Below are 71,557 nucleotides of genomic sequence, written 5' to 3' on the forward strand. Positions count from 1 at the left end.
TTTCGATGACAACCAAAACTGCCTTGCCAACATGCTAGAAGCCCCACTACAGATTGCGGCATAACACAGCTTATTCCAAACAAACCAAACACCATAGACCAAAAGTCCATAGCAACTAGACAATGAAGAAAAAGATGATCGACCGATTTGCCATTACCCTTGCACATGTAGCACCAATCCAATATCTATACCTTCATTTTTCATAAATTGTTAATTGTTAAGCATTTCCCTAAAGCAACAGTCCAAATAAAACTGATTCACCATTACCCTTGTACATGTAGTACCAATCTAATATCCAAACCTTCATTTTTCATAAACTGTCAATTGTTAAGCATTTCTCTAAAGCAACAGTCCAAATAAAAAAAGCTACTTAAGAAGGAATCTTTTGTTTCCAAATACTTTTTCAAGGAAAACAATAGTCATTGGAGCCCACTAAAAGACTATAAAAATCCTTGACCATGAAACCCTTCTCTCTATTAGGTTTCCAACACATCTTATCCTCACCAAATCCCTTCACTGAAGCACCCTATATGGTATCCATGAAACTCGATATTGCCTCTAATTCTCAAGCATGCACACCCCTAAAGAAACTCACATCCCAAAAGAGGACTCCATTAGAAAAATTCATAAGCTCAGCCACACTAGCCTCCTTATCTTGGCAAAATCTAAACAATTTAGGATAGCTAACTGCTAGAGCTGTCTCACCATACCAACGGTCTTGCCAAAACTTCACCCTAGACCCATCCCCAATATTATATATAATGTGACGAGAAAAAGAAGGCCATCCCTGACTGATATTTTTCCACGAACTAATACCATATGGACCATTAACAAATTTGGTATACCAACCACCCCATATACAACCATATTTCACTTTTATAACTTGCCTCCAAAGGGCATCCTTCTCAATCCTAAATCTCCATAGCCACTTCCCAAGTAAAGCTACATTAAAAAGTCTTAGCTTCCTTATTCCCAAGCCACCCAAAGAAATGGGAGAACAAATAGTAGCCCATTTAACCAAATGAAATTTTGCTTCGTCACCAATGCCACCCCATAAGAAATTCTGTTGGAGTTTCTCAATTCGGTTAGCCACTACAACAAGTATAGGAAATAAGGATAGAAAATAAGTGGGTAAATTAGATAGAGTGCTTTTAATCAAAGTGACTCTATCTCCCTTGGATAAGTACAAGCGTTTCCATCTCGCTAATCTCCGTTCTATCTTCTCCAGAATTGGGTTCTATATTGTCTTATCCTTGAATTTAGCTCCCAAAGGAAAACTCAAATATTTCATAGCAAGGGTACCTTGTTTACAGCCAAGGACATTCAACAATAAGTCAAAAGTATGCACCACACCAACAGGACAGTAACTAACTCTGACTTGCCCAAATTTATCTTTAGACCAAAGACTACCTCAAACCAAATAAGGATCGTACGAAGAAACAATATCTGATCTAGATCTGCATCACAAAAAATTAGAGTGTTGTCCGCAAAGAGAAGATGAGACATCACCAAGGATCTTCCCTCTAAGTTACCCACACGAAAGCCTGACATGTGGCCATCATGGACCGCTTTATCCAATATTCTTCCAAGGGCTTCCATAACCAAGACAAACAGTAAAGGAGACAATGGGTCACCTTGTCTCAACCCCCTGGAACTCTCAAAAAACCCACAAGGAGAGCTATAAATCAGAATAGAGAAGTGAACTGTAGTGAACTGTAGATATACAAAAGAAAATCCACCACCTCCACTTAGCAAAGAACCCACCCCGTTCAAGTAACTGCATAAGAAATCCCCAGTTTACATGATCAAAAGCCTTCTCAACATCTAGTTTGCATTCTAATACCTATTTGAAAATTCAACTTAACTGTGAGTTTATTGAGATGTTATTATTTGTGGTAGGATGCATTGAGTTTTAGGTAAAAAGTTGATGTGGCAATTTCTTATTGAATGGTGTAAAACATGGGTTTTATACTCTATCCTTACCAAATTCGGACTCTTTTCAAATTCTATAAATCTCATTATAAATATGGGTTTTCTTGTATTGCGTATCAATCAAAGTGAATGCAAGATGTAGCCATTTGGCCTACGGTGGTGTGGATGAAGGTCTTATTGACCCAACCACATTAATCTCTTTCGTTCTTTCTTTCTCATATTTTCTTTATGTTCCATACTATTTTAAACTTTGATAGGGCCAATTCATTTATAAAAAATAAAAGAGTTAAGAACTATATTGATGTTGCAATCATAACAGCACTAATGCACTAAATCCAATTAGAACTTCATAGTACTAGGATAGGTGACCTCCTAGGAAGTTATCGTGTTGCATCCATTTCCTTCCAAAATTGGGGGTAAATTTGACTACCAACTATCTATCACTATCATAGACCCCATAGAAGCAAGAGCCTTGTGCACTAGTAAAAACTTTAACTATATTTAGCTTGGGTTTGCATTATGCACTCATTGACCTTAATTTGGTTCTACAGTGTAAAAGATTTAGCTAGTACATTACACTTGTTAGTTGTTACCACTTACAATTTAAAAGAATGCAGCTGCTGTGATTGGGTTCTACAAGCAACCTCACAGGCATTGGTTTTTGTGCACTGTTTGTTTAAGAAGAAGGGTACAGAACTATTTTGTTGGCTAGAAAATTGACATTTTACTAGCCTTCACAATGTAGAAGAGGAAATAGCATCATGAGGTTTGAGGTTTTCTGGGTATGTTGACTGTTCAAGGAAATAATTGAGATGGTCATTGTTCCAACATTGAAATTTAAATGCATAACTGAAGGACTTTACTTGTCAGGAGTGAGTTTTGAGCCAAGATGAGAAATTTTTGGAACATGGTATTTTAGGATATGAGATGGTGTAGATTCAAGTTTGTGGAGAATTATACACTGCACAAACCCATCCAATTCGTCCTTTATGAATCTTGCTCACACTCAGTTATGCAAATAAAGACCTCTTTTATTGGATGTAAACAGATTTGATTCACAACAAGTGTTTATATTAAAAAGAAAGAACCATTGGTTTCTGCTAATCCTGATTGTGTAATAGGTGCATGAGATCAAGCCTGATGGGGATCATGTTATATTTTAATTAATATAATTTCTCAACTATCGGAGTAACATAGAAAATGACTTCGGATAGAATAGAATAACTAAAAAGAATACATTTGGCTGGTCATGACAAATTGTAGAGGATCCATAGCTGAACCCAAAAATTTTGGGACTAAGACTTGGTTGTTGTCTAGTTTCTCAATTCTGCCACTTTCTTATGTACTTTCATATGATACGCTCATTGACAATGGTTGCACTTCATTTTGCATTCATTCTTGTGAGCAACTATTTGGTTTATCAATCTTCTCTATGATCAGTTCTTTAGAATATGTATGAGTTGACTTTTGCCTCTTAACCCACAAATCTGACTATGTTGTTCAGAAAAAGTTACAGGTTTTGTTGTTGCTGTTTTGTTGTTGTTGTTGTTATCATTCTTTTTCTTTTTTTGTTTAATCATCGTTCTTATCATTGTTTATTTACTAATTTACTATTACGATGCTGCTCCATACTGGCATTCAGCCAAATAAATAATACAATTATGATTTATTCTTTTATATTGTGCACTGAAATTGCAGAATAAATAATCCTGGTATATATTTAGGAAATTTACTACAGTTTTCTTTATGGCCATTTCTCCACCCATAGATATAGTCTGCTGTGATGCAGACAGTAAAGAAGAGTTCAAGGAAAAACAAGATTAAATGCACAAAAATTCAAGAATTTTGGTCTAATTTATCCAAGGCCTTCTTGGAACCTTTCATAGGTTGTATTATGCTCCTTTTTTTTCGATGAAAAACTTTATGTACAGATAGTTTTCCGTATTTTTCAGTATTTGGTAGCACAAAAAAAGATGAGTCAAAGGATCTTTGGTTAACATAAAAAGTATGGCTTATTTTTAGAGATTTTTTTGGAAAACAACTCCATCTCACAGTAAGCTAAATAAGGAAGTTAGAAAAAAAAATTAACTCATTTAAAGCTACTACAAAATATTAGAAAATGAGATAGTTTTATAGAAAATGCTTCTTGGAAAATGACTCATTTTCTAAAAAATATCATCACTAAAACAGGGGTAGTTTGGTATTAAGTTATTATTGAGTCTTAGTATTAAGTTTTAAGGTTAGAAAGTTGCTTGTTTAGTTTTAATAAAATAGGGGTAGTTTGGTAATTTCCAGATTTTTTGGAATGAGCTGTAATGAGTCTTATTTTATGTTTAGAGTCCTTTTCCTATTTGGTTTAGAAGTTCTTAAGTCCTTTTTTTGTATGTTATTAGTAATCCTAGTCATTTTAGGAATAAGTTATTTGAAGTCCTAATCCTTGTAGGAAAGGATTTAACAATAGCCTATATTGTATTCAATAATATTCATAGTGAGATTGATTCTAATGCAATTCCAACATCTTATTTTAAGCTTTGAGGGCGTGATTGCCTTCTCCTATCTAAGTGTGATTTCTTAGGAAAAGCTAGGTATGATTGCCTAGTGTTTTTATCTATCCTATTTCTTATTCTATTCCCTGTTGACAAAAAACAGTCAATATATTCAAGTTTCAATCTGTTTTTACCAAAACCCTTAAACATCTTATTCAAGAATCCTTCAAGGTCTCATCAAGAAATCTAATTTAATTCTGAATTCTTAAAGAACGATCCTACATCAAGCTGCATTAGCCTAGTCTGGATCTGCATATTTTAAGAGGCATCAGATGACTTTTGAATGACATTTGGGGATTTGTATGCCAATTAAAGTTATGAAACAAGTTGGCAAATCTTGTCGTATTTCCAGAGCTTGTGTTTTCTTTAGGTAATCATGAGTGAATTATCTCTTGGATAGAGTTATAAAAATTTGATGAACTAAACTTTTATACTAATTCCTTGTAATTCTTCATGTAGAAATTTGGATGCATCAAAAATCCATAAAGAATTTTGACAAGCTTGTGAAATGGAAGACGGTTACTATGTTGGGAGGAGATGGGAGGACCTGGACACTGATATTTTGGTGAAGATTTTCCAGTCTTTTGACATCCTTGAGTTAACTTCGGGTATCGCCCATGTCTGTAGTGCATGGCGTATGGCTTGCTGTGATCCTCTGCTTTGGAAAACACTTGATTTATCAATGATGAAATCGAATTTCATAAAAATCCCATTAGAGCCATATGTTTATGTTGATGGACGGTCTGATAAGATATTAACCCGTCTATTGAAGATTTCTATGAGTCTCAGCAGGGGAAACATAACAACCTTGATTTTCCATTTCAACCTATTCGTGAGTGATGAACAGTTAACTTATACTGCAGAAAGGTAATTCCAGTTATTTTGTTGTTTATCGAGCTCAATATTTTAACCCTTAAGGTTTCTGATAGTATTGCTGATCTCATTGTCTGAAATATATGTCTTTATAATGATTAATGATAAATGTTGAGATATCAAAGTAAGTTTTTTTTTTTTTTTTTAATAGTTATTTTGGAGAAAACTTAGTTACATTTCCTCAGGTGTTGTACCTTAGTTTTTCCAATTAAATTCAAACACATTATTGCATTGAATTTTTAAAAAAAATATTGTTTGTGATGCATGGGTCAATGTAGCATGGAATATATATAACAGTACCCTATAGCCAATAGTTGTACTAAGCTATATATTTTAAGATGTGTTGTTATGTCTCTTAGAGTACTACTCAATGTTGAATTGACAATAACCACTGTCTTTATTGCAGGTGCCCACAGCTTAGACGACTTGTTCTGCCAGCTTGGAACAGAATTAAAAAGACTGGAATATGCAAGGCCATTCGTGCATGGAAAGATCTTGAATCCCTAACAATGCCTGGAATTGCAAATCCTCCATACCTCATGGAGGAAATTTCCAAGAACTGCAAGAACTTTAGAGAACTGAAGATTATGGGCCCTTGTGATAAATTCTTTGCTAGTACACTTGCTACATTCCTTCCAACCTTGAAGGTCCTAAGCCTCCGATGCTCAATGTTATATAAGGAAGCTCTGATCATTATCCTGGATAGTTTGCCTCACCTGGAAGTGCTTAACATATCGCATTGCCTTCTAATAGAAGTCCTTCCACCTCCTGGACCTAAAAAAGTTGTTAGCGAAATTGATCAATCTATTATTGAAAAGGCATCTCGGTTACGTGAATTTTTAACATGCATGAATGACTCATGCACTATGTGCCAGCGAACCAAAATTGATGAAGGGCTCATGAGGTGGTACAGATACGAGGAAGGGCTGTGGAAAGCAGATGAGGTGAGCTCTCTTGCACTTTGATTAGAACATGCGGAGATTGTGTTTCCACAAATTAGAAGCTGTATCATATTTACCCTTTAGTGATTATATTTCTTTTATGCTAGAAGCAAAATAAAATGTTGCTGAATAAATATAAATGGCAGCCATCTTTATGGTCTTACTTGTGTTGCAAAAGACTTCCTCCCACAGGTAGGTTTGGTTTTGACACATGATTGACTTGTTTTTTGGGAGAGAACTATTGATGTCTGTGTCTGAAGTGTACATATTGTAAGTTCTTTTCTGTTACAATAGGATTCTCAATTTTGATCCCCCACATTCTTTGATTATGGTGTAATGGGAAAATTTTTAGAGATGAATTACTTGTTGACATTATAGTGTTGCAGACAGGAATTCAATTAGGAATGATGTTCAGCATTTGGTTGGAGTTTTCTATTACATATATTTTGTATTTAAGTGCTATTGACTCCATATATTCGCTAAGCCACAGTTGGTTCATAAAGTTTGAATTGGTCTCTTCAAACTTTTTTGTGATTGTTAATTTGTTACAGATGTGATATGGTTGAATATAACATGCGTCCAGCTAGTATGAGAAAGTATGCACATAAACGTGTTAGAAAATGAGCTAAGACAAGGCTGAGAAGAACAAGCTTTGTCTCCTCTTTGAGATTGTTAATAAGTGATAGGGTAAATTACAATAACCTTCCTCTAGGTTTGAGGAAATGTCAAAAACTCCGTCCAATTTTTATAAATCTCCTTCCTCCCTTAATGTTTTGATTTATATAAATATTTGTGTCCATTACAAATTAAGTCAAACACATTTTTCAAATTAAATTCTCATCCTGAACAACCTCAAAATAATGCTTACTAACTAGACCGGTTATATGATCTAAAGAAAATTTAAAAATAAAAACCACATGGAGTAACTGCCATTTTTAAAAATGTGTCCTACCAGGGCATAATCTGTGGCCAAATCCAGTTCTTTACCTGATAAATATGTTTCTGATACTTATTCCAGATTGGTATTTTAAGCATGAGAACTATGTGCGATGCATTTGATTTTGCTATCTACATTCAGTGTTGGCATGGATAATTTTGGACGTGGAAGTATTTAGAACCTTTTCTGATTTTGCTATCTACATTCAGTGTTATTTTTTAAGGTGTTATTCTTTCCAGTTATGCTTGCTTCTCATCCTCGTTATATCCCAATAATTGTAAAGGAGACAACAGAGTGGTTGGAAGCAAATTTATGTTGCTTTTTATCCTCCTAGATAATTGTAAAAGATGCAAATGCACAGGGTTGGATTGGACTGGGTTTGGTCAGGCCTGAGGCTAAGATTAATATGAATGTGTTCTTTGAAAAATACAACATTTGTCTGTCAAAGTGGTTGATTGTGAGTGATGGATAATCACTTTTACATGCATTTATCATTTTTTTTTACCACTCATATATATAGTCAACCATTTCGACAACTTGTGGCAAAAGTTGTCTTCCTAGACTTTCTCTTTTCAGTTTGAAGTTTTGAATTGCAGTGAAGCCTTTCTTGCTTTTAAGGTCGGTAGTGAAGGCTTGTTATTCATGATTATATGCATAAAAACTGCTATCACTGTCTTCAAAGAAAGTTCTGGCTAAAATCAATTTATTTAAAGAGACTAAAAAGCTTCATCCTTCATGTCTTCAGTCCTTGCTGTTAAAAGCCTCTTCTTTTTAGTGGAGAAATCAACATTTCTAGGTCCATGGAGATATATCCGATGTATGGCATACCTTCTTAGATTATTATCATAAATTATCGAACTTTTCAACTACATCATAAGTGATTGAATGCATTGTCACATCCTTTCTACCTAAACTATCCTGGTTACTATCTTTACAATTATTAAAGCATTTAAAAAAAAAAAAAGTTTGGCTTGTCCCCATACCCCATCCAATACAGAGGAATACTAGACAAAAACATTACCCATAGAATTGATTATCAGTTTTGTATTTAATATATGAATGGCATCACTCTTCATTGTTTAGCAGCCCCCACCCCCCAACCCCCCCCCCCCCCCCCCAAAAAAAATACCATATGAAATGAAATGTGAAATAGTTGGTAGGTGACATATTCTAACAGTGAATTTTGAAGTTTTATAAACCACTTTTGGACCTTCATAAAGGGTCCTAGGTCGCACAAATTATTGAGTTTTTTTTTACCCCTGAACAATAAGTAATAACTAATAACAATAATATTGTTGAAATTAATTTGGAAAAAAAAAAAAAACAAACAAAAAAACAAAACCTACAGGGACCTCTCCATCTCCTGCCCCCTTTGAAAACACCCAGACAATACTTCCCAAAAAAAGAAAAAACCAGACAGTGAGTACAGAGATGGTAAAATGCCCAACCAAAGGCCAAAGCTGAACAAGAGAGTCCACAGAGCAACATTATGGGCAAAAACATTTGTACATTTAGGTCTTATGATTGAAAATCAATCACTTTCGTGGGGAATCATCGTCAAAATTACTTTTAATATACACCAATCACAATATGCTGCATTAATAAATTAAAAATATATGTATATAAAAAAATAAAAAAATGTGTCACTGAATTGCTTGTTCATATATTAGATTAAACCCCATAAAATCATTGAAAAATCCAATGCACGGAAATGAAAATAGCATAGATCTTGATCCAAGAAAGTAGTAAATAAAAAATAAAATAAAAAAATTTAAAAACCATAACTTGAAAACTTTTGCGAGGACCTCTTAATTTTTACTGGGAGTGTAATTCTTCCTCTTCTCTAAAATGTGTCCAGAACTGGTGCTGTGGAGGATGAATTTGTTGTATTTAATTCCCCTCCTGCTAATGTTAGAATGCTTTTGTATGAAGATGCCACATTTGATATCTATAGTTTTGTACCTACCATCTCTACCTAGCTGGACCATTCCCATCTGATCAAATTACTCCCCGTGATTGCACTTTCATTTTGTCAATAACTCAATATTACGTTTTGAAAGGAAACATTGAGAGAGTTCACACCCAAAACTTTTCACAAAATAAAAAAGTTCAGTTATTTATGGTCATATTAGCTATTTAGCCATCCGGAAAATTATTAGGTACTCCTGGAGTACCATAAATGCGTACTCCCTCCTCTCACATAAATAGGACCCATCATTCATGTGAGAGGAGGGAGTACGCATTTATGGTACTCCGGGAGTACACAATAATTTTCCTAGCCACCCTAATCCATATGTGTAGAAGGATGGCAAAATGTCAACCTTCTCAGAAATTTATAGAATGCTCTACGAGTATAATAAATGTGTACTCATTTCTCTCACATAAAATCTTAACAGTCATACCACCATACACTTTTGATGCGATGATCACTCCACAAGTACTTATACTTGTGGAGTGTTGGGGGCAAGGGCCAGGGTTCGAGTCTCAAGGAGGGGGCTTCACACATATATACACTTAGATTAGGCTAGAGTATAATTCTATCTTGTATAAAAATAAATAAATAAAAATCTTAACAGTCATGAGCCTAGTACTTCAATTATTGAATTATAAAAAAGAAATACAAAAGTGAGTCTTATCATGAATTTAACTATGTGAGATGATGAAATACGCATCTATTATTCTCTAAGAGTATTCTATAATTACTCCTATATTATCTTCCTCCCCATTTTGGCTTGGTTATTCTTATCTAAGGAAAAGACCTCAACTAGTTGTGATCTCCTAACGTTTCTAATAGAGAACCATAATTCAAATCCACCTACCCCAATTATCGGATTATTTTTAAAAAAATTACAAAAGTGAATTTTATCATGAATTTAATTATGTGAAATTCACTATTATGTGAGATGATGATATATGCATTTACTGTTTTCTAGGAGTATTTTATAATTACCTCTATATTATCTTCCTTTTCATCTTGATTTGGTTATTCTTTTCTAAAGACGGAGATTACTAGCCTAGTCTTCTATGTGTAAATTAATAATATAATAAAATTTTCTTTTTTCACACACTTCTATATATATATATAATTAAAGCCAAAACTATAAGAAAATTCAATTATATTCTAAAAGTTTTTTTGAGAATAATTATATTCTAAATTGGATTCTAATTGTTGTCTTATTTTACACCACATGTCCTATCTAAGTTTTTTTAATTTTTGTTCTATGTGAATTAATGTTGTGCAAAAAGGCAAAGAGTTTAGTATAAATAAACTATCAAAAACTCAATAAAAGAAAGGAGTAAACTCATGTGTATATCCAAAAAAAACTAAAATTGAAAATGAGAGAGAGAGAGAGAGAGTTAAACTCATCTGTGACTATATATATATAATTAAAATCAAAGTTGAAAGAAAATTAATTTGCATTCAAATTGTTGTCTAATTTTACAATACATGTGTCCTATCTTCTTCTTCTTCTTCTTCTTTTTTAGGTGAGTTAATGTTGTGCAAAAGACTAAAAGTCTAATATAAATAGATCATCAAAAACCCAATTTAAAAAAAGAGTAAGTAAACTCATATGTATATCCAAAAATATATAATTAAAAATTTAGAGAGAGAGATAGAGAGAGAGAGAGTAAAACTCATCTATAACTTAAAAATGTATAACTCTTACACCAAGTATAATTTGAACTAATATATGTGTATAATTGTAATTGTTTTTTAATTGTATCGTGCATATGCACGAGTTATGTGCTAGTTTTTCTAAGAGAGAACCATAATTTTAATCCCTTACCCTCAATTGCCGGATTATAAAAGCAAAAACAAAAAAAAAATACAAAGTGGGTCTTATCATGAATTTAATTATGTGGAATTTTTATTATGTAAGATGATGGAGTATGTATTTGTTGTTCTCTAGTAGTATTCTATAATTACCCGATATTATCTTTCTTTCCATCTTGACTTAGTTATTCTTATCCAAAGAGGGAGATTACTAGCCTAGTTCGTTATGTGTAAATTAATATTGTAATGAAATTCTATTTTTGCACACATTACATTAAAATTTCCAAAACACACATCTTTCTCTAAGGAGATTAAATTCTGTAAGGATGTGGTATAAAATCCATGTTTTATCCCTTCAATCTCAACACATCACATTATCTTATCATATATTTAAGAATAGAGATTAAATTTTGTAAGGATGTGGTGTAAAACTCATGTTTTACCCTTCCAATCCCAACATACCACATCATCTTATAACATATTTAGGAACAAGCACAACTATACTCAATCAATTCTAATACCTATATATAAATCCAACCAAATTGAGAGTTTATTGAGATACTATTAAGTAGGGGTGTTTGTGATGCAGTGCAGTGCAATTTTGCGCCATTTTTAGCACCACACTTTGCGGTGTGGTTTAGCTAAAACCATAACTACACCGCACCTTATTTTTGCGATCACATGTGCAGTGCGATGCGGTTTAAAGTTTAGCCAAAACTATAATCGTACTGCACCTCATTTTTGCGGTCACATATGTGATGCGGTGTATAAGATGCGATTTGAATGATTTGAAGTTGATATATTTTTCAAATTTTGATTTTTTCTATCCAGTCCAAAACTAATTTTTCCCTTTGTTTTGATTTAAGTTTTAAACTATTGAACTAGTTTTTCTTTATTTTGGGCTGGCTTTCTTAATCAACACTTGCTAGGGTTATCAAACTTTTTTTTTTAAACTAGGGATATTAAACTATTAATAATATATTTAATATTAAAAATAATTAAATATATTAATCTATAGAGAGAGTGCGGTGCGTTTTATGCGATTTTCTTATTATAAAACCACAAACTGCACTACACCATGCGGTGCGGTGCACTATTACCTGCAGTACGGTGCGATTATGCCATTTTGCGGGCAATTTTGGTGTGGTTTTTGCGGTTTTTGTAGTTTGGTGAACACTCCTACTATTAAGTATGGTAGAATGTATTGAATTTTAATTAAAATGCTGATGTGGTAGTCTCTTATTAGATAGTGTAAAACATGAGTTTTACACCTTATCCTTACCAAATTCAACTTGAAAGAATAAATACAATCACACTCAATCAATTTTAATATCAATATATAAATCTAACAAATTGAGAATTTATTGAGATATTATTAAGTGTGGTAAGATGTATTAAGTTTTAAGTAAAATACTGATGTAAGAATCTTTTATTGAATAATGTAAAATATCTTTACCGAATTCGGATTCTTCTCTAAGTACTCTTACTATCACTTCTCCTCTCTCATTTTTTTTCACTCTCATCGACATTGGTGTCATCTTGTTGGGATTGGTAAAATATATTCATCACATTTTGGCCCAATCTACCCTTTGCGAATTTTATTTGCGTTGAAGAAATAATGACAGACCCACCCATACCAATCTGGCCATTTTCTGTTGCCATGCCTATTTATATTGGTTTAAATACCCGAAGGCAAATCCCCTACCTACCTTCATTGTAATTCATATATATATAAAAGTAAATTGAAGTTATGAACGGTTGGCTATAGCTTTGGCAAGTAGACTAAAACAAAAAGTATTGTTTACAAGCGTCTAGGGAATATTAAATTATGAATTGTAATGTATATTTTAAAAAAAGAAAAATACAATTGTCAATAATCTATTAGTTTGTATGTATAAATTATTGTGGTTATTTATATTTTTCATGTTTCTTTTTTATATATATAAATTTGAATAAAAATTTCATGTAATATAATATTAGATATTTAAATGATTTTTTTGAAATTTGTATAAAATGTCATGTGATATAGCATTAAATGCACCTTAACTTATGTTTTTGAGATAAAAATATTAACTGACATAGCTACAACCTTACTCAATAAAAATAAATATTATTACATATTTTAAAAATTTAATCGTTAAATTGGAAGTTCTCTATGCTCTTAATACATATGTCAAAGTTTGTGTCATTCTTATATTATTCACTATATCATCTATGAACTTATATTTTATGCATAATTTTAATTTACAAAAACTTGTAATTTAAACAATTTAATAATGACATAACTATTAATCTTTGATTTTCTATAAATTTTGCAAGCACAGAGGATATAAGAAGAAAATGTAATCCAGTGGTGGATTTGTCAAAATTCACCTCTAATAAAAATATATTAAGTAAAGTTGTAGTTTTAGGTTACAACAAATTTTGTAACTAAATTTTTTCGTCCTCTTTTTATGAAAGTTATAATAAAATTATTAATTAATAATCCATCTAACGAATTATTTTGTTTTGCGTGTAAAGTATGTTTGTTGGGAAATTTAGACCCCGATTGATAGAATTAACAAGTTTTAAATCCAAGTTGTTAATTATATTTATTATGCATAAACTTGTTAAAACAAACAAACATCAATATCATGTCAAAATCATATACAGCGAAAAAATAAATAAAACAAGATATAATGACCTAGGAAAACCAATGAAACCAACCAGTTTCACAGTAAAAAACCTGGGGGGAAACTTTCCTGAAAAACAATTCACTATAGTAAAGAGAAGTTTCAGATCTAGTACAAAACCTTTGTCCCTAGACTCTACAATCTTCGTAGATGAACTCACAGTAGAAACCTTCTATCGCTTCAGAACCTCTGAACTCTTCAATATATGAACGTCGCCCTTTGATGCACGGATCCCAATACATGACTAACTCCTTTGCACGAATCTCAGTACGTGACTCACTCACTAACTTGAGAAAGAAGAATGTTGGCTGCAAAGTTCTTCACTTCATTAACAATGAAGATTAAGAAGCACTTGCTTACAAGATCCTAAGACGCAAAGACGCAGTAGCTTCTTTTTTAGAGAATAAGACTTCGGTCACCTTTTGCATATATTCTCCTTGTATTCTCTTATATGACGGCCTCTAAAATAAGCCTTATATATGCCTAGGATTGTGAGAAAAGAAACCCTACATAAATACAAAAGCCTGGCCCAAAAATCAGATCTAAAAATTTTGATTTCCATATCCTCGATAGATACCTCGATAGATAGCAGGTGTTGAGCCTCATTAAACCTCGATAGATAGCTATCTGTCGAGCAGTTATCCAGCAAGTGTCCATGAGGTGTCCAGCAGGTGTCCATCTTTAGCAAACATATTTTCTTCACTTGTTTCTTGGTCTAATCTTCATAGTTTTAATACTTGACTTAAACAACATGTTCTTTGAAGTATTAAACACATCCTAAATTTACCCAAATATAAGTAAAGTGTGTTTTGTCAAAAGATTAGCCAATTACATAAAATATGTCCTTAACAATCTCCCTCTTTGGCAATCCATGACAAAACCACAACAAACAAATGAACGTATGAGAGAAGTCATAAATCACTCAACTCATATTCACTTGTTGAATACAATAAAATCTACCCTAACACAAATTCTTGAAAAAATTTGTAAGAAGAGAGTTCATGGCATGAAGACTTTGACAACCTGTATTTCTGAAACACTGTAAACAAAACACATCAAGGCATCTTAGTGTAAGACAAAAATAATAGATTGCATACAAATAAAGAAACATGTGTATAAAGATAGAAAAGAAACAACACATTTAGAGGTAGGTGAAGAAAACATACATCATCACATATATATCAAAGATAAGCACAATATATGTAAACATAGTCACAAGACCTAAGATACAAGAACAAGAAGCTAAAAGTAGCTCCTACAACAACAAAGAGGTAAACACTCCCCCTAACAAGATGAAACACATCTCCCCCTTACAAGGTCATGTATTTCTCGCCTTAACTTGTAGAATCTTAAAAAGAAACCACAATTTCTCCAATTTCTCTCCCTTTTTGTCACAATTGACAGAGGGTACAGGAAGCTATAACGCTTCACTCGAGAAACATAAAAATGATAAAAAATGATCAAGGGGCATAAAGAATCCATAAAAATGCATGAATGAATAAAACAAAATGCTATGGATGACAAGATAAAAGAAACATGCAAAACAAGTAAAAAACAATACATGCAAGAGAATCTCTATGGATTGAGAGGTGTTGAGATGCTATCGAGCCAAACTCGATGGATCGAACAGCTATCGAGAAGCTATTGAGGGGATAGACATTTTTTCGATCCATCCACCTAGCTATCGAAAGGTGTCGAGATTGCGATAAGATGCAACAGAAGAGCTCGACAGATAAGCCAGGTATCGAGAGGTGTCGAGATGGTATCGAGATGGTTTAAAAACAGTTTTTCAAGATGGCTTAAACACAGATATGAATGCAATCAAACATACAACTCAGCCAATGATCCAACCAACATTTTAACCTCTCAAAAAATCTCTCAATCAACAAAGAGTTAAGCATTTGAGATCCCAAAAACACACACATGCACTAAATAAATCTAACTAATTTTATATTTTAAAAACAAGTTAAAACAATTTAGTGAGCATACATCAACGTATGTAAACCTTGTGATGGCCAAATCACATTATACCTACACATGTATCAAAAGTAGTAAAGAATATTACGTGTTGTGTGTGAAGACATTGCAAGATTGCATAAGGGTCTCAATGTTATGACGATTTGAGATATGAGAAAATCACTTTAACTCATACACAATCATAACTGTTTGATGGAGACTATCACCTTTAAGGTACATCTTATAACTCTCACATCTCCTTGAAAACACGCTTGTAATCATATTTAAAGCATTTTGTTCTTTTTGCTTTTATTTTCTTTGCATATTTTCTTTTATTAAGCAAATCATGCATGGGTATATAAGAAAGATAAAAGAAATACCTAATTATGTTAAGCTTTTGACATTGCACTTTTACTATGCCGAAGTATACAGATGTCATTGACATTGCACTTTTGCTATGCCGAAGTATACAAATGTTATATCATGATTGGTAGGCAACAGTGGTGAGATGATTATTTATGCCTTTCTCTTAAGATTTTATAGTCATTCCCGTCAAAAATAGTGATATGAGTGTTAAGTACAAGAGATCATTTAACCTTACTCATTACAAACAAAGAGACATAAAGCTCATTTGCTTAGTTGTGCATAAGAATACTCATCTAAGCTACAAGAAATACAAAATTCAGAAAACTCTATTTCAATGGCTATTTTAAGGTTCACAAGAACCGATGTACACAAACATACACTATTTTTGTATTTTTCAATTTTTCATTTTTTTTTTGTTATTTTGAAAATAAAACAAAATAAAAACTAAACAAACACAGTCATGAAAGAATGAAAGAAAGATGCAAATGCATAATAGAAGAATGCAGATGCATGAAAGCATGATTTCAAAGGCAGAAAAGAAATCAAGTAAAGAGAGTCCTACTTTAGATAGAAAAAATTAAAGCAGATGACAAACAAAAAAGACAATTAAGTCATAGGATCCTTTCTCACCCACACAGCATGAATCTTTGGCCATGAAAATGAAAAAACATGTTTTCTAGTATGACTACTAAAGGACATAGAAGAATCAAGATTCTCCTGAAATTGAGTTAAAAAGCTTTAGACTTTTAATGACTCTCCAAACAAAGATGTAGGTCCTTGAGAGGAAACCTATGACCTTTTGGACACTTGCTTTTGAGGATACAACTTAAAGCAATTAGGACGAATGTGTCTAGAAACACCACAATGGTGACAAACATGAGGTCTAACAAAGGATTTAGAATTAGCCAAAAGAGTTTTGGATTTCATACCTTTATTACCTTTCTCGGATTGAGGCACAATGACAGTCCTTGATCCAGAAGCCATGAAAAAAGAGGGGCCGAAAGAGACAGCATATCCTAAACCAGTCTTATCAGAACTAGGCTTTTGAGCACTTGAAACCTCAAGATTCTTGAACTTCTCTTCTAATGAGGTGTTCTCCATAATGAGAGTCTCAACTAACCTTGTAGTCTCATCTAATTTGACTAACATATCAGCATTTTCAGTTTTTACCTCATTAAGCTGTTTTCTACAAAGATGATAAGTCTTTTCAGATTTTATGAATTCAGTGTGTAGCTTATCATAGGCTTCCTGAAGAGTCATCTTCTTGGATATTTCATCATCAGAAGAATCCTCACTGTCACTAGCACTCTCCACAATCACCTTATCGGTTGAGGCAGCAAAGGCCATAACATGACTACATTCATCCACATACTCATCAGAAGAGTCATTCTCAGTGTCACTCCAAGTAGCAACCAAACCTTTATCTTTTGACTTCTTGGTATTTTCTTTCATAAGGTAGTTTGGGCACTCTATCCTCATATGACCAAAACCCTTACACTCATGGCATTGGATGGAGGGTTTCTCATTCTTACCCTTCCTAAAGGAGTTAGATTTCCTAGGAGGTTTGCCTTTATCATTTTTTCAAAACTGAAGAAGCTTGATAATCTTATCGGTTATGAAGGTTAGATCCTCATCCTCATCCTCATCTTCATCTTCAGAGTCCTCTATATATTTCTCTATATCCTTAAGAGCCAAGTTTTTACTCTTTCCACATTTTCTCATTGAGCCTAATTCCATCTCATAGGTTTGGAGGTTCCCTACAAGTTCAGTCAAAGGAATTTGATCAATATCATTTGCTTCTTCAATGGCAGTGATCTTGGCATGGAATCTTTCGGGTAAGAACCTAAGAATTTTCCTAACAATTTTGGATTCTGCTATAAACTCTCCAAGGTTGAAGGCAAAATTCACAATATCCTTGAGTTTAGCATAAAACTCATCAAATGTCTCATCTTTCTGCATCCTTATTTCTTCAAAGCTACTAGTGAGTCTTTGGAGCTTCACAGTTTTTACAGCCATGGTACCTTCATAGGTGGTTTCAAGAATGGTCCATGCTTTCTTAGCAACTTCCGTGGATGATATTTTCTTGAATTCCTCATTGGTCACCCCACAAAACAAAGCATTCAAGGCCCTACTGTTGAAATTTGTCTCTATGATTGTTGCATCATCCCAATCCACCGGCGCTTTCTTTGGCTTAATCCAGCCAACTTCAACAGCTTGCCATACCTATTCACCTAGAGTCTGCAAAAACACTTTCATACGGACTTTCTAGTACGCATAATTAGTGCCATCAGATAAAGGAGGAATCGAAAGAGATTTTCCATAATCCATGACAACGGGGGTCAACGATCACACTCAGGAAATTAATCCAATCAGAGTGTATCCGCTCTAATACCACTTGTTGGGAAATGTAGACCTCGGTTGATAGAATTAACAAGTTTTAAATCTAAGTTGTTAATTAGATTTATTATGCATAAACTTGTTAAAACAAACAAACATCAATATCATGTCAAAATCATATGCAGCGGAAAAATAAATAAGACAATATATGATGACCAAGGAAAACCAATGAAACTAACCAGTTTTACAGTAAAAAACCTGGGAGGAAACCTTCCCGAAAAGCAATTCACTATAGTAAAGAGAAGTTTCAGATCTAGTACAAAACCTTTGTCTCTAGATTTTACAATCTCCGTAGATGAACTCACCGCAAAAACCTTCTATCTCTTCAAAACCTCGAAACTCTTCAATATATGAATGCCAACCTTTGATGAACGGATCCCAATACGTCTAACCCCTTTGCATGAATCCCAGTACATGACTCACTCACCAACTTGAGAAAGAAGAATGTTGGCTGCAAAGTTCTTCACTTTGTCAACAATGAAGATCAAGAAGCACTTAGTTACAAAATCCTAAGGCGCAAAGACGCAGTAGCTTCTTTTTGAGAGAATAAGGCTTCGGTCACCTTTTGCATATGTTCTCCTTGTATTCTCTTATGTGACGGCCTCTAAAATAAGCTTTATATATGCCTAGGGTTGTGAGAAAAGAAACCCTACACAAATATAAAAGCCTGGCCTAAAAATTAGATCTGAAAACTCTGATTTCCGTAACCTCGATAGATATCTTGATAGATAGCAGTTGTCAAGCCTCATTAAACCTCGATAGGTAGTTATCTGTCAAGCAGCTGTTCAGCAAGTGTCCATGAGGTGTCTAGCAGGTGTCTATCTTTAGCAAACACATTTTCTTCACTTGTTTCTTGGTCTAATCTTCATGGTTTTAATACTAGACCTAAACAATATGTTCTTTGAAGTATTGAACACATCTTAGATCTATCCAAATACAAGTAAAGTGCATTTTGTCAAAGGATTAGCCAATTACATAAAATATGTCCTTAACATGTTTTTATCTCATGCAAATGAAGTAAATGGCAACTCAAATAAAGCTATAGTCTATCACACCACAAGTAAAAATAACTTGTTTCTCGGTTTTTTTTTAGGACCACCTAATTTCCACCGATAAGTTTTTCAAGAGAATTCTCCCAAAAATACAGGATATGGAGAAAAAGCTGTGAAACTTTTCCAAGTTTTCTGTCTATATAAAGGTCAGAAACTTCAAAAGGGTGATACATTTTGCACCAATTGTTTCTGTCCAAAAGGTCCAAAAAAAAAATTGCACCAATTGTCAAGCCTTAGCTTTTGCTTTCTATGCCCCCATTAATAAAATATAAAAAAAAAAAAAAAGGAAAAAGACTAAAGGAAAGGAAAAACACATATTTGTTATGACAACAAATTTTTTTTTTTAAAAACGAGTAGATGGAAATATATACATATATCTATATATATATATATATATATTTTTTTTGACAAACGAGGTATCTATTTGACTATTACCCCGGTTAAATACAATCCTTCTTAGGAACCACTTAACCAATGGCAACTTTTTGGTGATAAAAATATTAAATTTTATTAATAGGCTTGGTGAGTGTTAAGAAGAATAGAAAAAAAAATATACTTCATTTTTAAAATTAAGAAAAAGGATGCTATTCAAACATAATTAATCCCTTCCCCGCTATTTATAATTCCCCTTCCCCTTAATATTAGGTAACAAAACTGTCTAAAGAATATCAGTGAAATACTTTCATTTATTCCCCAAAAAATAAAAACGACATTAAATTAAAAATGTAATTGCAAATTTGCAATAGTTGGAACTTGAAAGAAGAAGACAAATGAAATCGGCAGTCCCTGTCTCCATCTCTAGTTTGTCGTGGGATCTTATGGAACCTTCAAAAACATCATAAAAATGAAATTCAAATTAATAAATGTAAGTATTAAAATAGGTTATACACTTATATTACAAATCACGTCCTTTAATTTTTTTTAAATATACATTCTTTAACTTTAACCTCTTTTTTTTTTACGAAAAAAAAAAACTTTAACCTTTTTTTTAATTAAAAAAAAACGTTAACTTCTTTTTAAGTCTCTCTTCTTCTTTTCTTTTTTTTTTTTCTTTTTATTTCAATCATTTAATTTATATTCATTTTTAATGTAGTCATTTTAAGTCTCTCTTCTTCTTTTCTTTTTTTTTCTTTTTATCTTTTTATTTCAATCATTTAATTTATATTCATTTTTAATGTAGTCATTTTAAGTCTCTCTACTTCTTTTCTTTTTTTTTCTTTTTATCTTTTTTTTTCAATCATTTAATTTATATTCATTTTTAATGTAGTCATTTTAAGTCTCTCTACTTCTTTTCTTTTTTTTCTTTTTATCTTTTTATTTCAATCATTTAATTTATATTCATTTTTAATGTAGTCATTTTATTCACTTTCATTCAATTTGTAGTGATAAATCTACCAAAATAGATTATTTTAGAAAGTGAAAAATACTAAAACTGGTTTCAAGATTAGACATACTGATTAAATCAAAAACATGTTCAACATAAAAGGCAGAAAAAAACTTGAATGATTGAATTAAAAAGAATATTATTTTTCAGAAAAAATTAAAAAATAAATTAAGAAATAAAGTATAATTTGTACAATATTAGCTTATTATAATTAGTAAATCTTAATAGGTAGCTCTAATACTTCATATAATTCATGAGTTTTTAGGTTCACATACCTTACCTAACATCTTATTCGAAAAAGAAAAAGAACGAAATCTTACCTAACATCTTGAAGTCAGCATTAATTTTTTTTCCTACTAATAAAAGCGGGGTGAGTGAGAGAGGTTGGAAGTTTAATCACATACTACACATTCTAGTAATTTCTTTATATAAAAAAAAAATCATATAACTTATTTGATTAATAAGTAAAATTCTAAGTATAGTTTTGTAGGTACTACGGTACTGTAACTTAAATTCTCAAATTAAATTTTATAATATATAGTTGTATTAACCAATAAATTTAATTATCCTAGAAAGAAAATAAGCTGTTGATTTTAATTGTGAACAAAACAATTAAGAAATTGTATTTGTACCTAATTTTTGTTTTAAAAAAGTGATTTTTTTTTTTGATGAGAGCGACTTGTTATTATTACTAGCTCGTGTATATACATGGTACAATTAAAAACAATCACAATTTTATTTATATATATATATATAATGAATTCAAATTATATATAATGTAAGAGTTATATATTTATTTGAGAGGTACTACATTCACAACATTTTCATAATAAATCATAGGTAGTTAGTTATTATTGGTTCAAATTTGAATCTAATACTAAGGTTACTTTTTTGCTCCAATAATAACAACCAGTAATAACCTGTCACTTAAAATTTGTTGTAAAAATATTGTGGACATATCATTTCTCTATTTTTTAAGTCATAGATACATAGGGCCCATTTGGTAGGCCATTTCAAACAATTATTTTCACATTTTAAATAATTTTACACACATTTTAACACACTTTTTCACATATACATATATCAAAACACCCAAACAATATTACTTAAACTCCTCTGCCAAACAGGTCAATACATTAATTTTATATATTTATTGGGTATAGATTGCGTTTACTTTTTCTTTTTTTTTTAGTTTATTGGATTTTTATAGTTTGTTTATATTAAAATTTTTTTGTCTTTTACATAACATTAACTCAACTAATAAGACACGTACAAAATTAGACAAATTATTATAACCAGAATTTTTTTTTTTTTTCCTGTTTTTTGTTGGTGAGAAGAGTTAGCTCATTGTTCACCAAACTACAGGGGAAAAAAAAAAAAACCAAAAAAAAAAACAAAAAAAAAAGTTTGGAAATTTGGACCAAATTCTCACCAAGACTATGAGTTGATAATACCTATAAAAGATCTCACCTTTCATCTCCCCACTCTCTCTCTCTATCTCTCTCTCTCTCTATTTTGCGTTATTCATTCACTGAAAATCAAAGCCAAAACCAAAACAAACAAAAACTAATGGCTCTGCAGCTATGGGAGGCACTGAAGGAAGCGATCACAGTGTACACGGGCCTCTCTCCAGCGACCTTTTTCACTGTGATTGCTCTGGCGTTGGCTGTGTACCACGTGGCTTCCGGGCTGTTCGGGTCCTCCGATCAGCATCAACGGCCACGCGAGGAGGAGAGTCAGCCACTTCCTCCGCCGGTCCAGCTTGGAGAGATCACCGAGGAGGAGCTCAAACAGTACGATGGTACTGATCCTAAAAAGCCTTTGCTCATGGCCATCAAGGGCCAGATCTACGATGTCTCTCTCAGCAGGTTTTGTTTCATTATCAAAAAAGTTTGGGTTTTTTTTTTGGCTTTCTGGGTTTTTGGGTTTTTTTAATGATGTTTTGTGTAACTGATTGTATATTAGCTAGTACTGGTAGGTGATGAATTTTTTTTGAAAAGATTAGTTTTTTGGCTTTCTGGGTTTTCTTTGGGGTGTAGGAGTGGATTTAGTATCTGGGTTTTGTGTAACAAATGGTATATTAGCTGGTAGGTGATGAATTTTTTAGAGTGGTTTTGGTTTTTGGAATTCTGGGTATGTGAAAATTATTGAGCTTTTTGGGGGGGGGGGGGGGGGGTTTGCTTTTTAGGATTTCTATGGGGGGTTTTTGGGTATCTGAAAATTGTTGAACTTTTTGGGATTTTTAGATTTTCTTTTTGGGGTCAACGGAATGCTTTGGCATCTGGGTATGTGAGATTTTATGTCTTTATGGCGTGTTGTAGGGTTGAAGTCTTGTGTTTCCTTTTTCATGTTCAGCGTTTTTTTGATTCTCTCTCTCTCACACACAAATGAGATTTTTTGGGTTTTGTTTGGTGTTTTTATTGATGTATTACTTTCTGGGTTGTAAAAAAAGGTCCTACGAGTCATCCACAAAGTTTCCACTTTTACGGTTTTAGAGAGCTGATTGGTAAGCAGCCTTGCACCGACCTTTTTTTTTCCCCCAAAAATATATGGTAGAGGTTTGTTTCCGAACTTGAACTTGCGACTTGTTCCTTTTGGTGGAACTTGGAAGGCACTTGGCATGGACCTCTAGGTCTTAAATGATTCCATAATTTTTTTCAAGGACTTCTCTACAGCCTTGTGATACTTTCTATATGCACTCTTGTTGGTTGTTGTCTACGGAAGAAAAAGGCTTTTTCGAAATTGTGTAATTTTAGCTCAATGTCCATCTCTTTATATGATTAACAATATGTATAACATAGAATGGGAGTACTTGCGACAAAGTGTGTTTATAGTTTGATTCAGCAAACTAGATGAGATAATACTAATAGTCTGTGTAGTCTAGGATGAATCTCATAGCTCATAGCTTAAAAATATGTATATTAGAACTTTCGTGGTGATACCTAAGCAAGTGGTGGATCTGCTAGCTTGTTTGAATAGAGGTGTGGGCAGTTGTTGGACAGCAGTTATATGGGAAGCAATTCCACAATGCATCCTGTGGACTATTTGGCAAGAAGGGAATCTCAGAACTTTCAAGGGGGAGGAACATTCCATCATTGAACTGAATCGGTTTTTCTTGCTTACTCTGTTTGATTGGATGACTGCAATGACCGGTCTTTTTATCCCCTCTTTTTTTGAGTTTTTATATTTGTGTACTTTTGCTTAATGTTTTGTTTCCTTTGGTACACATCCTGTGTACCATAGTAAGTAACAGATTGTATGCTTCTTATCTTCTATTAATAAAGTTCTTTACCTATAAAAATTAATTTTAAAAAATATATATATTAGAAGGAAAGTACTTGCAACAAAGTGTGTTCATGGTTTGGTACAGCAAACTAGACGAGAGAGTAATCTGTAGTCTATTATGAACCTCATAGCTTAATTTGGACTAACCTAATAGGTTGGGAGTAATCTGTAGTCTCGTGTGTGTTTTCCCGGCCCTCCTTGTTCTAGGTATGAGGCTAACCGTATCTAGTTGGCCTTGTGCTCACCTTATTTGTCTGCTTTTCCTGCATGCTTTGTTTATATTCTCCTACAATTCACCTGTTATTTTCATGTGAAGTTAGATTCTTTGGAGTGAATATTCATTCTAGGTAATGCCATGACCTACTATAAGCCTTAGTATGGGGTAATTTTTTAGCAACTACAATGAATTGCTTGTTTTCATTGGTTGTTTATAAGGTCATTGTGGGACTTTTAATTTTCTTTATTGGCATAAAATATCGTTTTCATGACTATAATGTTGTATGTCATATGATTTTGGGGGTCCTCTTTTCTGTGTGATATCTAATTTGACTGCATTTAAACCCATCTTCCTGGCAGAATGTTTTATGGACCAGGTGGACCTTATGCGCTGTTTGCTGGAAAGGATGCTAGCAGAGCTCTTGCAAAGATGTCTTTTGAAGATAAAGATCTGACTGGGGATGTATCTGGTCTTGGTCCATTTGAACTTGAGGCTTTGCAGGACTGGGAATACAAGTTTATGAGTAAGTATGTTAAGGTCGGAACCGTCAAGAAGTCTGTTTCAGAAACTGGTGATGGGGCACCCACCAGTGAACCTACAGAATCTACAGACCGTGATGTTGCTAAACCTGCCGAAGATGGTCCATCTGAAACCGCAGCTGTTAAAACCGAGGAAACCCCTTCTGGTGCTGATGTTGCGAAAGAGTAAAGGTGGAGTATTTCAAGCGCCAATAATGCAAACTTTTGTAAACAATTTCTAATGGAGACACTGAAGGAGGGTAATATTGGGTGCGTGTATTTCATCAATCATGTTATACTCATAAGGATATGGTTAAGATTGTAGTGTAGGATACCCTACTTATGAACGAACATGTTTGTAGTTTGTTAAATAATGTGTTGGGGTTTCAGAGCTGCATCATTCAGTGTATTCAATTTGGTTAAGAGTTTTTTTTTTTTTTTTTGAGAGAATTTGGTTAAGAGTTATAGCATACATTAATCAAAAACATGGAGTCCCCTTTTGCTCCTCAGTGTGCAATATTAGAGTACATGCAACTTAGTTGTATTCGGATCATTCCCGATCCAAAAATATAAATAAATAAATAAAGTAAAAAATCCTCCATTTTTATAAGATAGTGAAGAAAATTTGTATATTTGATGCATGACATAATTATTACCCTTTATCTCATTACCGGAAAGAGGATAATGAGGTGACCCTTGAAAGGCATATTTCCAAAAGTATTTAATTTATTTGCTCTGGTTGTCAAATACAAATTGTAATTGGGGCTAGGCTAGGCTAGGCCTAAAGGTAGGAAAATTTGGAGGTTTCTCATTTCTTAATGAGTTCTGGACAGCGAATTGTCATTTTTCTCAACTAGGCCATAGCATTCGTGCTCTGCCAATCCTTGTTTTGATGCCTTGAATCAAAGTGTGTCCAATGTTGTGTGATTCATATCTGAGGCATGAAAAATGAACATGCTTGTCGCCTTGTTAGCACCTCATACTACCCAAAAATTACTGCATTACAAGTAAGGACTAACGTAGTGTAAACTTTCCTGCTTACCCCATAATATATATTGAACATTATTTGCAAGAAAGCCTCCATAGTTGAAAAGCTAATAAGTGGTTACAACTTACAAGTACATAAATATAAAACCAATTTGGTGTAGCAGCCCTTGGGGTCTTCATATTGAGAACCCCATTTTTTATTCTCTGGCAAGCTCAATGCAGCTCAGAGATATTCCCATTCTCATTGAAACGATTTAAATAAATTTATATGTTAAGTAATCATATTTGGTTTTCCATATCTAGTTTTAGTCAAAGACTCAAAGTAAGATTTAATTTTTTATAATTTATATTGAAAAACAAATAATAATGCATATATTGAGCAAATATAAAGCATTTTTTTAAATAGAAACAAATTAAATTATATATTTTACTTTGTTATCTTTTGTAGTAGACTTAAGACACGTTGTTACATCCTCCGCAACACTTAAAAATGGTGAAAATTATTCAATGATCTATGAACAATATTTTTTTCATTCCGCATAAAGATGAATTCTACTATAATTTTAATTTAATTACAAGAATCCAATATTATGTGAGTAGATGGAACATTGTTTCTAGAATATTGAATAATTGCATTATAAATGGTGTTATTCCCACGAGAGTACCTGGGTGGTAGATTTATTAATATAGGATGTGAGGTAAATTCAAAAGTCTCAAATTCAATCTAGCATGCTATTGATCTATTGGGATTTTCGAGATGCCTTATGGTGCGGTGCTAATAATAAAATTGGACATTACTTAAATTAAGTAATAAGGGTGAACCTATTTTCACATCATAAATAGTTGCTTTCACATTATCTATTCTCCTAGGATGTCTATCACCATAGACTCACTCTGAGAGAAATTACTGAAGAAACCAATTGAAATAATTGTTTTCCCTATGTTCAAATGAACCCAAGGGTCATGGTTGCTATCAGTTTAATAATAGAGCATGGCATTTTTGTCTATAGTTGACTTTAATAATAAACCCATTTTGGCACTAATCTCGTTTAGCACATGATAGGTTTTGATTGACATATGATCTTCTTTATTTTGTGAAAAATATTTTCTAATTTTTAATATAATACTAGTACTAATGTCTGGAAGTTCAAGAGAAAACTCTTATAAAAGCTTTTTTTTTTTTTTAGAAAAAGTTTCAACTTATAGCATCTACTCGTGATAATAACTCTTTATTATCAGACCAAGACACTAATCAGTTTTTGGTGTAGACGGGGATTGAACTTCAAATCTCTTATTCAACCATAAAAAACTTTACCAGTTGAGCTAACTGGAACCCACACTCGTATACGAGCTTTTAATATCCTTCGAAAAAATATTGTTATCTACTCATTCTCTCTCTCATAGAAAGTTTGGCACATAACCTCTTTTATAATTCCTTTATATGGTTGGATTTAACACTGATCTATACAGTCATGTGATTGAAATTAATTGAGGCACCTAAGAGACAATATCAATTGAATTTAAGTTTTATCACAACCTTTAAAATTCTTCAACTCTGCTGGCTTTTAAGTCTATCAAATTTAACTGGATGAAATCATATTATTGTGCATCATAAGGATTAGGAGCTAATATTTTAATGTAATACCAAAACTCGATTTGTGCCTACCTAGAGCATATTCTCAGAAATTCACATGGTCAAATCTCTCTTTTATTATTACTAAAATTTTTTGGTTACTGTGCATCCTAAGGATTAGTAGCTAGTGTTTCAATTTCATGCCCAAACCTGGTTGGTCATATTCGTATGCTCAGAAATTCACAGTCTAGACTTTGTTTTTATTTTTTTTTTTAAAATAGTAACAAGTGAGGATGAAGGATTTGAAATCAACTTCGGACAAAACATCTAAACTACAAAGCACTTTGTGTGCGTTTGACATCAGCTTATTTGATTTTTTGATGAAAATCATGAACTATAATTATTATATTGCACTAGTAAGAGAATCGAGTAGCACCAAATTAGAGACAAATGTTGGCATGGAGATTCCAAGCCACCATATTAAATAGATAACTTGTATTGTAGGTATGCTATGTCACCTCTAGGCTCCCAATCAGTTGAACCAAACCCTGCATTGCTAGCACGGCATGGTCTAACACAGCTTGATTATCATTGGACCACAAGGCCAGGTACAGGTTCTTAAGTTGCACATTTCACTTTCTAAGGCTGGCAATTGAATTGGCCCATTGGGGACACTGAGATGTCGTTTCAGACTTTCAGTACATCATTTTGTACTGCTTAATTAATTGCCTTGGTCCCCTTAACAACTGCCTTGTGAGTTTTGTGATTAGAACCAAACCCTATACTTTGAGATAATAGCATTCCAAGACATGCCTGACCGACTAAAGCACACTTTGGAGCCAGACAGTTCACATTTTTAGTGGTGATGAATCAGGAAGTGATGGAATAGACAAAAAAATGTTCAACGATGTGTAGGGCCTTGCTAGCACTTGTCAGCAAAAACTTGTTACAACATGACAATAAGCAAGACAAAAAATTTCATTATTCTTCTTTTTCACATCTATTAAGATTACATGGTGTAATTGGTGTTTATAAAAGAGGTATAAATGGCAGGTTCACGTGAAAGTGATCTTGCTCCAATCACAACTTACTATGCCAACACTAGTGAAAAAAGATTGTAAATTTTTTTGTGTCCCTGGCTTTACAAACTTATAAATCTTGGTAACCCAACTCTGTCAGATTTGACTCAAATGTAGTACATTAGACCATGGTACTCCAGACCAGATAGCTCCAATATCAGTTTCATGTTTAGGACAACATCCTAATTCACTTTTTTCCCCCTATCATATGAAAAATAATCTCTTATCAGTTCTGAAGGCATAAATGATAATCAATTAAATTAGGTAGGCCTAATAATTATAAGAAAGTGGGTGTATATGTCCTTTAAATATCTATTGTTAATTTTTTGGCTCTAGCTTCATCACAAGATGCCTGGATCCATTATATAAATTTTCTCCAAACCCCCAAAAAGAACTCTGAAGATCCTGTTTTCTCTGCTTCAAAGTTCAAACTCCTCTATTTTTTTTCTTCAAATTCCTGTTCCATAGTTTTGAGACATGGGAGTTCATAATTTTTCATCACTAGCTGTGTTCTTTATTACTCTCCTTGTATTAGTCCATCTTTGTGATTGCCGGCACCTCAACTGGGCTGCCAATGTAGAAACAGAACCAAGAACAAGAACAAAGTCTTCTTTTCAATTTCCTCTCAATACTATTTCACATTTCGTGGCATTTGGAGGCAACAAGGCCAACAATGTACGCACTGTTTCACATCCAGTTATTCCAGGGGGACCAAATCCACTTCACAACTGATGGATAAATTTGGCTCAGGGATAGAAATGAGGAAAGTAAACAATTGAAAGTAGCTACCTTTCAATTGGAAGCAGATGCCTTTCTTTCCTGTTGTTCTTTGCTGCAACTTAAGGTTGGTTTAGCTTGTGGCGTGAAGCATGTCTTGTCATGAAGCTTTATGCGAGAGATATAATATCCTTTGTACTATATGGTATTGTAAAAATACATGTTTAGACTATCAAAGCATAGGGTTCAGTAAATTTAGCTGAGTGGGTGTATTTACTTGGCCTGTGGGGTTTTTCTGAATTATCAAGTATTTTTCATCTACTGTTTCTAGAAAATTGTGCTATGTATTATGTTTTTTACTTTTTACTTTGTTTGATAAAGACACAACAACTCTTAACAATTCCCCTAAACTATTGGATGAGCAGTGATATTTTACATGATACTTTTTTGTTTTTTACTCTGTTCAGTGACAGAGAACAAAGCAGAAAACTCAGAACCTTAAGTTGAATGTAAAAGTTTTTTATTCCCAAACCTAATTTTGAGCTTTTTACTTCTAATTTATTTTCCTGCAGCTACCTACAATTAAAAAAAAGCATAAGTATATCTAAACTAACGTTCCTTGTTGTTACTCATAACTATTGCATTTATCATCGATGAAGCAGAACAGAAGAAGAAATTGAAGAGGGAAAAGATGGAGCTGTTGGATCATGAAAGACTTCTATAGGATGACTATAAAGACGTTTGTAATATGAAATGTTTGGTAGTCAGAAAAATCTTATAGGCTTTTAAATTGGACTGGTAGAGCAAGAGATGCATTTGTAAGAGTATAAATCAGAACTGCATATGAAGATAAGGGCTTAAAAATATTATGGTTTTCACATACTATGCATACTAGTAAACACATTACTAAGATGTGGTTTGATCACCAAAGTGGACAATAATAAGAGAGAGAAGGTATAGCCTATAAATGAACAGAATATATCACTATAAATATAGCAGATTGGCAACAAGCCAAGGAATTCATTTGGCAGAACATGTGGGTATTGTAATAGCATCTTCTAAATTTACATTTGATTTTGTTTTCTTAGGCATTGCTACTTTGCTAGGTGTAGCATTTTGGAAGTACTCTTTTAACATTTTTAAAGGCTGACAAAAATGATTTTGACTCCTTAAAAATAGTGATTTACTTCTCAAATGCAAACAAAACACTATACAAAAATTCCAAAACAGCTTTCCAAAATATGTTGTTACTACCAACTTCTGTTGTCATTACCCTGCTCATTTGGCTAATTCCAAACAAAGCATTCCCCACGATGGCGTGCCCCTTAGGGGGTACATAAAATTGAAATAGCCGAATAGGTCAGATCCCATGTATGACGAAAGAGAGAAAAATATTGTGTTTTTAAAAAAATTATGATTTCATTTTCTTGTTAGTTTGATAAAGAAGCCTGCATGCTGATTACATCAATTGCAGATATAAAATTGGAAAAACAAGCTTATTTTTTTTGTGTTCTTTTTAATTGTTGATCTTTCAGTTCTTCACGATGCTTTACATATTGTCTTCATGAGCCATGACATGATAAACGAAATACACGTTTAACTTTTACATAACAAAAACATGCTATTATAACCAAGAGGTTCCTGGTTTCAATGTCTAAATACATTCATACATCAATTATATTATATATGGATTGAGTAACTTAGTCACTTAACTAAAGGATAGAGTTGCTTTGCCAACACCTCTTCCCAACTCTTATATAAGTCAGCTTATTTATTTGGGGAAAGGAGATGTATTAGATATTTAGACTACTGTAGACTGTGGTAGCTGGCAAGCTATGTCATGTACATAAAAAAAATAAATAAAAAAACCTCATGATTCTTCCAAAAAGAAAATTTCAAGAGAAATGCATTTCTTAATTGGCTTAACTATAATATTCTAGCATATTAGAGAAGCATGGATGTCATTGGTATATGATATTTCATATAAAACCAAATGTCATAGTTGCTAGGAAAATAATTTCCTAAGAAAATTTATCATTAGCTTGCTATTCAAATCAAATGAGGTACAAAGGGAAATATTTTGGCCTTCCACTGATGAGGTATACACAGCCAATCTCTCTCCCAGAAAGTGACATCCATAAAAGTCAACTTTTGACATTTTCAATACTAGAGATGTGCTTGCAACGAAGAACCAATGTGTCTTAGAATTGAAAATTGATAATATAAAGTATATGTAAGGTCTTTCGCTTAGTGTATTCTTCACTAGGTGGCAATTCCCTTACATATAGACTTTCAACCTCCCAATCAGCTATAAACAATACAAAAAACAGTTAAACACTCTGTTTTCTCTGCTTTTCAAGTTTTCCTTCCCCAGCTCTGTTCCATCATATGACTCATGAAATTTCACAGACCCATAATCCTCTTCCTACTGGTTATTATCATGCTTGAACTAATTCAAGGTTTCAGTTGTCATAATATCGATCAAGCTTCTAGAGAAGAAAAAGAACCAAGTTCAAGGACCAAGTATTCTTCCATGTTTTTACGAAGCTACTCTGCCATCCTCAGCTCTGTGGTGTCCAAGAAGAAGAGCAAGATCTCTTCATTTCATACAGTTTCGCACCGGCTTGTCCCTGGTGGACCAAACCCACTTCACAATTGATTGTTCTTCGATGGCAAAGATATATAGTTATATACTACACAAAGTTCTTTTTGTAGATTGAATAATGTCAAAAAATTTCCCATGATACTATTAGCAACACAATATTGTCAAAAGTTTTTTTTTTTGGTTGTTGTTGTCGGTATTGTTAAAGTTCCATTTGCATCATTAATGAATACTGTTTGGATTTAGAGCAATTTTGAATATTTTTCTTGCAATCCCATCTGTTTTTACTTGTACAGCATGTTTGAACATTTTAGAGATGAAATGTATAGATAAATTAAAAGGGAATAGAACAGAATGAAATGAAATAGAAAGAATGGTTTAATTAAAGAGAAAGGGTAATTTCTCTTTCTTTGAGACTTGCAAGTTTATAATTAAATAAATATTAACAAAGAAAATGTAACATTATTTTTATATCATTTGTTCTTATTTTTATTTCTATTTAAGTAGGAGTAAAAAATAAATTTACCTTCTTAATCTTAATTAATGGCTTGTCTTATCTTGAAATTATTCAGCATACTTGATGTAATACACATTCCTTTCAGAATTTTGGATAATGTAAGAGAATAAAATGAAGTATATTGCTTCGAGCCTCATTTGACTCTTTTTTCATTATTATTTTTCTCTCCAAACTTTGTGGTTGTTCATTGGTACCTCGATTGGGTTTTTGCAAATTTTTGTACTGTACAAATGAAGTCAATGTCCCAATTTTTTAAATCACACAATAAAATGGGTTGCACTGCGGCACTGTCGGGTAGTTTTCCATAAGTCGTCAATTCGTTAGATAAAATTGGGTTGATTTGTGATTGGGCTAAGTTTATATTACTCTTTTGACCGTAATGGGTCAAGCATTACAAAAGACAACAATTGAAAGAAAAAAAAAAATTTGGTTAATTACCTATTAAGGTTTGGGAGTGTAAGGACTAGATTTAGCGCTTGAGCCCAAACGATTGATGGACCCAAGCCCAAATAGTCCAACATAATGAATTTGTTAGAGAGTGGGCTCCTAAACTAGGTTTTCATGGATGAGATAACGTTTACCATGGGCCAAGGATAACAATGAGATCAAGAAAAATAAAAGGCATTTCTTGAATTAAGAAGGATAATTCTCCTCAGATAGGTCCGAGGAGGTTTTGTTCTTGAATATATCACTATCAGTCTTATTTACAATTTCCTTTCTTTCGTATTACAGTGTTTTTTTCTGTTGTTTTTCTCTGATTACTTTCTCAAGGGGACCTTCTACCTTATATAAGCCCTTTTGGAAGATCCCGACCTTCCATTTGTTGATCATGCAGGCCACTACTCAAGTGTCAGTCCCATCAACCGCCTTCCTTGTACCCCTGTGAGATGCGGCAATTAAGGCAGCACTGTTCAAGGGTCTTCTCTACATAAATGCGGTCAGGAGGTTTGGTAGAATGCATTGAATGTGGTGGCAGCCTCCAGCTCTTCAGTAACGTTAGTGCTAGACCCCTTCTTAAAGCTATTTCCATACAGTAAGGCCTCCTCTGATGACGGGTTGATGATGCGACCATAGAATCCAAGGGTGCGGGCTCCTCGGCCATCCCGTGACTCGTGGCGCCACGGCCTTTTGGAATTCTAGTACCCCACAGGGAGAATGACAAGCCGCTCTAAACTTTTTAATAAAAAAAATGACACTCCTCTCCCTTGAAGATTAAGAAGATCAACACATTAGTTATTCTGTTAATAATAATACCAAAATATTTTATTTTGAGATAATTCCCTTAACTAAACCATAACCATGGTTAGTGATTTTTTGTTTGTTTGTTAAATGTTGTTCCTTGTCACTAAACCATGGTTAGGGTTTGGTCTAGAAAATCTTTTCAAAATTTGGAATATTCTGTTACTATTATAGTTTATTAATAAAAGTATTGATGTTTTTATTTCCTTAAACTTCAAGAGAAAAGAATGTCATTTCTCTTATGTGGCGTTTGGTACGGGGGAATTTACATTACTCTTGGCATCTAGATTCCTAGGAATGTGATTCCTATGAATCAGATTCCTAGATTTGATTTCATTAGGAATATCTTAAGATTCTTAGGAATGTGAGATGATAATGTTTGGTTTATTCCCAAGAATCTTAAATAAATTATTTATTTTTCCTATTCTATCCTTAGATTTGAATATGAATTACCAAGTCCTTAAAAAAAATCTTCCTCTAAATAAATAATGAAAAACTAAGTATAAACTATTAATTATAAAAAATTCATTAAAATTATAGTCTAATATTTCAAAATGATAGGTACAATACAAAAATAACTATTTAAATTTCAAATGTTTTTATTCTTAATAATAATTTTAAAAGAGTTTAATCCATAATAATTTGTTTTATATTTTATCTTAATTGCTTAAATGATAATGAAAAATGGTTAAAATTGTCAATTTATAAAAAATACAATTTTCTTTAAACTTGGGAATCTAGATTCCTACCTGTTTTAAAGAGAATTCACATTCCTATTGAAAGGGGAATCCACATTCCCTTAGCATATGATTCCTTAGCGTGATTTGCAACTAAATATAAGAATCTTTAAACATTCTTGAAAATCTTAAAATATTATCCCGTACCAAAGGTGGATTGTCATTCCACGTAACACATAACAAGAGCTAACGAAAACAAAAATCCCAAACTAAATCAAATAATTCATTGATGCAATTAATTTGAAAAAAAAAAAATCTGGTACAAATTATTCACTTAAAAAAAGGAAAAAGAAAAAGACACTAATCTCAAAAGAAAGACAAAACACATGGCCATACCCTGGACTAAATAATAAAATCTGTTGAACCTCAAAAGATAGAAAAAAGGTGCAAGGATATTGAGAAAGTTCAAAAACAAGTAGTCCAAGTTAAAGATATCATGCGAGATTCGCCGTGATCTTTGAAGATATGAGAGATTCTGTTAATTTCTTTTCCTCAATAAGTTCATACGGCCCCTTGTATAAAAGTTTTTTTTTTTTTTTTGTTGTTTTTGTTTTTGTTTTGAGAAGGACCCCTTGTAAGCTTTCTTGCACAGAAACTCATCATTTTCCTTATTTTATAGGTAATAACTTCTTATTAAATAGTTTACCCAAAAAAAAAAAAATTCTTATATATATATATCAAAGCACTAAGAACAGTCTTTATTTTGGGTGGGGTGGTGGGGCTTTGAGCTCAATAACTCCTGGGCTAAAATATATTTTTTAAGAGTTAACTTGCATTTATTCTCAAAAAAAAAATGGATTTTTTTAAAAATTTTATTAACATATGCTCTTAAAACATTAGTTAATAAATTATTATTTTTTAAAAATATTTATTAAAAAAATAACAAATTTTTTAATTCTCCATTAAAAAAATTCTTAAAATGACTTATTAATAAATGCCTAGGGCCTATTAACTAGACTATTTTTTGTTTTTATTTTTTAGTCCTAACGGAAGTGCAGCATTTACTGGGCAGTATAATTTGACTTCTTTTGTTTTTTGTTGGCTGGGCATAGGTACCGATATAATTTTGACTTTTGAAGATCAATTACAGGTATAGGCCCACAAGTCCACAACACTGACTTTATTATTTGGCTAGGAAAAGAACAAGTGTCTTTGTCATCACCACATTTTTCAACTAATGGAACATTGCATATAGTTAAATGCATTTTTTTACAAACTCAATTTTTTTTTTTTTTCTTTTGCTTGAAAACTACAGCAGTCATACTATTTGAAATAATATATACCAACGATAATATGCTAGCCTTGGTTCAATATAGAGGTATTGAATCTTGAAAGGTCAATGTTTAATTGTTTTTATGAACTCATTTATCTGTGCTAATCATAATAATGTGGTGACATTTAACCAATATATGAATTTACTAGAGAGCGATACTAAAATTACATAATTTTACACAACTTATATCACAATTTGTCATGTGATGAGTTACAGGTGTAGAATTGTGAACCAATATAGACCCATCACCACACTTTTACCGCTCGCAAGTTCTGACCATAATTGTAGTAAAATTATGTGATCTTAAAATTTTCCTTTATAAGATAGTGATTTGAAATGGGTGCAAATGAGCTAGAGTAATTAAGACATCAATTAAAAAATATTATCATATACCCAATGACTCATTAATTGGGCTTTGAATCTTTGATGGGGGTAAAATGTCAAAATCGTTGAAGGTTTTTTTTTTTTTATAATAATTATTTAAACATAGACTTCAACATAGAGTTAGATTTCGATTATCACTAGATGCAGGCATGTTACCAATAAAGAATAAATTATTTTCTAGAAGGCAATTCTTATTGTGATGGGCAAGTCCAATTTGGGATGGGAACTATAGTGGAATATACCTAACAAAAATAATTGATGGTATATATAAACTAGATGAGTAAATGTCAAACAAGTTAAGGTATTTTGGAAGAACTATAAACTATGCAGGGAACATTTTGCTTTCCCTTTATAACTAAAATAGGGAACAGCTACGTCGGTAAGATAAATCCCATATCTAAAAATAAATAATACCCCCAATCACTGATGAAGCACTGGAGTGGAGAATCTAAACACGTAAATCAACAGGAAAGTTCCAGTACACCCTCATGTAGAATACTCCCCATGTTACCTCCTCTTAAAAATGGTCCCTACTTTAATTTATACCTCACTTTTGCACTGAAAAACTAGCATCCAACAGAGATGAACAACAATTACAGCATTATCAGACCTATGGTGGTTTTTGTTGTACCTTAAGATATGTATAAATGGGAAAAAGAAGAAGATAAGATAAGAGGCCAATGGCATGACTAGCATCTTCTTCTATATGATCTCTACTCATTTTCTTTGTATGAAAAAACATTGCAATTTTATTTTCAAAATCTTCACGAGGCAAAATCACATTATTTAGATGTTGATTTATTTATACATGATAAAGTAAAACTCATCTCACATTTATACAATAAAATATTAAATTATATTTCTCTTTACCTAGCATAGAATCAACATTAAGTGACAGTCTAAAAAACTCATTTAATTGGTCATGTATGTTCTAACATTTGTAATTTTAAATCACACGATAGCGATGTTGGGTTAATTAGATGAAAATTTAAAAATAATTATAAAAAATTGTCAATAATAATAGGGTTCAAAAAGCTCTCATCTCATAGTCATGACTCATGCCAAGCATTCTTTCCATTGTACTAACAAGACTGCATAATTAAGGAGGAGTAATTATATGTAACTGGATTAAAGCTATACCTATACTTCTCGATATCCTAGCATTTAAAATTGTACCTTGGTACACATGAGTCCTTGAATTGAAAGTACAAAACTAGCTTGTGAGGGGGAACAAGTAACCACATGGGAAAGTGAAAAACAGAGGATTATAACACTTTTTAAGGTGCACCAATCACAACACAAGGCATTTGGCAACACGTGGTTTCATAGTTTCACTTTCACCTTTTGTCCGAATTCTCTCTCACTCACACATCACAATGGTCCTTTCATTTTGTTGTTGTTGTTGTTGAGGGCTTTACCATACAGAGACTCACATACCCACATAGAGAGAGAGAGAGAGAGACAGAGAGAGAGAGAGTCGTTTTCCGACGATCTTGCTCTGAGAGCTTCATAATCCGGTGAGAAAAATGACGGACCAAAGTTCAGAGGACTGGCTTCCAACTGGTTGGACTGTGGAAGTGAAAGTGAGGAGGAGTGGTAAAAAAGACAAGGTAAAAAAAAGAAAGAAATTTGAGCATAAATTTGATTCTTTTCTTGTTTTTTACTGCTTATATCTCTGATATTATACTTATTCTCAAATGGGTGTGATAGATCTTCTATATAAGTTACTGTTTTTGACTATTTATACTAGCTTTTGTTATATCTGATTAATTTGGAAAGTGGTGATTTTTGTGCTTTTAGACATAGTAGTTTTCAGATGGTGCTATTTTTGTGAGTGTGTGAAAAATGAATTACTGTTAATCTTATAATTGAATTAGAGATGGGTCAGAGCTTAATACTTAGATGATGGGGTAATTGTTGTATACTGTACTGTCTGATTAGTATAATTTCTGGGAAATCAGTGTTTCTATTGTGCAATGTTTTCAGTGATATTTTTAGGATATGCTTTACCCAGATGCTAGATAGGACCTTAGAGAGATTGTATAAGGATATATAGGGAAATGGGATCCAAGTGATAGCCGAGTGGTAGTAGCATCCTTTGTGGTGCTTCTTGTCTATGGTTCGAACCTCACCTTCCCCTCTCCCACTATCTACGTACCCAAACTAAAAAAAAGGATATATATATAAGGAATCAAAATGGAGAAACAAATTTGTGCTTTGGTGTTTTTCGCAAAGGGTTGTTTTAGGAGAAACAGTTTGAAAAGTTCCCGCTTTGCTTCATTGTTTGATCACTTGTATTTTTATGAGGAATTCTAAGAGTTTCTAGGCAACAAAAAAATTTCCTTTGAGGTGAAAATTAACATATTTTCAGTCGTTATGTGATCCTTAGAGGGGGGCTATTTTTATTAATGGTCAAATGCAATTAATTGGGTTGCTTGCAGTGGGAAACATGATATTGAATGCCATTGGTCCATTGCTGTTTGTTATAGTGGAAAATTCTTAAGTACTACTGGAGGATAGTGAAATGGTGCTCCCTTCTCTCACATTCATGGTGGACCGCACCATGACCATGAATGTGAGAGGTGGGAGCACCATTTACCGTGATCCAGGAGTACCTAAGAATTACTTGGTTATAACTATTCTTCTTGACTTTAATTATCAGTTGAAGTCATAATGAAGAATCCAACCAGACAAAAGATCATACAAGATAAGAAGATATCTTCTAGAGAGATTATCTGAATGGTTTTTTTTTTCTTTGGGACCATTTGTGCTTAGTGCAGTATTACTTTGCTCCCTCAAGCAGACTGAGATTCAGTTCCAAAGCCGAGGTGTCTCGCTACCTCAAAACTCATGAAATCAGTGATCCTACACCAGAACAGATGAAAACTGAGGAAATCAGTGATCCCGAACTAGAACAGAAGAAAACTGAGGAAATCAGTAATCCTGAACCAGAACAGAAGCAAACTCAGGAAATCAGTGGTCCTGAACTAGAACAAAAGAAAACTCAGGAAATCAGTGATCTTGAACCAGAACAGAAGCAAACTCAGGATATCAGTGAGTTTGAACCAGCACAGAAGCAAACTCAGGATATCAGCGATCCAGAACAAGAACAGAAGATAAGAGGCAGTCCTAAGCAGTCTGGAAAAAGAAAAAATGTCTGTTGAGTGTTGACACAATCTGCTCTTGATGATCTTCTTTATTTTTATAATTTATTACTTATCAGATTTTATTAATTTGGAGATGAAATCTTTGATTATTCAAGCAATCTAGGTTATAGTTGAGGAAGTTATTGCACAAGGGTTGCCTCCAGGATGGATCAAAGAAATCAAAGTAACAAAAAAGGGTCATAAGATCAGAAGAGACATGGTACTCAGCCTACTTCCTTTTTCTGGTATATTAATTGTTGTGTGTGTGTGTGTGTTTTTTTCACAAGTTTTTTGGATATTTTTCAAAATCTAAGTGCAAGTCTTCTGCACGACTTTTTTCAGGGGTCATTCACATATTGCTTGTTTCTAGATTTGTAAAATTGCATCATCAGTTATTTTCAAATTGTTTGTGATCTAGATATTATGAATTGTTCATCCATGGAAAAATGATACACCATTAATCAATACTTAATGTCTGCAGTTCTACACTGATCCTGTAAGTGGATATGTGTTCCGGTCTATGAAGGACGTACTTCGCTATCTTGAAACTGGGGATTTAGGAAGGCTTGCTTATAAACCAAAGGACAACAGAAGCATTGATATGGAGTTGGATGATGATAACATCTCTGTAAGTCCACTCATGATTGAATTTGCCAAGTTCATTTCTTTGTCATATCACTTGGCCAAATTCTTATCAAATGTAATATTTTTTTCTGTCAATTTAATTTAGGTTGCCTCATGGATGGTTAATATCTATGTTGAAATGATCAATTTGCCTTGTGGAAAGCTGTAATAATTATATACTAAAAAAAAAAAATCCTATTGATGAAAGAATTTTATTAAACTAAAGAAAACATAAGAAGGTCAAACAGAAATTACTAACTCGTAAAACTGTAAATCTGATCAAAGAAAAAGGGGGTGGGGGTGGAGGTGGAGGTGGGGGGACTAGAATTGGTAAACATCAAGACTAAATTTCCAGCACAGATAAAAGTTTTTGGGGAATGCCAGATACTACAGCTTGATCATTCTGCACAATGATTCCTGTGACTGATTGCCAATCTTTATTTTCAGGATATGCTATCTCATCATCTTTTTGTTCTTGTTTTCTACACTTTGGTTTTGTTCTGTTGATTCAATACTTAAATTGTTGAGAGAGAAAGCATGTTAATTGATTATTAGCTCGATCTTTGGCAAAAATACTGTTAAAGCCTGGAGTCTACCAATCTGCCATGTATTGCCCACTATGGTGATGTGTTGTTTACCAATTTGGGAGGTCATATGTCTACTTAGTCTATGATGAGGATGAAAACAACTTAAGCTGTCGCATAATGTAGGATATTCAAGTCTGCCTCATGCAGGTCTGAGCATGTGAGATGTTAAGAACTAAATAGATTTGGAGGGTTTTTCATGGTTTAGATCCAACTAGTATGTTTTAACTGTTCTTACATTCTTAGCTGTAGACGGAAGGACAAATCACTAACGACTTGATGTCTTCTTTTTGTCTCTCTTAGCCACCTGCTGTAGCAAAGAAGCAGAAATTAGCACTCAGCAGCATAGGGGAATCGATTATCTCAGATCAGACCTCGAAGTTGGATGGGATGATAAAGGATGAACAGATATTTGGCACTCAGCACCACTCTGCAGCAAAATGCATGCCACTCTCTGAACATACTGATCAGTGTAAAGTTCTAGATTTCCATCTCATTATGAGATTATTTTAGTGCTGACTTATTTTTCTCTATTAATGTTCTTTCAACCCCTCTTCCTTTGGGTGGGAGATGTCTTTCAAAGTTCATGTTTTCCGTGGAAAACTTCACAAATTGGCCAAAAAAAGAAATTCTAATGATATGTGTTGATAACAACTTACTCAAAGTTAGTAGAATGCTCTGTTTAAATCAATGTCATTAGAATGCAGTTCTTTCAATGTTGAATGCAGTTTTTAAGAAGAAATGTTGTGTGTTAAATAGGGGCTTGGTGAAACATTTAACTGAAAAAGTTTGCATTGGATTTTAATTATCAGCAAGAAATATAGAAATAGGAAGTTGGGTCATTGGTTTTTGTTGACATTCCTTACTCCATGGGACAGTACTAAGATATTGCATCTGATATTTATTCACCACATGCAGTAGGTAAGCTGGACACTGATTTTAGAAGCTCAAAATTGCTGGAAACCAAGGATTCAGAGCAGATAAAAGGGAAGAATGATTCTGCTGAAAGTGTGTTTGCTTCTGCTCCTGTGGTTGGATTCCTTACATCCAATCAACCATTGGAAAGAAAGGGGACAATGCATGAAAATGAAAAGACCCAACTTGAGAGGTTCAAACCTAAAAACAAAAAAGAATATAACTTGCCTCGTCGGGCTTCAAAACGACTTGCTGGGCTTGATGTTGATCCAACACTGGAACTAAAAACTAGTCGAGCCCGTCGGGTTGTTGGTAAACTGTCAGGCGAGGCAGGCGCTAGTACACCTCCTTCTTCTTCTCCTGGTGGTATGGCTCATTGGGAATCACAGCAGCAAGGTCAGCTTAAGGCTGGGATGGAAGCAGAGATTAATTTCAGTAGTTCCAAAAGCACAAAGGTGTTGGAGGAATCCATCAACAGCAAACATATTTTTGCAGAGCATACTGGGAAGATAGAAAGAGAGACTAAGGATGACCAAAAGCAAGAATCCTCTGCTGTTTTGCCCATAAGGAACCTAGCAATTTTGGAACATGCTGGAATGGTTGAAAAAGTGAACCAAGACAATGAGAAGCCAGATATTCCTATTGACCTGCCTTCCATGGATCTATGGTCAGATCCATGCATCCAATTTGCTATAAAAACTCTCACTGGAGTTGGCGTTGACAGTCCCAAAGGCACAGAACTGTTGCAGCTATCAAACAATAGGCAGCAAGCTAAAAAGGTTGAAACAGCAATCAATGGTGACAAGAAGCAAGGATGCACTGCTTTTTTGCCTTCCCAGGACCTAGCCATTCCTGCAGAGCATGCACAGAAGGTTGGAAATAACTGCAAGGACTATGAGAAGCCAGGATCACCTCTCGATATGGATTTTGGTGATTTATGGAGGGACCCGTGCATAGAATTTGCTGTAAAAACTCTAACTGGTGCAATTCCAGTTGATTGTGTTCTTGATATTCAGGATTCCTTTCAGACGCAGCAAAGCTCATCACAATTTGATGCTGTGGAGAATCCCAGTTATAGACATCAAGCTCTGATAGAGCCTGTGTTACCGCAAACAGGAAATGTCAGCTTGCAGAATGCAGGTACTATCCGCCACCAACAGAGTGAAGGGAGAGGCACTCGATGCCAATAGTAGGGTATCCACTTGGACTGACTTTCATTTGTACAGATTAGAGTTTTTGTAGAAAGACACTTCCAGGGCCTATAACCTTTTCCCTTGTGCTAATTCCCCACTCTGCAGGATTATGGCTTTCTGCATCTGATTCTGTGTACTTTTCTAAGAAGAAATTGTCCCTAACAACTTCTAATTAGCCATAGGCTGTAGTTATTATTAAGCATACATCTCTGTTGGGTTTGTTTTGACAATGAGATGGATGCAAATGCATGTATTGGACACTGTTTTATCATTTTAGTCTGCTTAATGCTATTGGCCTTCTGTTGCCTCCAACTTTTGTACTTGTTTAAGCTGTAAGTTACCAATTAAACACAACTTGAGTTGCTCATCCAACTCCTGGTGGGTCAAGCCCCATTTAGTTGACAACTAATCCAATTGTTGAGAGGAGGTAGTTTGATGGATAAACCACTGGATCACTGTATCAGCTGAGTCATTTCTTAAAAGTTCTTAAAATGGTTAGTGATGAGTTGCATTACTTAAAATTTTCCCCCTCTGCTTCTTTTCTTGGACATTGTTTGTTTCATTCATGAATCAAGATCCCATTCTTCCAGTAGATGGGGTTTAATTGACGTGTGTGAATAAACACAATGGAATGATTGAATTATCAATGCAATAATGGAACAAGTTATAGGGGTATACATTTCAGCTTCTTACTTTGGTCTTTGTAGGTAAAGCAAATATTTTAGCGCACAAGGCAAAAGAAGATGAAGGAGGAGGACCTCAAATCTCAAATGATAATTTCTGTAAAATATAGAATTTGTTATTTTTTTGTATAGAAAAATAGTATAAAATATTGTCATAGGCTAAAAAGCCTAAGGTTTACAAAAACTGAACACAAACAAAATCCTTTCCAATATTAAACTGGTATATTATTTAGGATTAGTTCAGAGCCGAAAACTGACTACATTTTTGTGCTTTGTCTTCAGTATTAGAGAGCCTTGTAACCTTCAACAACAACAATAATGTAAGAGCCTTGTGTCTTGTCTTCAGTCTTAGGGTTTGTTTGATACTGCTTATTACTGAAAACACAGGAAATCCGGGACCAGCTGGGTGCAGAGGTGTCACAAGGGATGAGAATGGTCATCGGATAGCAGGATTATCAGACGAATCGGGGTTGCTACTAGTTTCACAGCGGAATTGTGGGGCCTCAGAGATGGTCTTAATATGGCCTGCAACTTTAATATCTCTTTGCTCATTGTTGAACTTGATGCTAAGTGTATTGTGGATGCTTTAGGGAACCCGGATTATGTGAATAGTGTTGTGTCTCCTATTTTAGATGATTGTAGGATTTTGGTAAACTGCATTACTTGGATCCAACTTAAGCATTGTTACCGCCAAGTGAATAGGTGTGCGGATAGTCTTGCAAGGATGAGTTCTTGCCTAGAAGTAGACTTTAGGTTTCTTAGCAGTCCGCCTATGGATATGCTAAGTGTGTTTGAGGATGATTGTAATGGGGTGTTATGTAATAGACTTTGCTCTGTCTCTGTAATCCCTCCTTAGTTGGTTTTAATGAATCTTTCATTCACCAAAAAAAAAAACTGAAAACACTGTAACAAAATAATTTTTAAATGTGTGAATAGTGCTGTGGGACCCAAATTTATATTAAAATCTGCGTTTAGATAATTTTTGTGGGTTTGTGAACAGTGCCGTGAGACCTACATTTTTTCGGTAAAACGCACAAATGCAGACGTTTAGTGCAATCCAAACACTCACTTAGACTTTCTTCTAATTAAACTTTTATGACTATGACTATCTTTAATTTTTTATATATAAATTTATAAACTATAACATTACAAAAATAATTATTTTTATTTTTATTACAACTTTCACTTGACATTGTAAAGTTTTCTCTTTGGGTAAAAATACACTTTACACCCTACAGCTCTGGTCATCTACCATTTTTGATGAACTGATTAACTACCATTTTAGTTTAGTAAGTTTTAAAATTGTCATTTTAGTTCATTATCTTTGAACAATTGTCGTTCTAGTCAGCTAAATTTAGAAATTGTCTTCTTCTTTTTTTTGTTTAAATAAATAAATAATCTATAAGATGATTTTTAATGTCAAAAGTGTGCAACAACGTGATTTTAAGGGAGTTAACAAAAGCTCCACTTTTTAACGAAAATTGATGAAATGATTAAAGCTACCATGTTATCAAAGTCAATCATTTTAAGGGAGTTAAAGAGCATCCACAACATATAGGCCAAACAGAAAATGCAAACCCAAGTTCCCATTTAAGCCCAAAAACATCACTCCATTGATTATTGTAAAACCCAACAATTGTAATTTTTTTTACAATCTAGCTACAGTGTCATTCTACATGTACAATGCACTGTAGCTTAATGGTAAATAAAAATAATATTATTTAATTCTCTCTCTCTCTCTCCTCCTTTTTATGAAAAAATTCCAACACTTTCTCTCTCCTCTATCTCTCTCTCTCTCTCTTGTTATTTCTCTGCTCTCTTCCTTCTCTCTATAGACCCAAAACCCATAGCCACCACACCACGGCAGATCAGCCTGGATGACGGCGGCGACGTGGCTTAGTTTCTCTCTCTCTTTGGTTGACAGCGGCGACATGGATCGGTGTTGATTTGTGTTGGATTTTTGGAATGGGTTTTGGAGTGGCGATTGGGTGTGCTCGCCGTGGGTCTGAGTTTGCCGGCGTAAATCTGGGATTTGCTCACCATGGGTATGCCGCCATGGGTTTGGGCTTTGCTTACTGTAGGTCTGCACTTGCTCACCGTGGGTCTGTTTTTTTTTTTTTTTTTTTTTTGGCGGTGGGTTTTGTTTACAGTCATGCTCATCAGTGGTGGTGGTGGTGCAATGGGTTGTGGTTAAGGTTTGTGTTCACGGTGGTTGCTGGGGATGTGGTGTGGGTTGGTTTCAAGTTTGATGTTTTGGGTTTCTTGTTTTGATCGGCGAGTGGAATGGGTGTCTTGTTTTGATTTTGGGTTTCTTGTTTTGATCGATGAGTGATTTGAGTTTTTCTTGTTTTGATTTTGGATTTTGATTTGGATCGGAGATCGGCGAGTGATTGGCTAGATTTTGCTCAACAGAAGTGGGTGGTGTGACTGAGAAGGTGGACGGTGGTGGTGGTGTGACTGAGAAGGTGGACATTGGTGGTGGTGTGACTGAGAAGGTTGACAGAGGAAGAGAAATAGAGATCAGAGAGAGAATTGAGAAATATTTTTATACTGTTATTTTTATATTATTTTAATGTGTAGTATGGTAAAATAGAAGTTTGGATGTTGGTGAATTGGAAAATGGTATTGTATAATTGATAAAATGGTTTTTAAGATGGTAAAATAGAATAGAATTAGGAAAAATGAATGTGAATAGTCTAGCAAAGACTCCACTTTTTAACGAAAATTGATGAAATGATTAAAGCTACCATTTTATCAAGATTAACGGACCAAAATGATAAATCTAAAACTCTGCAAATTAAAATGACAATTGATCAAAATTATAATATGGTAAAGCATATTTTTGCCTTTTCTATTTATTATCATTGGTATCAACACGAAGACATACATATTTCAAATACTTCAGCTCTATTGGTATCAACATGAAGACATACATATATATATTGTTATTAGTGTATTTTAAAGTGAATTCCAGTTAACTCAATTAGTAAAATTTCTGATAATTAAATAAGAGATTTAAGATTCAATCTCTACTATCATCATAAGCGGACATTATAAATTGAAAGTCTCTCTAAAATAGTTTGCGATCACATTGCAGCGTGTACAACAACAAATAGGCATTCGTGTCACGTGCGAGATCATGTGAGCGAAGAAAAGGCGGGACTTCAATCTTGTTGCCCGCCAAGTTGCTCAAATTCCAAACCTAATAGATCGGAGCGTCACAATATAAAAAGAATTAAATTTCATAAACATCGTTTACAGTTTGTTTCTTCTTTTACCAAAAAAAAAAGAAAAAAAGAATGCAGATTCGAGTGAAGTGCAAATGCGGCGAAGGAAAATGTCCAGAATGGGCAGTGGTGGAATTGCAAGGCGTGGTAGAAGCCCAGCCCGATTTTCAAGACCGACTCCAAAATCTAGAAATCGGGGTTCTCTGCCGACCTTCTTCTCAGCAAGTGTACACTTTCAAGGTTGGGTATCACGAATTGACTGGCTCCAAAGTTGCCTTGAAGAAGCCCATGTTGGTGCTCCAGAAAACCAAACACACTCACACAAATTCATCCAACGTAGAATTGCATGTCATTGGGATCATTCGTCATCGGATTTTGTTCAAAACCAGACCCAAGCCCCTGATTTCCAGTAAGCTAAGCAAACTTGGTCAAATTCACTATATTTGTTTTCCTTTTTGTTAAATGACTAGTAATTTCATCCTTTTAACTAATGGGTAAAGTTCAGTTTGGTCTCTCAACTAATGATTGTGTCAATTTAGTCGATTAACTTTCAAGACTTTTGATTTCCAGTGAGCTAAGCAACCTTGGTCAAATTCACTATATCTGTTTTTTCTTTTGTTAAGTTACTAGTAATTTGATCCTTTTAACTAATGGGTAAAGTTCACTTTGGTCTCTCAACTAATGATTGTGTCCATTTAGTCGATTAACTTTCAAAATCGAGTTGATTTCATCATTGGGTCTTTTTCTCTATTTAATTTTTCAATTGGAATTAACTGCTGAAATTAATTTGATTTTGAAATGTTCACTCATTTTCATAATAACCTGTATGTGTGTTCTATTTACCATGTTAGTTAATTTCGATAATAGTTAAATGTAGATGAAATTGACTTTGATTTTGAAAATTGAGTGACTAAATTGACACGATCGATAGTTGATGGATCAAATTGAACTTTATCGAATAGTTAAGAGGACTAAATTAGTAGTTTTATTTTAAAGTTTGCAAATTTTTTAATACAGTACTAATCTTTCTTATGTATGATGACTGTATCTGTTTTTGGAGCTACCAATGCTTTAGGGAGATGCCCCTTCAGTCTGATGAAGCTAAAAGGAACATATTCTCATATAGGCTGCGTTAGGCACTTTAGGAAAGTAAATCTGACATATGGTTTTACACCAAGCTGTAAGCTTTATGGATCTTTGCTGGTTTCTGTCTAGTAGAATCAATTCTTGGTATTATTTTTTAGAGAAAGTGATGCACACCTTTGCATGATTGCAGAACATAATATGCCCATTTTTTGAGAGCCTGCCTGAAGGCAATTGAGCAAGCCAAATGCCGTTTGATTAGATTATATATTCCATTATGATACCACTCTATAATAATTTATAGCTTAGTATCACTCTTCTGCACAAACATAAGGGTGGTGGGATATGCCTACAACCAATCTGCATTTTATAATATCCAATTCAGTATGTGTCCTATGTTGAGAAAGACAGGAAGTGTTTATTTTAGCCAAGATTAAATTAATAGTAGAGCAAGCTTATGAGCTCTTGGCAATGCTCCATTCTGAAGATAAACTGGCCTAACTAGTTCCACACTTATGATTGATCTTTTACACTTATTTTGGCACCTGTATTTTTCAACATCCAGAACAGCCAATCACGTCCATGGTTTAAATCTTTATCAATCCTTGCTTGGTTGAAGTGGTAAGGAATTGGGTGAGGTCTTGGATTTATTTGAATCTTGCCTAGTTGGTTTATGTGTGTGTGTGTTAGATCTTCTACCTTGCTTAGATGAGAACTAGTCTAGTGAATTATATCACAGACAGATAAAAAAAGAATTTTAATGTTGAATATACTAAATTGCCACTTTCTTTACTTCAACTAAAATGTGATATTGTTCATGTCTTTTTCTCTCTTGATTTTTCTTCTCTCATGTCTTCTTGCATGGTGGTATATATCTAATAACATTAAACATCTCTTCTTCCCCCTCCTCTTTGTTCAGAACCACAACCGGCGGTGAAGGAAAAGGCCAGTGCAGTTGTCTCAAACAACGCAGCATGAAATCCATGTGGTGTAATCTGGAAACTAGAGGCGCATATTAAAGCATGCCATATTTGGCTTATCTCAATGTATTTATTTGCAAATAAGTCAGCTTTTCAAATGTGTCTTTGGTACTATTCATTTACAATTCTGACTTCTGCAGGTTTACAAGCCTTGATGGCTACGTTTTAATGCATGTAATTTTAGCATTTACAGATCAAACAAAACAAAGCTGGACCATGACTAAGAATCTTAGCTTGTGCCAAAAGAAAAAGAATTTAACCCCCCCCCCCCCCCCCCCTCTTAATGAGAAATTCCAAATTTTCGTTTTTGATATGCAAGAAAACATAAATGATATTTGTGGTTCAAGATAAATAAATAAATACATATATGTATGTATATGTATTATTTTTTAACAATTGTTGAAACAACATTGTGATTGGTGCTAATAGAAGTAGTGTCAATAGTAAGTCATGTTAAAATGATGTTATTCCAATCACAATTGCCTTGTCATCAGTTGTGAAAAAGAAAAGGCGAATAGGCTGCAGCATCGGTCCAGGCGTCCAGCAATAATTTCAGGCAAGGGAGGAAGCTTTATTCCAGTGTAATAAAAATCAATTGATAAAGTAAAAGTAAGTATTATCTGCAATTTGACCAGTCTATGCAATAAGCAATTGAAAAAAATATTAATTTTTAATCATGTAGAATCCAATATTAACCCTGATTTATCTACAGAAATTATAGAAAAGGGAAAAATCAACTGCAATGTCATATATAATTTCTTCTATGCAGAAGCAGGGCCAGTTGCACCTGCACGAGCTCTTAACATTTCAGTTCTCTTGCTTCTCTCCATTGAATCTACCAGCCATTCTACGCTTTCTTTAATCCCCATACTGCAATCAAAATTATAGAAATTTGGTATTTGCACTTTTTGAACATTTACTGCTTCAAAGAGCTGAGAAGATGGTTAAAAAAAGAAAATGAAAAATTGGAAACAGAGCAAATAGTTTGATTCATCTACTTACCCATCATAAGCTGAAACAGCTTCAAACATGTAAACCCTTTCATCCAACTTTTTAAGATCAAGATATCGAGCAATTTCTTCAGCTGATACAGCATCAGATAGATCCTGCCATCAAATTAAGTAACCATGACCACCATTCATTAGGCTGACCACTGTCGTTTGAAACAAAAAGGCGAACAGAAAACAATGACACTCCATAAGAGTTCATTCAGTTCTTACAAAGAAGAGAGCAATGTAGAGAAATTCTCAAGAAATTCCCTTATCAAGCATTGCCTCCTCCATATAAAGCACAATAGATGGACAGGCAATTTCATCAGGGCCAAAGTTCATCACAGACAAAGGAAACTAGATTCTGACAGATAAAAAATTTAATATGTTGGAATACAAGAGAAGGGGAACAACAAAATGACTCAAAGAAGAATAGAGGGTTCTCTGCGTGACAAAAAAAATCCCAGCTCAGAGAGAGAGACAGAAGCATTGCCAATTTGTATATGATATTCAAACAAGAAGAATTTTTGCACAAAAATTCTCAATTTCCAACTTAAGCTGCCTTTGTTTTGGCTAAAAATCATTTCAGGAAATTGTTTTACACCATGTTGTGTGTTTGGTAGGCACAGAAAATTTGGTCAAACTGAAATTATTTTACACTTTGACTATAAAATAACCCTTCTCTGGTGTAAAATCATTTCCGTTCTTATTTTACCTTCAAAGCTCATTTTCCAAACTGAAAACAGCGAGAGAGAGAGAGAGAGAGAGAGAGAGAGAGAGAGAGAGCACGAAGAGAGAGTGAAATCAAGCTCGCGCCGTCAAGCTCAGACCACCGCCCCAAGCCCAGACGCGCCGTCAAGCTCGCTGGCGGGATCACATGTCACCGATCTACAAGCCACCACCCACCCCCGTCATCGCTACCGCCTCTAGATCGAACCATTGATCTCGTCGCCCAAAGCCCCAAGCTCAAACCGCCGTTACCGATCTAGCCGCCACCGTCCTCCATCCACCCTGATCTCTCTCTTTCCCGATCTATCTCTCTTTCCCTCAATCTCTCAATCTTTCTCTCTTTGATCTCTGATTTTTTTGTTGTTGTTGTGGTGGTGTGGGTGGTAGTGTTTTGGTGGTTTTTGATCTCTGATTTTTTTGTTGTTGTTGTGGTGGTGTGGGTGGTGGTGTTTTGGTGGTTTTTGTATTGTGTGGTGCTGGTGTGTGGGTGCTGGTGGATTTTCTATGGGTGCTGGTGTGTGGGTGCTGGTGGATTTTCTAATATAAAATTTGTTTGGAAGCTGAGAAAATGGCTAAGAGAATGTGAGAAACTAGTAGAAAATTTGCATTTTTAGAATGTTACCAAACACTTGAAATTATTTTCTAATATAATTTTTAAAATGCAACCAAACACTAGAAATTATTTTCCTTTCCCGAAAATATTTTCCATTGAAATTATTTTACACCGAGAAAATATTTTACACTAAAACAAACGTAGCCTTAGTCAACATTCTTATCGCTTCACTTCAACAATATACTAAAAAATTCCATTGTTTTCTTGGGAATTAGATATCAAGATCTTAAAGTACTTGTTGGGCTGGAGAGAGGCCACAGCTGATCTCACCTGTTTGTTTGCTAATATCAAAAGAGGGGCTCCTTGCAAATCCTCATGTCGGAGAACCTTTTCTGGTAATAAATTGAAGATATTAACTCATAATTTAAGTGCTAACTCCAACTGGTATTCACTACCATTAAAATTATAGTCAATTCAGTCATCACTATTCATTGACCAGTTAAAATAATTTAAATATCACTTACCCAATGCAGATTTTGAATCTTCAAAACGTGATGGACTAGCAGCATCAATTACGTATATCAAGGCATGTGCTTCTTCATAATATTTCTCCCAAATTGAACGAAGACCAGGCTGACAAGATCAAAACTTTGCATGTGACTAAACTTCATAAACAAACAACACCCCCAAACCAAAAAACTAGAACATTATCAATGCCATGCTTCACATGAAGTCGGGCTCCAAGAAACTACTATCAATTTGTCTTATGTACCTTAATAAATAAATTATATAAATATATATATATATATATATATATATATATATATATATATATATATATATATATATATATCTGCCTTCTTTGTGCTCCTTTTGCATAAAGAAGTGATGTTATCAATATATACTTTTCAGCAAAGAACAACATAATACTTTTCAGCAAAAGAAAAAGAGCATAATACTTTTCTTATTTATCAAAAAAAAATAATTATATATATATATATATATATATACATATTTAGCATTTGAAATCCTGTCTTCATCCATACTTGCCTCATGTGATATATCTAATATTCTACACAGCATTGATACAATGAAGCCTAGCTGCATTACTTCCTGAAAGCTTTCCATCAGACAACACAGGAAGCTAATTTGCCACAGGGAAGCTGATAACCTCCCTTTGTCCACACTTGGAATCTAAGGAGAATAGTTTTAAATTCCCAGTTGCACTTATAAGGGAATAAGGAAAAAAAAATTGACCTATTTTCCGTTTTATGAAATTGACATCAGCTAGTGAGATCTAATATATAAAGTTAGATAGGTTAAGCTGTTAAAGTATACCTTTGATCCCAAAATATCACCCCAATTTCAGTGTTGTTCTCATAAACTTTTGTGTCAACTTACAGCTTTCAAAACAAGTCATTTTAGTCTTTTGGCACTAAGGCATCTCATGGAATGATGAAAATCACTAACACGTACCCTTCTCATGATGATGTGGCACATAATAAATTTAAAAGAACTAAAGCCTAATCAACTAATCTCTAAGCATTTGACAGGGGATTTGTGAATAGATACCTGTATGACCAGCCATATTACAATCATATGACTCATCAATTTCCTCTCACATGGTTAGAGGTTTGCTTATTAGGTTTCTTTAAGGTCCATTATGTGCCTCATCATCATAACAAAGGGACATGTCAACAATTTGTATAATTTTGAGTGATACCATAGTGCAAAAAACCATAATAACTCGTTTTTAAAACACATGGACTGAATTGACACACGCATGCAAAAAAAAGACAACTGAAATTCAGGAAATTTTTAGAAATCAAATACATATTTTTAACCAATTTGAAATTTTGGTCTCGAAAAATGTCAAGGTGGCATTTCAAACAAGAATTGTATCAAATCCCCCTAATTCTACTTTTCTGGTATTGGATTGGCCTGGATTAGAAAAATAAAAAATCAGTAAAACACCAATGGGTTGCAAAACATTGTCAGGAAATGGACCACTCTAATTGAAATTTGATATTAAAACTTAAAATGACCATTATATATTGTTCTCCAGCTGTTAATAACATTTTAATATTGCTGCATCAAAACATCATTTCTTTTTTTTGATAGGTATGTGAATATGCATTTGCTTGTCTGTATCCATGTAGAAATACTTACAGAAAATTTTTAATATATGAAACTGACATACCTGACCTCCGAGGTCCCAAAACACAAGTTTTGTATTAGACACTTCAATGCGACCAATATTCAGTCCTACAGTAGGAACAATTCGATCAGGGGGAAGGCCTTCCAAGTTTGAGTAGACTGACTTCAACTTCTCCAATAGAGTCTACAAACAAATAGATAATAAAAGGATTATGAGTGATACTTCCAGCTGAAATTTTCAATATATATATGGTCTAAAAGATCATATACTGTTGATGAAGTTGAGGATAAAAGCATTTCCAAGACCACACAACAGAGTTCAGTAATTTAAACAGAAAATATGAAGGTGATGCATTACTGTTTTGCCAGCCTTGTCAATTCCAAGAATGAGTACATGAAACTCGGTCTTACTAAACATATACTTCCAAAGTCCATAAAACAATGAGAACATCTTGGACTTGTTTACTCTTCCTTATCACTTGTTCTTCTAACCTTCAAGGGTAGAAGGAAAAGGACTTCATAGTGTCTAATCTGATCTGGCTTGTGTTCTCAGTTGGATGCTTCTGGGAAAGGAGTAGAGATTGTCAATATTACATGGTAAAGAAAAAATACAGATACAGCAATAATGATAAACAAAATAAGAGATCAGAAATAAAGATTCAATTTCTTTCAATAGCACAACCTCTGATTACATTATTACGATTGATTTAGTTCTAGTTGTGATGAACTACCAATTGTCCTAAAAGCTTGAGATGGTGAATTTAAACATTAAACCATTATTCTAACACACCCTCATGTGTGAGCCCAAACTCACCAATAATAAGTGGGACCCAACACATAGGATTTTTAACTTTTTAAATAGGTGATAGAGTGTAGACAAGTTTCTAACTTAAGGTCACCAGCTCTAGTACCATGATAAACTACCAATTGTCCCAAAATCTTAAGCTATTAGGATATAAGCAACTTAATCAAATGTTCTCTTCTAGTAAATTGATACATAACACTAACACATCTTGGTAAAGGATGCATTTGTATAAGCTATTGCAAAACGGCGTTTTGAGTTTAAAATGAGCATTTGTAAAAAAAATAAAAATAAAAATAAAGCTATGAAGAATTGCTGTTGAGAAATGGAGTTTTGGGTTTTAAAAATGCTCTTTTAGACTCCCAAAATGCCTAACCAAACAGACCCAACTCACACTAGGACATTGTCTCTAATGCAACCAACAAGCACAAAGTTGATACCTAGTGTTTAGCTCAAATCACAAACAAGCAAAATAAAGTTGAGCAATCAAAATGATCCCTTCCTTTCAGCAAACAATGCAAGGTGAAATGAATTCTGTCATCCATTCATCCAACAAAATCATCCCTGTGGGATCAAAACTTAAAATTCCCATCTTACTGGCAATTTTGACAAACTTTCTTCATCGCCTACAGTCCCACTTTGTGAAATGTCGGTAACTCAATAGTACCCTTACATATTTTCCACCTCAACTTATGAAGTTTCAGCCACAAGCACAAAACAAAGACAGACACGCAGAGACACAAAATAAATAGAAGAACCATCAAATGATTTTAACTTTGTCTCTTCAAAATACCTCTAACGAGGCCAAAATCGATTAATTGCATGAACATTCAACAATTCTTATTTCCACCCCACATTTTTCAATCAAACAATCAAACATCCATATCCAATTAAAACTCCTCAAGCACCATATAACCCAACAGAATGAAAAACATACAATTTGATCAGATCAAAACAATAATCATAATCAAATAACAAAGAGGGAGACAAAAAAAAAAAAGATCACTTTCTCAACATCATGAAGGTAAGTTCAACCACAACCCCATATCATGAAGAAAAAAAAATTTTGAAAATTGACAAACACCCAGTTATTTTTACACGCTGAAAATCAAGGCCATAAACAAAAAAACACCCAGATCAAGAAAGAAGCATCAAAGTATAGGCATGGCTTTTTATCTATTTAGAAAATAGAAAGGTAGATCCACCATTAACGTTAAAGGTTAAAAAGAAGGAAATTAAAATAGTTGAATGAAATTGCAAGTCAGAATTTCGTACTCTTGGGAATGTTGAAGACGATTCTGTGAGTCTCTTTTGGTTTGGCTGGCTCTGCAAAAATGAGAGCTCCTCAGCTACAAGACTCTCCTAGCGTGTGCTATATTTTGCTATAATGTTTTTTCGATTTTTTTCCAAATGTTCTTTCAGATTTGTCCCCCCTCCTCCATTTCTCTCTTTTTCTTTTTCGTTTTTATTCTATGCCCATACTACCCTTGTAACGTAGTCTCCACTTCATATTGGTGGGCCGTTGATGGGCCATTAGAACTACAAAAAGAGTGTGAATTGTATTTGTGTTATGGTGGGCTAGAGTGGATTAATAATTAAGTTTTTTTAGGTATGGGTTACCCCATGGTGATTTCATTGGTATGAGATGCAAGCAGACTCTAAAGGTTATAATTTCAATCCATCATAATATCTGTCTAATAAGGTTTCAAAGATCTTATCAGTTTGACAAATTATTGTTCGATAGTGACTGTTTGTTGGAAAATTATAATCAATGAGCAGTGACGGCTCCATAAATTCCATAAATTTTTTACGATGGTTATTAAGAAACTTAAATTATACAAAATTTAATAAAAAGATAGCTTTATACATTGACGACAATATTTATAAAAAAAAAAAAACACCCAAATACATAAAGTCTTGCCATTTCCTTCTATGAATTTTTTTATTTTGAAAACGTTGCATGTTAATCTCATTATTAATGCTACAAGCTACATCTCTTTCAAAACTTTAGATAAATAAAATTTTCTTGGATTTTTTTTTTTTTTGTGAGAGTCCAATATATTGTTAAAATGACCAAAATTTGACTACGAACTTAGTTGTAACTTAAGACTACAACTTTTACTAAACAAATTAACATGATTACATATTTTGAAAATCTAGGCATTGAACTGTATGTTCTTTATGTTTCTAAAACACATGTCAATTTTCATGTCAATCGGATGTTATTTGTTATGTGATCCATAAACTTTTTTTTTTGTATAATTTTAGACTGCAAAAACTCAAAAATTAAATTGTGGATTTGTCAAAATTCATATCCAATAAAAAAAATATTGAGTGAAGTTGTAGCCTTAGTTTACAACCAAGTTTATTGCTAAACTTTATCTAAAGTTTAATTATATTGGGCCTAAGAGCATTAGTATTAATGGTGCTAAAAACTTAAATTACTATTTTTAGCACCACCATATACAAAAAGGGCGCAACATTGGTAATGGTATAGGTAAAATTTTTACCTACTCAACTACAGTGCACAGCCATTTTATGGCTGTGCACTTTAACTCAAAGCTAAACTAAAAAAACAATTTTTTATTCCTATCTCACATTAAAAAATTATTCCCTTTCTCTCAAAATGGATCAAACTCTCACCTCTCTTTCATAGTCATCAAAATCTCACCTCTCTCTCTTGTCCTCCTCATCAAACTCTCACCTCTGTCGATTCATCATCCTCTCATCGCCACCACTGAAGCTCTCTGTTCAATCAGCCATCATTGACCCACGCTCCATTGCCAACCCACGTAGGCCATGCCCCATCCGACTGCACAGCTCCGACCACCTCTTCCTCCACTCACCGCCAACCCAAGCCACTGATACTCTTCTCCCTTTCATTTTTTTTTTCTTTCTTCCTCCACTCCTCATCGACCCAACTCCCCTGCCCCACACTGACCCATTTCGCCCTTGCCATCAACCCAAGCCCCATGGCCCAATTCCTAAGTTGACCCATGCCAACCCATCCTGCCCTTTCTTCTCTATTTGGGTAACCAATTTCTTCTAGTGATAAATTTATAGGGAATTGGAATGATAAATTTTCTATTTTTGCTCTTTGCTATTTTGTTTGTTGATTCTAATTTATTACAATAAATGTCATGTTGGAAATTGTTTTGGGAATTTTCTAATTGCAAGGAAGTTTATGTTTTTTGTTTCTAATGTATTGTTGTAAATGTTAGTTAGGGAATTTTCTGTGCTATCATAACGATCGAGAAATTGTTTTAGTAAAAAAATCGTATATATATAATTTGGGGTTAACAAAAATTATTGTTACACTAGACGATTATTTGATATCATGTGACTCTATGAGAAATTATTTTAGTCAAAAAAATTGTATATATATAATTTGAGGTTAAAAAAAAAAATTTATTGTTATACTAGACGATTATTTGCTATCATGTGATGGCGACAACAGTGATGGCGACGGTGGTGGCGGCAGCGGTAGTGGTGGCGATGATAATGGCGGTTGCAGTGGTTGTGATTGTTATTTATTGTAGTAGATATATTATTATATTGTAGTAGATATATTATTTTATTATATTGAAAACTAAAATAAAACCACTGATGTTGGGTAGATTGTAAAGTGAGAAAGTAAAATAGATAAAATAGTTTTTGGTAGAGCCAAATGGCTAAAATTATAGCTCCACCAATGTGGATGCTCTAACAAAATTTAAGGTGGTCACACATTTTTTTACAGGTTAAAAAAATCATGCAATTTATATCTAATATTGATTTTTTTTCAAAGTCAAGGTGGTCTTGTGACCACCCTAGCTCTAATGTGGAACTTTCAGTGTGAATGATTGTCTTTGCCGAGTAACTAAATTACTAATTAGCATTGGAATTACAACAAAAAAAAAAAAAAAACCCTCATCGTTGGCGTCGATGGTCTCTCTCACTGTCTACTGACTACTCTCTAATGCTCTACTCGTGTCAATGATAATGTTTTCAAGAAAACGAGTCATTTTTAAAAAATTATTTTGTATAAAACTATTGCATTTTCTATATTTGATAGCAACCTTAAAATGAGTTAAAAAACAATCTTTTAACTTTCATTATTTAGTTAACTATGAGATAAAGTTGTTTTTAAAAAAAAATTAATAGAAAACAATCTCTAAAAATAAGTCATATTTTTTCTGTTGACTAAAGATATTTTTTCTTTGACTTATTCTTTTATGTTACTAAACACTAGAAAACACAAAAAACTATATTTACATAGTTTTCTATCAAAACAAACAAACCGTAATCGCTTCTCTTATCTTTTGTCTTATGTGATTTTGTTGATTAGTTTGAGCCATTAAGGTAACATGAAACTTTGGTTTTTTTTTAAAAGAACAACATTTTTTAATGTAAAAAAAAAAACAATTAGAGTTAGGTTGTTAAGTTGGTCTGTTTATTACTTTTTTTTTATTATTATCAATACGGGGTCTTTGGTCTCTATTTAGAGATCTAAAATAAAAAATAAAAAATAAATTGAATTTTCCTTCATAGTACATGATCTTTAGCATCGATATGGATCAAAATCCTATAACATTCATATTGGAATCCATACAAATTCTATTTTAGTAAAGATTCTAGTAACATCTAATGAGGAATGAAGAAAAATTAAAGTATTTCAGACCGTCCATGGTCATCCACACCAGCAGTCGTCTAGAAGAAAGCACTAGGACGAGGCTAACGCCCATGGTTGTCCATAGATGAAAACACACCCGCAACACTCGTCCTAGGAAGGCTATCATCCCTGTCTAGAAGGGGTTCGTCCACAAGAGGACCCCTGGACGAGCCCTTTACACTTGAGAATTCCTGAGTACATTTCACCACTCTGCAACATATACATAACTTTCGGTGACCGTTATATGAGAAAATATAACTCCTAAACGGTTATGGAAGTTATCCTTGAACTCTCGTACCTCTTCAAATCCAGGGGAGGTTACAAGCCCAATAACTTTTCATAGAACACTATATAAACACTCATTCAGACCAGAAAAATGTACGCTTGATATTTTCCCAAAAAGTTGGAACTCCAAAAATATAGAGAGAAGACTAACTTTGCCATCGGGGGGTTCTTAGCCGGCAATCCCGGTCATCTTTGATCGCTTTTCTTTCTTTTCCAGGCCATCGAAGGAGCAAGCAGTTCTGTCAAGTCCGAAGCATCCAACCTACTGATTTTCTTCACATCATCAACATCCATAATATTTTAAGATATAGGATTTAAAGATCAGATCCTAAGATTTAGATCGTGATACTGATTTAGATAGGTGTTAATCATTCACCCAACATTACCCTAAATTTAGAGATGCACTAACTTAATCTTACACCACTCGAGAAATGATACGTCCAAAACATTTTCACTACAAATTATAAGTGGTTAGTTATTATAAGTTAAAATTTAAACTTATTATTGAGATTACTTTTTTTACCCCAATAATAACAATTTACCACTTCTCTCTACCCCACCCAAATTCCAATACCCATTCTATACGTCCAATAACAAATCAAACGAAGTTAACCGTCAAATCACTGTAAAACGAGGGGTAATCATGGAAAGCGGAAAAAAAAAAAAATCCAAAAACGTAAAGCAAAAAAAGAGGCGAACTTTCTTAATTCTTCTTATATCCAACTTTCCGCTCTTTTGATGGTTCGCTACTGCGCTCGCAATATCAATTTTTTTGAGTCTCATTATTCTCTCTCAAACCCAAAGGTAACAAACTTCAATTTCTCAATTCCTCTCTCTCTTTACTTTTTCTCTATTTACTTATTTTAATCTTACTTTACCATTTTTGCTCTAAGATTTTTCTATTTATTATTCTCCGTTTGATTCCCGGGAAACTGCGAGAAAATTAAAAATATCCAAAACTGAAAAATTTTCATTTTCATTTCTTAAAAAACATACAAAAACGAATATTATTTGACCGATTTACGATTGTTAAGTTTTATTTGCTTAGCATGTTGTTTATCTGTGCCTCTAATGATGGATCGCTGGATTTTAGGTCTTTTTGCTTTGGAATTTTTTAGTTACTTGAAAGTTGAAAATGGAATTGGATTTTGTGGAATTTGATTGTTGCTTGTAGGAGTAATTGTCAGGGAGTATTATTATGATTTGCAATTTTCTGTGAAATTTGATTTCTGTGGTTGATTTAGCGTTATTACAGGAATTGTACTTTGTGTGTTCAGTTGACTAGTTCATGGCTTTCCTTTTTTGTAAAAGGAGAAAGCTTAGTTACAAAATTGGTTGCAGTGCTTGCAAAATTTCTAAAAATTAAAGATCAATAGCTATGCCATTAAGTTTTTGTAGTTTGAAATTATACATAAAATATAAAGTTGTAGATCATATAGTAAATAATATCCAATTGACACAAAATTTAACAAGTTTATTAAGAGCGTAAACAACACGTAATTCAATGGTTAGATTTTCAAAATATATAATAATGTTTATTTTATTGAGTAATGTTGTAGTTTTTATGTTACAACCGATTTTGTAGCTAAATTTTGTCTTTTGTAAAAATTCAATTCTTAGGTTTCTACGTTTCGTCGTCTTGTTTCTGTTTGTATCATAAAAAGCGCGGTCTTACAATTGGATTTTGTATCTTGATTGAGTGTTTTAAGGAAATGGTGTGTAGGCTTCATAAGTTCAGATGCCATACTAAGATTTTGACTAAAATGCACTTTACGTCCTCCGAAGTTTTGGGTTGCTTCTAAATCGGCCTCTCTACCCTTCAAAACTTGTAATTTACATAATCGACTATTACAACGATGTCAATGTGCCACTTCTGTTATGGTCTGTTACATTTGTTCAGAACAGCGTTTTTATGTGGGTTAACAAAAACATTCTAATGGCTGTTAACAGAGGAATATATTGAGATTGTTCTAATACTCAACAGTATAAATTGCAAGTTTTCATAGTCAAGGGATCAATTTAGAAACATCTCTAAATTTAGGGGTGTAAATAGTATTTTACCCTATGATTTATGATACAAATTCCTTTCTGGTAGCTAGATTTAAGTGAGGATTGACAGTTCACCTTTATGCACACAGTCCATGAAAATTGTGTTGAGAGGTCATTTGGAAGGTGCATGTACTGAAATTCCTTATGTAATGATTTTGCTACATTTGTGTAAGCATTTCTAACCATTTTACTCATCAAAAGAAATGTTTGCGAATTACAGTTTCTCGCTTGTGTAAATGATTTAATGACACGTTAGGTGTAATTTTTTTTTTTCCTCGCATATATCATGTAGGGACAAGTTAAGACAGGCTTGACTATAATACCTATTGTATTCATTATTATGTTTCCTATCACCCATCTTTTATTTGGGTGCTCCTTCTATTTTAACCCTCCTCCCCCCCCCCCCCCTCTCTTTTGATGTTGAGAATGTATCTTGAAGCTTTGCATTTTTCTTTTCCAGTGAAGTTAAGTGATTGAGCTACTGTCTGCCACCTGAGGAGATCACCAGTTTAGCGAAATGAAGTAATTTACATATTTTCTTTATATATTTCTTTTCAATAGTTGTTTATGAGTTTATGCGTCTAAAATTTGTAAGAAAGGATTTTTGTTTTGCCTTTAGATATATTACTTTTGAAGATATTAATAAATCAATAAGTTAGTTATCTTGGACATTTTTAGAAATTAATTATGTTCATCAGATATTTACACATAAGAATTGCTCAGAAGTGCCAATCTTTGTTTTCTTCAGTAGATGACAGGGTGGATGTTAGAAGTTGAATATTATGGATGTTACAGGCAATCATTAATTTAGAGGAAAAGGCTGGGAAATTATTATAAATTATTTGTCATAAAAATGAGATTGGTTAATTACGACAGGATTTGAGAAATTAAATGATATAAGAGAAGTTAAGGGGTATTATTTATTGAGGACTACATGTGAGAAAGGACAATTCAGATGGTTTACTCATGCAGTGAAGACATCAATTTCAACAGGGTGTGCTCACTTAGTTGAAGTATGGGTGCCTAAGGAATCAGAGGAATGCTAAACACTATGGGTGTTCGTTCAACCCATTAACCCAACTCAACCTGATGCCACAGGTTGGTTTTTTATGGGTTGCTGGGTTGGGCTGGTTTTAAGGGTTTTCTTTTAAAGCTCAGGTTGGGTCTTGTTCGGGTTTGCCAGGTTTTCAACTCAAGTAATTGTCCCAACCCTCGCTATTAATAGTTTAAGAAAATAAATGTATCTTAAATTTGATTGATTTCGGATGTTAAGAGTTGGTTTAAATTTGTTAGTTTGATTCATTTTGTTAATTTGAGATATAGTTTTGATGAATTTGAAATTTCGGGCTCAATTGTTTAAATTGCAATCAGTTTTTGAATAATGTGACTAAATAGTTGAATGGAAGCACATGCCTTGATATGTTTTGAGTTTTCAAGGTAAAAGAAAGTATTGTATTGGGACTATTTGAAAATCAGCATAATTGTCCAAAGCTCCTACTGTAACTTTCTAGTGTCAGTTGCCATGGGCCTAATAAGTGCTGTGGGTGCAAGATCCTTTTTACCCATTCTCCATGTTGCTTTGGAATATTGGTTTGGTATCCCCTTTTTTTCTACAAGGTTCTATGAATTCTTTTTTATAGAGTTGGTGACTGTTCTATGCTTATGTATTTTTAATAGTTTAGTAGATATAACTTCATCCTTTTTCCCATCTGGATAACAGGGGGCGTGTAAGATGGGATGAGGATAATTTGGGGGAAATTGAAGCAAATAAACCTGTGAGGCAGAAAATCACTGAACCCAAGACACCATATCACCCTATGATTGATGATGACGGTGAGGAAAATTATATTTTGTTAGCCCTTTTGTAGATTCCTGCTAGACAGAATGTCTATTTGTATGCATGACTCATGTGCTTAGGGGAAAAATGTGCTTATTTTGATGTACTGATGCATTCATAAACTTTTCAGTTTGAGTAGTACCATATTGCCATTGTTTGCTGAAATGCAAGAACGCATAGAAAAGCTGACAATTTTACTTACTCAAAATATATTGAGTTGATTTTTACTGGTATCCTAGATTTTATGGCTGCTTTGAGAAAGTTTGTTTAAATTTCTTAACTGTGCTGTCTGGATTATGTAGAATCTATGTCTCCTATGCGGGGTAGCTTTGATGACTGTGTCGGTGACGCAATAAACGCAGAAGCAATACGTACTGCTTTGACTGATGTGGCTTCTTCAAGTAAAATTGACGGCCAGAAATCAGGTGGCTGGACATCGTCTGAGGATGAGGCAGAGGCTGCAGGACAGGATGATGAAGGTTTTCCTTTACGTGCTTCATTACAGTTTTCTCCTTATGCAGCCATTTTTACAACCTTCATTTTTAGATTTTTTTTTTTAGTTGGATCTATTTTATGTTGTAAATTGATTTTGATGTTCAAGGTATTCAAAGAGGGCCAGTACCTATATGGGTTTAGTGAAATAATGACCAAATAGATGAATTGAGTTGAAGTTGCGTACGTTTCACCTTCACCTCAAGTTGGACCTTCTTAAAAGGCATTTAAGTTAGGTCATCGGCAATGGAGTTGAAGTTTCCCCCACTCATTTTCCAGTCTATTGCTTGGTCTTAAACTAAATGGTTTGTTTTGCTTCTACATGCCAATTATGACATATATCCTCTGCTGTGCCTTTTTCTTGAAAATTTTCAGATTCTGAGAGCGATAGGAGTATGAGTTTTAGGGAGCACAGAAAAGCTCATTATGATGAATTTCTGAAAGTAAAAGAACTCCGGCGTAAAGGATCACTTATTGAGGATGAAGTTGATAAGGACGATGAGGGTCATGTAGAAAAGGACAGGAAATGTGATTCATCTTCATCATTAACTGCTGGTGTGAAGGAAATAGACATTGATAAACAAGGTACTGAAATTTTGCCTTGAAATCTTCTGCGCCTCCAGCTAATGCAGCTTAGATCAAGCCAATCAAGGATTAATAAAATTGACAATTATATTTACATTTCATTCGTGTTGTGGTTTTTTTGGTAAGAACTTATCACTGCTGCTATGTTTGCCAATGCTATTTGTGTTTAAATGTATCTCTTCCATTATGACATGGTTGTGCAACAAGACAATGTTCCTCAAACCATCATAAACTTTTTATTCTACAATTAGCAATTGTCATATTTTGTTAGTAATTACCAAACTCTGTGGCCTCAATGTTCGGACATTTTATTTCTGCTCAAGGCCCTGCCATTATGTATTTTGTTCCAGGGGGTGGTTCAGTGGACTAGGACAATTGACACAAGCGACAATTGCCACAAGCACCAACATCGTGAATTTGGTTTGTGCTCACTGCTTATTGACATTTTTCTGTGCTAGTCTCCACTAAATCCTCAAACTGCTTGTGGATGTATCCCAATTGATTTGAACAAAGGGCTTGTAATAGGTTCCTTTTTTTTTTTTTTTTTTTTTTTTTGTATTTTTCTAAATCCGTTGAGTTCTCTCTCTCTCTCTCTCCTTCTATAGCTGCAACTCATATCCTATCCTAAGAGAGGCTCTTTTCTAACTGTATTGGATCAAATGTAACGGATGTTTTAAGACAGGCTGAAGTCTGCCGTTTGTCCTCAAAAAAGATAGGCTGATTAGTCATCATGAATGAGTATGAAATCCAGACGCTGATGGGTATTGCTTAACCAGATTATTAATAGGAATTCCAAAATTACTTGTTTTTGAGGATCTTTCATTTCATAAATTGAATTGTTGTGCTTAACTGCTTATATGATTTAAAATAAAGCTAAGCATTACAATCTGCCTCTTTTTTTTTTTTGGAATTCTTTAGGGCCACCCATTCTTTCACCCAATTTTTTTTCCTGACTTCCCGGTTGAACCTTGTCAATTCTCTTTACTTTTTAGTTTTTAGGTATGCAAGGCAAGGTCATGGGTGTGCTGGATAATCATCTAAAAGTATCATCAGATAATTTAGGTTTAGTAGCGAGAACTGACAAGGTTAGAATGCATCCCTGCCTTCATTTCAGCGAATTTTGGTAATTGTCATAAAATAATCCATCCAATGCCCTAATGTGGGAGAGCTCATATTAAAGGGGTCTCTTGGTATAACTCTCTCCTCATGTGACACCCAGTTGTACAGATTCAGTTGCAGGCTACTCTGTGGAAGAGCAGCATCTTGGTTTGTCTCGCACTTAAAGACTTATACACTCTTTGCATACATCATGGGTAAATCATTTGTTAAATTGTGTACATTCTAAAAAAAAAGTGTATATCTGATAAGAAAGTGTATGAAACAATAATTTCCTTTCCATAAATCAGCCCAAAACGGCAGTGTTATAATCTATGGACTGGGCCAGGAGGGGCCTTCATGCTGAATCCTCTTTGTATGCCCCTGGGCCCTGGCTCTATTCCTTACCATAAATGATAAGAGCAAAACTGATGCGTTCATAAACATTATATGCTAGTTGGAAACAAAAGGTCTTCTGTTCTGAGGTCTGCTTGTGTCTGCCTTCAACAAACATCTATATAAGATTATAGACAGTATCTTCTCTTGTATCTCTCTCTCTCTCTCTGTTCTAGCTGTGTCTACTGTCTAGGTGTCCTGGCTCACTTCGTCTTTGTCTCTTTGACATGATATGACATGACCACTCCCCTAAATCCAAACAACCACCAATGGCCTCCTTAATCCTTTATCCCTCTCTGCGGGCCCGGTGGATTGTCGACCTTCCCATGCTATCTGCAACGTGCACGATCCTATGGTGGTAATGTTCTCTTACTTTTACGGCCCAGCCAGGCCCAGAACCATGCCACTCTCACCAGTCACTCTTTTTAAGTCCTAAGTTCACTCTTTTGCAACTTATTATGGTAGTAATACAGGTAACAAAAATTTACAATAAATTTTATAATAGTATCACATTAACACACCACACCATATCACACCACATACCCAACTCACACAACTCCTAACCGAAAAGGCCTTTTGCCAATCGTTCAAAATGGTCTCCAAGGACACATCAATGGCCTCCCTAGCCACCCAAATATGCACCCACATATCCTCAATCTTCACCAAACCCACACACCCATACCCACAACCCTTAGACCTCATGGTAACTGAGCTCATCGCCACATCATCCCAAAAGGGCCGTGTCTTCCTCTACGGAGTGGGCCGAGAGGGCCTGATGCTAAAAGCCCTTTGCATGCGCCTAGCCCACTTGGGCCTGTCGGCCCACTTAGTCTTCGACATGACAACTCCGCCTATATCCGCCACCGACCTCCTCATAGCCTCTGCTGGGCCTGGAGGATTCTCCACCGTCGATGCCATATGCCACGTGGCGAGATCCAACGGCGCCAGAGTCCTGCTCCTAACGGCCCAGCCCGAGACTGGTTCGTGCGTTAAGCACGCTAGCGTGGTCTGTTACGTTCCAGCGCAAACCATGGCGGATGATGTGGAGGATGCGGGTGACGTGGCGAAATCTAGGCCGTTGCTTCCTATGGGGAGTGTGTATGAGGGGGCTTTGTTTGTGTTGTTTGAGATGGTGGTATATAAGTTGGGTGAGGTCTTGGGTGAGAGCACTGAAGCCGTCCGATCACGCCACACCAATCTAGAATGAGAGTATAGGGTCTGTTTGTTTGGCTGAGCTCTATGCTTTTTAGTTTGGCCATTTTGGCTGTATGGATAATGTATGGAAAAGAACAATCTCTGTAGTTTTCTAAAATAATAATAATAATAATAATAATAGCTAGCTTTCATTTTTCTATAGCTTGCCTAATTTTTCCTTTTTCTTTTTTTGTTTATGGTTGCATAAATATCTTCTTTTTGTTGTTGTTGTTGATAGGTTTGCATAAATATCTTTCCTTTTGAATTTCGGCATTATTCAAAGGTGGTATACTGAATCACTGATATTTGATAATTTCTTACATTTAAAAAAAAAAAATTATTTAGAGAACTTATTCTAAATCACTCAAAAGAATTTTGACTGATTTATGGAACTGGATTTGACACCTACTCGAGTGTTCACTGTTCCATTAGTGTTGCAGTATTGGGTCATTGGGTAAAGGCTAAAAGTTACTTCCATTTGTTGTAACACGATTCAAATAACCTGATGGGCCATAGTGACTACAGGGGTGTCCAAAGGCCAAGTCAAGTCAGGTCGAGGCTCAACCTGACACTCAACTTGTCCATGTCGAGTGGAGGAGGCAATAAGATAAGCCACCGTCAACTGTGTATAAACAATGGTTGTTAGGGTGTCATTCGAAACTAGCTAAAGAGAATAGCAATTGTAGATTCAACATTAAAATGATGACAGATAAACAGACAGATAGGGAGAGGTGGCCAAATTTGAACAAAAGATCTCACCGGAAATGAAGGTATTGAAAAATGGATGGAATGAAGAGATAGTTTTTGAAGCAACCAAACCAGCCTAAACTAAACTGTTCAAATCTTGACAGCCGGTTGGTCCAAGTCAAGTTCGCTAGTTAGTTTTGAAATGTTAGAGCATGTTTGGTACATGTGTTTAAATAACTGTTTTTAATTTTTGAATAACATTATACGTATTTTAACACTTTTTTAACATACGTATTTTTAAAAAAATTAAAATTATTGTTTAAATAGACATACCACTCTTACTTTTTTTTTTAATAAGAAAGAGAAGGTATGTAGAGTGAGATTGGACCACTCTCACAGACAGGCCAGCCTCACATAGCACATGAGATAACTGACAGGTGGGCTCATAAATGTGGAGTCCATCTATTAATGAGAAAGTGGTCTCATGCACTTGATGCACGAAAGATCTTTTCGTAGATGGTTATCTCGAGGACCTAACACTAACAGAACAGTAAGAGCCAATGAAATATTTGACAATAAAATAAGCATCCTCTTAGTAAAAATAATTGACGTACAAGGATATTTTGCATGCCCATAGTAATGGGTACTTTAGTCCACAGGTAATTATATATTTGACCTTTCTGCAAGTCGTCCTCCTACGAGTTATTACAAATTTAGTAATGGGGGAGGATGAGTTGCAAAAGGTCAGTAATTAGAGCCACAATGAGAAAGTAGTGATTGTTTCTATTTTGTTCCGTGGCCTTTAGCATGCACGGGCTAGAATTGAAAAGTAATTTTTAAGTACTCCTAAAGTGAATAGTGTGATTTATTTACTAAATTTATGGTGGGTTCATCATAAATACAAAAAAAAAAAATTCATTTCACTATACTCCGAAACAGGGACGGAGGCATTAATTGACCAGGGGGGGCAATGGCCCCCCTAAATTTTTTTTAAAATATATTAGTATATATATATATATATATGCAATAATTTTAGCAATTTTATTCTATAAAATTCTATTTTGTCCCCTTAACAATATTATTGATTCTTTTTAGATTAATGTTACAATTACAAACTTATCTACAATATTTTTATAAATTGTTGAGGTACAAATTCTTATTTGTTCGCATCTGGGCATATTACTTGCATCACTTTTTTACTTACCAATAATCATTCACTATATCAGCAATATACCTCTAGCACTTTCCTCATTTTTAAGGCCACTAAAAAATTTATAGATCTAAAATCTAAAACAACATATATTAGCCCAAAAACATTTGTGCAACAACAAAAATCACTAATCGTAAAGCTAAAAAAAATTAAGTCCAATTAACCAATTTTACTCAAACAAAACTGGCCCTTTAAAAATGTTTAAATAGAATAATTTTGTCTTTCCCTAGTAAATGCACACATTAAAAACTCAAAAAAAAAAAAAAAAACTAAGAAGTAGCTGAAATAGAGGTCAGAGTTGCCCCCCTTAACTTAAAGTCCTGGCTCCGTCCCTGCTCCGAAAGTATATAAATATTTTCTAAGATTAAGTAGAAGTAGACGTACAATGACACAATTCACAGACACAAAAGCAAGCAAGCATTGAAGAGAGAGAGCCCTGTAAAAACTACCAAAAGAACCAAAAATTACAGCCCATTTATAGACGTTTGTGTGTGTGTTTTTTTAATATGTTTATTTAGAGCAAAAAATAATTATATGTATATATAATTTATTTTATATATCGTCTAGAAGTTAAAAACAATTTCTTTTATAAGTTAAGAGCACATTTTCTTGTTGAGAGAGTTTCAACTTTCAACTACATTGGCCCACATGCTGTATATCTCTTTGTGACTTTTATGTTTTTAGGTAACATCTGAAATATCAATACCAAATAAAAGTGTACTTGAAGAACTCTTAAATAGCCAAAACAACCGGATATGTTCCGGTATTGATATTTTATCCGGTACTTATCAAGATATTTGTTAATAATTTAATGTAAAACTCATAAGTCATAACATGCCACGTGACATTAGAAGGGGGAAAATAATGAAAAAAATGAGAAAGACATCCTTTTTAGTTGGCACGACACACAACTTGTAATACCTCACTTTTGTTATGCACTGTTTAAAAATTTTTTTAGGGAGAATTTTAACTTATAACATCTGCTCTTATGATAGTTTAATTGAACTCCAAATCTCTTATTCAAAAATTAAAGATTTTATCAGTTGGGTTAACTGAAACCTACTATTATTTGATATTTTCTATTCTCAATAATAATATAGTTATATTTACAAATGGCTCTCAAGGGAAATAACACTTGGCTTCTCAAAATCTATTATATGTTTATATTCCTGCTAGTGTAAATATATTGATAGAAAATATTCAAACAATTTTAATTCATAACCCTTCTAAAATATATGTTACTCAAAAGAAATAGAAAAATATAACCCTTCTAAAATATGAAACAGAAAAATATGATACTTTAATAATACCTTTCAAACTTTGGTTCCTTTCTTACGATGTTATTTTGTGTTAGTTGTTTTGGTCACATCTATATGATTTAGTATTGATTTAATCACAATTTTGGTCGAGTATAATGTTAGTAATTTATTGAATAAATTAAGTGTACGTTTCGTATGATATTACATACCCATTGTGAACGTGCCTTATGATTTGAGAAATACCACACTTATATAATTATCTATTACATCTAAAAAATCCAAAAAATATATAAAATAATTATTTAATATTTTCAAACACATAATTGCATCACATACTTATTGGCTTATAGCTTATAAATCAAATGAATTCCAATATTAATATTCCAAGAGTGATATAGGAAAGTGATATGATTAAGTCAATATTAAATTATATGGTGAGATAAGAAAATAGCTCGTTGAAAGGATGTACATATATTCTAATTTCTTAAAAATATTTTATTATTATTATTTTTTGGAAGAAAGCTGATAGTTTTATTAAGAAACAAAATCTAAGTTGGCTTGAATTACGGCTAATAGGTAGGGGTGTCAATTTGGGTTAGCGTGTCGGGTTCGTGTCGTGTCGAGGTAGGGGTATTTGACTAAATGGCTCAACCCTAACCCAACCCATTTAATAATCGTGTCATGATCCTTCAACCCTAACCCGACCTGTTAATTAGGCGGGTTGACCTGACCCAACTCATTTGACACGCTTAATAAACGAGTTGTGTTGGGTTGGCACGAATGTAACACAACCCATTTAAACCTGCATAATATTAAATATAACATCCATTTAAAAATAAATTTTTTTACATCCCAAAAGTAGTGCATACACTTCAAGTCTTTAACCCACATTCAAAATAATATAGTTCAACGAAAATATAACATTCATCTAGAAATAAGTTCTTTACATTCCAAAAGAAGTACATACACTTCAGAGAGAGAGAGAGAGAGAGAGAGAGATAACCGGTTTGAGAGTTGACACTTTGAGTTTGAGAATTGGGCTTGAGGAGAGTAGGATGGCTGGAAAAAAAAAAAAAAAAGAATAGAAAAAACAGATATTTATAAGAAGGTTTAGAGATTTAGGGTTTGTAAAGTTTCAATTTCCAATTATATCATTTGTAAATTTTTCTAATTACTTACTTTTCTTTTTAAATTTAAAATATATCTTGGATATAAAAGGTATTTGACAAATTTAAAATAAAAAGAATATTTATTTGCTATACGAGTTAAACGGGTTGTATTAAGTGGGTCATTTCGGGTTGACACAAATAAATTAACGTGTCAAACGTGTCTATTGCGGGTTACATGGGTTGACCCGTTTATGACACGTTTCTTATCATGTCGCTTTCGGGTCAACCCGTTTATGACCCAAACCCATTAAGGCCCAACCCTAACCCGAAAAAACTCGTGTCGGGTTCGTGTCATATTCGCGGGTTGGGTCGAACATTGACACCCCTACTAATAGGTGTGTATGGTGAAACATTTTCTATCCAGACCTTAAAATTTGTGACATATACAGCATGTCGAGTAAGGTTATGAGTTACAGAATTACCTTTCCCATCTAACATGATAAAAAAAGATATTATGGAAATATCTTACCTTAATTCTAGCTTCCAGAATCAATGTTATTAAAGAAATACATAAAAAAAAAACATATTATACATTAATATATCTTTTAATTCAATGTGGTTTCTTTTGTTAAGGTGGCACTCATTAAAGAGATTTCAAAATGATCTCATTCACAATGAAAAATAACAAAAAAAAAAAAAAATATATATATATATATATATATATATATATATATATATATATATATAAATATAAGCTAAATACTCTCCCTGTCTCATTTTGTTTGTCCTGTTTGAAAAGTTAAATTTTTTAAAGGAACATCATTTATTGTCTTGTCTGCTTTATAAAAATGTATAAGTTTACAAAACTACCCTTAAATAAATTTATCAAGTTTTTTTAAAAAAGAGTTATTTTTAATGAGGCAACTAAAAATGTGCATTTTTAGTTAGTTTTCTTTCAAATAGTTTTGAAAATAAAGTAGGGGTATAATAGGAATATTAGTAAACTAATAACTTTTATTTTTAAAAACAAGACAATATTTTGAGAGATCCCAAAATAGAATAAATGACAAACAAAGTGAGACGA

At 33.7% G+C, this 71,557-nt stretch overlaps 7 protein-coding genes across 10 annotated transcripts in view; 6 read left to right on the forward strand and 1 right to left on the reverse strand.

Annotated features, from left to right (window-relative positions):
• The window catches only part of LOC142618635 (F-box/LRR-repeat protein At3g48880), an 8,480-nt gene extending 1,750 nt beyond the window's left edge, over nt 1-6,730 (forward strand). Inside the window, exons 2-4 of one of the 2 annotated variants that reach the window (XM_075791584.1) lie at nt 4,690-4,848; nt 4,938-5,345; nt 5,758-6,730. In XM_075791584.1, the coding sequence (XP_075647699.1) occupies nt 4,987-5,345; nt 5,758-6,316 (918 nt within the window). In that variant the 5' untranslated portion in view covers nt 4,690-4,848; nt 4,938-4,986 and the 3' untranslated portion in view covers nt 6,317-6,730. The remainder of the gene's footprint in view (nt 1-4,689; nt 4,849-4,937; nt 5,346-5,757) is intronic. The other variant, XM_075791583.1, reaches the window with a different exon arrangement.
• Nucleotides 6,731-22,119: 15,389 nt separating this feature from the next.
• LOC142618429 (membrane steroid-binding protein 1) lies at nt 22,120-25,248 on the forward strand. Its single transcript, XM_075791369.1, has 2 exons — nt 22,120-22,699; nt 24,693-25,248. The coding sequence occupies exons 1-2, from the start codon at nt 22,401-22,403 to the stop codon at nt 25,039-25,041; spliced, it is 648 nt and encodes a 215-aa protein (XP_075647484.1). The 5' UTR covers nt 22,120-22,400; the 3' UTR covers nt 25,042-25,248.
• A 12,016-nt stretch (nt 25,249-37,264) lies between these two features.
• On the forward strand, nt 37,265-42,741 carry LOC142619679 (uncharacterized). 2 transcript variants are annotated; one of them, XM_075792887.1, is made up of 6 exons: nt 37,265-37,569; nt 38,740-39,114; nt 39,230-39,325; nt 39,587-39,733; nt 40,617-40,785; nt 41,232-42,741. In XM_075792887.1, exons 1-6 carry the CDS (start codon nt 37,486-37,488, stop codon nt 42,416-42,418), a joined length of 2,058 nt encoding a protein of 685 aa, XP_075649002.1. In that variant the 5' UTR covers nt 37,265-37,485; the 3' UTR covers nt 42,419-42,741. The 2 variants fall into 2 exon arrangements, with proteins under 2 accessions (XP_075649002.1, XP_075649003.1); XM_075792888.1 differs by having other exon boundaries at nt 37,355-37,569; nt 38,735-39,114.
• Nucleotides 42,742-46,276: 3,535 nt separating this feature from the next.
• On the forward strand, nt 46,277-48,602 carry LOC142620961 (uncharacterized). 2 transcript variants are annotated; one of them, XM_075794282.1, is made up of 2 exons: nt 46,277-46,740; nt 47,392-47,906. In XM_075794282.1, exons 1-2 carry the CDS (start codon nt 46,404-46,406, stop codon nt 47,544-47,546), a joined length of 492 nt encoding a protein of 163 aa, XP_075650397.1. In that variant the 5' UTR covers nt 46,277-46,403; the 3' UTR covers nt 47,547-47,906. The 2 variants fall into 2 exon arrangements, with proteins under 2 accessions (XP_075650397.1, XP_075650398.1); XM_075794283.1 differs by lacking the exon at nt 47,392-47,906 and adding an exon at nt 48,334-48,602 and having other exon boundaries at nt 46,290-46,740.
• A 408-nt stretch (nt 48,603-49,010) lies between these two features.
• Nucleotides 49,011-55,064, reverse strand: LOC142621291 (uncharacterized). Its single transcript, XM_075794612.1, has 7 exons — nt 54,900-55,064; nt 53,181-53,385; nt 52,866-53,006; nt 51,190-51,298; nt 50,996-51,057; nt 49,397-49,500; nt 49,011-49,264 (listed from the first exon to the last, which is right to left on the reverse strand). Exons 2-7 carry the CDS (start codon nt 53,271-53,273, stop codon nt 49,156-49,158), a joined length of 618 nt encoding a protein of 205 aa, XP_075650727.1. The 5' UTR covers nt 53,274-53,385; nt 54,900-55,064; the 3' UTR covers nt 49,011-49,155.
• Nucleotides 55,065-59,258: 4,194 nt separating this feature from the next.
• On the forward strand, nt 59,259-64,338 carry LOC142619622 (protein phosphatase inhibitor 2). Its single transcript, XM_075792783.1, has 6 exons — nt 59,259-59,364; nt 61,070-61,131; nt 62,330-62,442; nt 62,749-62,925; nt 63,314-63,523; nt 63,874-64,338. Exons 2-6 carry the CDS (start codon nt 61,127-61,129, stop codon nt 63,891-63,893), a joined length of 525 nt encoding a protein of 174 aa, XP_075648898.1. The 5' UTR covers nt 59,259-59,364; nt 61,070-61,126; the 3' UTR covers nt 63,894-64,338.
• A 1,142-nt stretch (nt 64,339-65,480) lies between these two features.
• On the forward strand, nt 65,481-66,366 carry LOC142619621 (uncharacterized). Its single transcript, XM_075792782.1, has one exon. It carries the CDS (start codon nt 65,607-65,609, stop codon nt 66,219-66,221), a length of 615 nt encoding a protein of 204 aa, XP_075648897.1. The 5' UTR covers nt 65,481-65,606; the 3' UTR covers nt 66,222-66,366.
• Nucleotides 66,367-71,557: the final 5,191 nt, after the last annotated feature.

Source organism: Castanea sativa, chromosome 12 (genome assembly GCF_040712315.1).
Source record: "Castanea sativa cultivar Marrone di Chiusa Pesio chromosome 12, ASM4071231v1".
Taxonomy (NCBI): Eukaryota; Viridiplantae; Streptophyta; class Magnoliopsida; order Fagales; family Fagaceae; genus Castanea; species Castanea sativa.

Coding starts and splice junctions, on each gene's coding strand:
- LOC142621291 (XM_075794612.1), bottom strand. CDS start 53,273: ATGTTCTCATTGTTTTATGGACTTTGGAAGTATATGTTTAGTAAGACC. Junction 53,007..53,180: donor TTGACAAGGCTGGCAAAACA/GTAATGCATCAC, acceptor ATTTGTTTGTAG/ACTCTATTGGAGAAGTTGAA. Junction 51,058..51,189: donor AGATTCAAAATCTGCATTGG/GTAAGTGATATT, acceptor ATTTATTACCAG/AAAAGGTTCTCCGACATGAG.
- LOC142620961 (XM_075794282.1), top strand. CDS start 46,404: ATGCAGATTCGAGTGAAGTGCAAATGCGGCGAAGGAAAATGTCCAGAA. Junction 46,741..47,391: donor ACCCAAGCCCCTGATTTCCA/GTAAGCTAAGCA, acceptor CTGTTTTTGGAG/CTACCAATGCTTTAGGGAGA.
- LOC142619622 (XM_075792783.1), top strand. Junction 62,443..62,748: donor CCCTATGATTGATGATGACG/GTGAGGAAAATT, acceptor TGGATTATGTAG/AATCTATGTCTCCTATGCGG. Junction 62,926..63,313: donor TGCAGGACAGGATGATGAAG/GTTTTCCTTTAC, acceptor GAAAATTTTCAG/ATTCTGAGAGCGATAGGAGT.
- LOC142618429 (XM_075791369.1), top strand. CDS start 22,401: ATGGCTCTGCAGCTATGGGAGGCACTGAAGGAAGCGATCACAGTGTAC. Junction 22,700..24,692: donor TACGATGTCTCTCTCAGCAG/GTTTTGTTTCAT, acceptor TCTTCCTGGCAG/AATGTTTTATGGACCAGGTG.
- LOC142619621 (XM_075792782.1), top strand. CDS start 65,607: ATGGTCTCCAAGGACACATCAATGGCCTCCCTAGCCACCCAAATATGC.
- LOC142619679 (XM_075792887.1), top strand. CDS start 37,486: ATGACGGACCAAAGTTCAGAGGACTGGCTTCCAACTGGTTGGACTGTG. Junction 39,115..39,229: donor AGTCTGGAAAAAGAAAAAAT/GTCTGTTGAGTG, acceptor CAAGCAATCTAG/GTTATAGTTGAGGAAGTTAT. Junction 39,734..40,616: donor TGGATGATGATAACATCTCT/GTAAGTCCACTC, acceptor TGTCTCTCTTAG/CCACCTGCTGTAGCAAAGAA.